The sequence below is a fragment of the Pinus tabuliformis genome, chromosome 6, assembly GCF_031772625.1.
Source record: "Pinus tabuliformis cultivar Carrire ecotype Pingquan chromosome 6, CPIR1, whole genome shotgun sequence".
Taxonomy (NCBI): domain Eukaryota; kingdom Viridiplantae; phylum Streptophyta; class Pinopsida; order Pinales; family Pinaceae; genus Pinus; species Pinus tabuliformis.
The window spans coordinates 550420533-550492621 of record NC_142292.1 but is presented as its reverse complement, the minus strand read 5'-3'; positions in this window follow the sequence as shown (position 1 = coordinate 550492621).

Genomic DNA, 72089 nt, shown 5'->3' with positions numbered 1-72089 from the left:
TTACAGCATATTCAACAATCATATCAGTATGCGCGATAAATAAAACAGTATAAATGTAAATAAGGCAATGCACAAGTAGATACAAATAAATAGGAATCAACTTCTCTTTATTATTCTTCGATCAAGATTACAGACTTGACATCGGCCTGCACCCTCAGCTGCAAGGGTCCTTGCACTCAGCTGCAGGGGTCCTCGCACTCAGCTGCAGACTCTACTAGGCCTCTGTGCACTCAGCTGCAGAGCCTCTTCCTACTACTACAACCCAATACACTTCGACTCCTACTCTATGCTTGAACCATTCGTATTCTTCTCTCCAATCCGCTATCTTTACAACTTAGAACCTCGCTCTATTTATACAATCCCATGGTCCATGGACCATGGGTAGGCCGACATGACTTTACATTATATTACAATACTTTAGGGCGGATAGCCCTATGACTTAACCTATACTTCGCGCTCCGCGCCCGCAATTTGCGGAGTCTTACAAAACCTTTGACCAAAACTTGGGCTTTGAACCCCAAAACATGTTGTGGGGGGATTCCATGTCCAATATGCCCCCAACACAATCATGGTGACTCATCCCGAGTCACTCTGCTAGTGCGGTGACCTTGGCGTGGAACCCCTCCAACTGGTCTCGTACTGCTCGGAGGTCCGCAGTGCATTGTTTGCGGTTTTCTAGACCTACTACATGCGCTCTTCCGATGCTTCTTTGTGAGGATCAGCTGCCTGCCTTAGCACGTAGAGTCCCTGCATCTGTGCAAGCTTGCCCTCAATATCTGTCATAATGGTGAAGGCCTCATCAATCCATCGCTGGACGCATGCTTTGAGAAGTGCCTCTTTTTATCTTTCGACATCCACATGCTCTTTTAGTGCCCTTGCTTGCTGCATCTTTGCCAACCATTGGGTGAGGACAACTGTCTGCGCAGTTCCCCTTACATTATCATATTGCTCCTGAAGCTCGCGCGCCTCTGTTTCCAGGCGCTGTATGTTGGGGTCCTCCTGCAAGGATGTGAGGACGTCAAAGGCTTGGTCCAACATATCGGTATAGTCCTTTACTGCCCATCCAATTGCTTCCAATCCTGTTTGAATAGCACTAACACGCTACTGTCTAACTTCCATAGGAGTGGAAGGCTGCGCCTTCAGCCATAGCTCAGCAATCTGGAGGTTCAACTCTAGCTGCAGTCACATTGTTTCCTCGTGCGTGCTTTGGACTCCACTTGCTAGACAGTGGATTTGCATCTTTGTTGGCAAGTTTGCGGCGATGGATAAATCTGGGACTCGTCGACATGCTTCATCAACTGTCTGCACGATCTGATGGTTCGATGACACCAGTTCGTCACGCTGTAGGCTGAGCTGTTCGATGTTGATCTTTTGCTCACTCATCATCTGAATCACGTAGTTCTCCCTGGCATGGAGCTCTACTGTTATGCCATCCTACAGTTGGTACAATGTGTCTCATGGAAGGGCAACCAAATTAAGGCCAAGTCCCTTGATCCTGCTTACTGCGGCTCAGTTGTCCTCGTTCTTTGCTGTTAGCACTCTTTCTGATAGCACTTTGGTGTTGGCCATCTTTGCCCGTAGCAGCTGCTCTGCTGTTGATGTGCCTGCTGCGCTGTAGGTGGCTACGGTGCCTTCCTGTGGGGGCCGCACCTATAGTTCCTGCAGCTGCGCCCTTAGGGCCCCCAACACAATCTGTTGCTCCGACATGGCTCCTTGGAGCGCTTCCTTGGTGACCTTGCGAACTGTGTCGCCGATGTCGTAGAGGTCGTCTTTTGTTAATGTGATCGGGTCGATGGCCAATTTGGATGCCTTGACCTTTTTTTCATGGATCTGATCTCTTTGTGACGCGTGGCCTTTTTATCTAGGCGGAAGTTGTGCTCGGATTCGCACCTTCTTCTGTGTCCTTTGCTTCCTGTCCTATAGACAAGTCCTAGCACTCCTCATCCTACGTTGTGGTGGCCCCTGTTGCTTGCGCTGCTGCTGCTTCTTCGGCGGTCTTTGCCTGCTCCACGGCTGCCCTTACCTCCGAATAGCCCTTACCTCCGCAGCCGCTTTTTCATTGCGCCTTTTCTCGGCCAACTTTGTGAAACACAACTAGGTTGCATCCTTTTGTTTCTGTTATGATGTTCTATCTAGCTCCACCAGATCCGGGGCGTGCCATTCGGGGGGGGGGGGGCATGATTCTAACACTGAAAACGTAGCATCATCAATGGCAATGAAGGGGAGCTTGGTCCATTTCTGCGCCAGATCCTTACGCGCCTTGATGTAAACATTATGCATGTTCGCCTTGAAGTCTGCAAAGCTCCACAGATTGTTGTGCACTGTGGGGGACAGGCGCGACTATCTATTGATCCACATCCGGATGCTCGCCTCCATGAGCGCCTAGAAGATATTTGTCTCGCGAATCCGCTTTATGTCCTTGGTGGCCCAGAGCGACGCGTACTTTGCGGCCTCTGGTAAATCATGTTCAATGTTGGGGAATTGACTATCCTCGGGCAGTTCCCCTGTTACCAGTAGAATGGACAAGAGAAACCATGCGTAGTGGAAGGTCTTGCCCTGCTCCTGGGCTTCCTTGTAGTTGGTCAAGAACTCCTCGCAGAGGAACTCGGCCCAATTGAATTGGACCCCCTCTGCACATTATTCGGTCAGCGCAACTACCGGCGCTGGTACCTCATCACCGCGACATTTTCTCATTAACTTCCCGGCTAGGAGTTGGGCGGCTATGCACCCCCTTTATCTTTGATGTTGTTGATTTCGTAACCCCTATTTTTCTTCTCAAGTTTGTATTTTTTCTTCATGGCCTCTGCAAGCGCCAAATCTCCACTTTTTCCTGCTATCATCGCAGGGTCCTTTCCCTTACAGGGGAGCCAGGAAATCCTATGGATGAGATCCACCGTGATGGGAATAGGCTCCTCCAGCCATAAGTACCCATCGTGCACCAGGAAAATCAACTACCTAATGATGAAAATAATGATAGGCGCGTGGTGAAAGTGTGGAATCCATAGAAGATGAAGTAATCCGACCTTCTCCACATCGCGCAGCCATTTCCGTGACTCTAGTGTTGTGACTGGCCCCTCCGTGCTCTACTTCATGAGGCTCTTCATCTTTAAGTGTGGGAAATTCTCACTGTCTGCAAGGTCCCAATCTTCAAACTTCATTGTGGGCACGCAACCCAGGTGTGAGCCCTCAAACACAATTCCATCGAGGAGGAGCGGGGTCTGAAGTGCGCTCTTATTGGCATCCAGGTCCTTTGTTATCTTAGTTTTCCCTTTCCGCAGAGGGACGTACTTGGGAAATTTCGCTGCAGAGCACACCGGCTGGATGTCCTCTTCCATGTCTTCTGCTTCCTCTATTTCATCGACGAGAACCTGTAGGTCTTCCTCCTCATCATCCATCTCAATGGTGACAACCTTGCCCTTTTCTTCCATTGAGAGTTTACCGAACTGTAGATTCCTCGGGGACATGCGAACTGGTCCCACTTCCTGTTTATCTTTCTAGGGCCTCGGCATCTGAGGCAATTTCGAGATTTCCGGCGCGACCCTAGTGTCTCCGGGAACATCATTTACCATGGGGTTCTGTGCGGCCTCGTCGGTGGTTCCTTCTGCAGAGCCCAAACCTCTCCTCGTAGTCGTCATCCTGTTTGAGCTGTCTGTAGTCGTTCGCGAACTTTGGGCTCAAATCTTGCTCGGTGCTCAACACTCTGTGCTCTAATCAATTCCTCATATCTCAAATGAATAAGTGTTGTCTCGTGGTCACGCAGCAGTGCAGCCCCCCGTGCGTGGTCGCGACCGTTGTGACCTGCTGATTCTACGCACACCTCCCTCATTGCGCACCTCCCAAATAGACTCTTTAATAGTCCCATGCTCTCTTTCAGCTGCCTGGAGCGCGGAGAGTGTGCTCCCAACAACTAGTCAAGTGGTCGCACCACCTGTGCGAGACTTCAACTCGCCTTCCAGTATAGTCCATGTAAACTCCTCAATTGCCTTCGCGACAGCCGGCACTGCGCGTTCTACTGTATGTAGTGCGCTCCCCTGGTTACTGCATTTGGTGAGGTGCAGTCGTAGCCATGGCAGCAGAGTCATAAATTCTTGGTGACAATCTTTTAATGCAGTGGTACGATCATCCGTATCTCGCCTTGTCATCCTTGGGTTATCGACGAGACATACTTGCGTGATCTCGTTTTCCAGCCTCTTGATCTTAGTGTCCATCAAAATGCTTTTCTTCCTCCATCGTACTCGGTCCTTTTTGAGTTCGCGAAGTGTAAGGTTCCCTTGCCCGATGGCTTCCTGAATCCTTATTTGTTTGACCTCACGTAGATGTGTGATTTCTTCCCCCTGGTCATCGTGCACTGTCACCACTGTGGGAGCCAGTACGTGCGGATTCCTTTTTGTATTCTCTTCAACAATTACAGTCTCCACTCTGTTATGCACCTTTGGAGTTGTCTCCGCGTTCAGGGTTTTGCACATGGTCTTGTAGGCCCATTCAACTGCTGGCATGCGCAGGTCCCAATCAGTTCGTCTCGCCTGGTGAACCTTGTTCAATACTCCCCTATCGAATGCTTCGTCATGGAGAATTGGGCGCGCAAGTTGTTCCACCCCTGCTGATTGGATTTCATTCGAATCTGGGGTTTTCCAAAATGTAGGCACATCATCCTTCTGCATCCGCGCCAGTCCTCAAAATTTCCTTGATGCGTACCCCACCATCATGCGGGTGTTTCGCGCAGTTCCCACTTCAAAGCATCGAATCGCTGCTGTTTTGGTACTGCGCTTTCAAATTTGCTCAAAAATTCATCCACCGTTGTTAATCGATCATATGTCGGTAGCTCCCTTGCCTCCGTTGTCACGCAACGCAATGATCTAATCATCATGTTGCAATTCAGTGTTGTTACTTTGTGTAGCCGATTCTGCCATCGTTATACTTCTTCGTCTGAATCTGAAGTGTAGGAGATTTCGCGCTCCCACGAAATTCTTCCATCTGCAGTCAGATTCACCCAATCTTGTTCTCACGCAGTTATCTTGTAAATACAATCAAGATCGCCATCACTATCATTGTCGCGCACCGGTTCGGTGTATCGTGCCCCTTCGGCTGAATTTAGCGGTACAACCACGCGTAGTGACTTTTTCTCAAAGATCATTTTGCGCTTCTTTATATTTATGAATTCATTCATATTGATGGCCTAGTCTATTCCTAGTAGTGTGGGATAGGGATTATTGTCATCGACAATATCTATCACTTGCAAATCCGCCTGCGTGTTCGCACCTTCAATATCCACTGTTACCCCTTGCAATCTTCCCACGGGAAAAATCTTCTGTTGGTTCGTCATTCGTAACTGAATAGGGGACCATTGTAACGCAGGTCTGCCCATGTGTTCCCATGTTTTCTTTCGTAGTACATTCGCATTCGAACCCAAATCCAGGATTACCTGATCCATTTCATACTCGCTGATTTGCGCAGTGAACCTCATTTCCCTTCCTGTGCGCAATGCATGCTTTCCAAGTTTCCGGATCATGCGCGGTTCTCTTGACCCCACGTAGCTAGTGATAAGTTCCATTAGTCCTTTAACTGCCTTGCTGTCGTGCAGCAGTTTCATGCATGTCTCCCGAAAGGTAGTGAACATTGAAGGATCCATCTCTGGTTCTAATTAATCCTTACTGCCTGAAGTGGAGGCCTCCGTGAAGCTATTCTTAGCTTCCATGAATGTCTCCTTCGCACATTCTAAATCAAATTCAGGTTCCTTTGTAGGAGCCTTGCGAACCTACGCACTTTCTTCTGGCTGCTTCTCTTTATTATCTCTCGTGGTCATACCGCTCCGAAGCATCATGTTTACATTCGGGTCTTCTTCGTGCGGCTCAAACCTCATCATCTGCAAATTTTGAGTTGGAGGAGGCTGGAGTACCCCCTTTTCATGCATCCTCGCTATTAGCGAAGGGAAGTCTTCTGCCTCATGATCAAACTGAGTACAACACCAACATGATGTCCTTGTCAGGTTTGTAGAATTGCGGGCATAGTGCCCTGGCCATTCGCAATTGTAACAAATTAGTTGTCTGCGACCCCTTCCTAGTCCCATTCTGCCTCGACCTCAACCACACCCCTGAAATCCAGCGTGCATCATCCCTGTATTTGGGTCAAGGCTCGCATTTCGGTCTGCACCTTGTAGGCAGGAGTTTGATCCATCATTAGTTCATAGCTTCGGCAGGTGCGTTCATCATGAACCTACCGACATGCAAAAATTACAAAACAATTTTTGGTACGTCTGTGTGTACTTCTGCAATAGGTGATAATTATCTGTAGTGTGTTTTCCTCCTATTTTATAGATCGCGCACCATAGTGCAGACGCCACGCTCGGTCCTCCCTGTGCCTCTGGTCTTAATAGCATCGGCCCTCCTCCTGTCAAGTAGTTCGCAAACACTGGACAATGGTCCTTGTCATGCCCTCGGCCCTTGCATTTTATGCACCATACCTCCTCGCGCGTCTCTAGCCGAGGTGTCTTGTCCTGTTTAAAACTTTGCATTTCCAAACATAGATTTTGCAATTGCGTGTGGATTTGTTGGACTCCCAACCCAGGGTCTTGTATAGGGGTCTCATGTAATCTCATTGCCATCTCCAATGCTTCAGCCTGGGTGGAAAGTTTTTACTGCGACAACGCCGTCCTTAAGTGAGGCGTAAGTGATGCCACAAACCATGCGCGATGCTGTCCATCTCTCAACGTCATATTGGCTTCGTGAATCATACTCTTCAGCCTTTAGTCCAGATCCCAGGGGGTCTTGCCTAGGAGCATCTTGATCTCCTTAAACTCGATGATTGATTGTGTTTCTGATTTTGGCCTGCTAAATTCCCTGTTCATCAGGACCTAGATCTCTGCGATTCCTGCGTTTGGGTGGTCATTAGAATGCTTGATATACCATGTTAATGTGCAATCCTACAACGTGCTCACCAGCATAGCCTTCTTAATATTGTCATCCACGACGCCTTGTGCTTCCCATACTGCTCTTACCACGAACCAGAATTGGTCCACATCTTCATTCCCCACTCCTCTGAATACCGGTAGTTTGATCGCACTCGCCATACTGAATTGTGGTGGTGGCGGAGGTGGAGTGGGTGGAGATGGAGGTGAGGAGGGTGAGACAGGTAGTGATGTGGGTGGAGGTGGTAAACGTGGAATACGCTGCCTTATCAGGCTGAACGCGCTTCTCGAAGAAGCTTTTGCGAGCTCTTCCTTTCTTTCCCGCGAGGGTGAAATTAAGGGATTGGTTTCCAATTCTTCACTACTTTCGCTTCTATAGATCTTCCCGCTTTGCGTAGTCCCAAACATTAATTTATTCGCATAACCTGCTTTTCACACAATAGCATCTTAATCTAAGTGTTCAAATATTTAATATACTTACCTCGCGAGTCCTTGAGGAAACGTCGCTCCGCCTCACTGTAGCTAAAAGTCGTGTCTACCGAAAACTCAATGATAAATCCTCCTGTTATTCGGTCGAGCCAATGATCCACAGCTCGTGCAATCTCATCTCTTGACGCTTCTAGTCTGCACACTCATTCCGGAGTCCACACTATTGGTTTGTCGAGCCTACACCTTCCCTGGCTATCTGCTAACTTCGCGATCCACTCATACAACTCAAAAGGAAAGGATGCAAAGAAAATTTTGTGGATTTCCGTATACAAGTAGCGCTCCAACCATTGTTCCTTAGATACTCACGGATTTCTGTTTTCCTACGCTCCGAACTCGTGAATCTTCTTGTCCAACCACTCTTCAATTTCTTTCTTTATTGGATTCCAGTAGCACGACATCAAACATCCCTTATGCAGATCCCAGTCCTGGCAACATAACCATTTGTTGGCTTGTATGGCCCTGACCCATGTTTAGAGGTGATTTAGCCAAGCAAATCCCGGTACTACTGGCCCTTTCGGCAACAGTCTGCGAAGCGTGGACTGAGGTCTCACCCGAAGTAGTATGGGAGGGTGCTAGAACCAGGTTTCCGCACCCTGGGGATGTCTGATGAGCTTCTGGAGGTCTGTTGTTTGACCCTGCACGCACATCGCTACGTGCACTTGCTATCCTTTCGCAACTTGCGATGCTGCTTCCGCGCAGCCCTACTCGGGGCACAACCCATATAATACCCAAGTTCCTTTCTATTTACTCTGTTATTACCGGATTACTTTACTTATTTGTGTAAGACTAGTGATTATTACAGCATATTCAACAATCATATCAATATGCGTGATAAATAAAAAAATATAAATGTAAAGAAGGCAATGCACAAGCAGATACACATAAATAGGAATCAACTTCTCTTTATTATTCTTCGATCAATATTACAGACTCGACACCGGCCTGCGCACTTAGCTACAGGGGTCCACGCACTTAGCTGCGGACTCTACTAGGCCTCTGCGCACTCAGTTGCAGAGCCTCTTCCTACTACTACGACCCAATACACTTCGACTCCTACTGTATGCTCGAACCATTCATATTCTTCTCTCCAATCCGTTATCTTTACAACTTAGAGCCTCGCTCTATTTATACAATCCCATGGTCTGCGGACCATGGGTAGGCCGACATGAATTTACATTATATTACAATACCTTAGGGCAGACAACCCTATGACTTAATTTATACTTCGCGCTCCATGCCCACAATTCGTGGAGTCTTACAAAACCTTTGACCAAAACTTGGGCTTTGAGCCCCAAAACATGTTGTGGGGGGATTCCATGCCCAACAAATTCTTAACTGTTAAAACAGAGTGTGATTTAAACAAGTTCTGAAATATATTTCCAGTTATAGCATTTAGATTGAAACACATATAAGATTATGAATAACTTCGAGAAATTGACAAAGACGCATGAAAATGCTTGTGTGATATTCACTCAACACATGAATCCTTGGAACAATCTAATCTTTATTAATCAATCCAGCTTGTTGGCTCATCAACTCATACAATAACCTTTTCGTTCTTCTTGATCAAAAAGTCTATAGAAATGTCTAATAGAGTCCACCCTACATACTTCGAATTGTGAAGTAGTTATACAAAAAATTATTACAAAATATCTCAAACTAACTTGAGATTTAATCTAGGAAATAAAAATATCTTCTTGCAAGAAGATAGAGATAAGTATTGAATTGCTTCATGCTGTCCCTTTTATTGTGGTACTACTGGCTTTTATGGTTTGATTTTAGCCCTTTATGCTGCTTTGTTGTTTGATCTTTCACGTTGGAAGCTTCATTTACTTTTGGCTTTCATCTGATACACTTTAACTCTGCTGATCTGTCTTCATCTTTTCACCTGGCCGTTTTACTTTTACTGTACACTAACCTTTTTACTGCATATTTCTCACAGTAAATCAGTGAATTTCTCCCATGTTTCAGCATCAGGTATTTGGATCTTTAGAATCCTTTTATATATTTCATCTACCTCGGTGCACTTGGAAAAAGTAGGTTTATTGATAAACAAGTGTTTTACTTCATGCTGGAGGTAAAACAAGTTTTCAAATGTCTGATAAAGTACTGTGCGTGTTGGCAATGCCTTGATTGATGATGTATTGACCTGTTCTTTTGCTAGCTCTTTGATTTTGCTATTGTAATCCTGTTGTGTCATGAGCTTGTCATTTATTACTAAGGGACTGTGTAACCCTTTTTCTCTCAAAATTTGAAATTTAGCCAGAAATCTGTCAACGACTACCTGCATATTCTGACACTTGTCCTCTAGGTTTAGCATTAAGTTTCTCTTGGAAATGACTTTTCTCACCTCCAAAATTTTCTCTGTTTTATCCTCTATTTCCAATTCCTGAAGCTCATATTCATTCTTACTATTAAGGAATTGAATAATTTTGGTAGCATCTTCTGGCATTTCTCCTAATTCCTCTTTTACTCTTTGGATGGCCTCTGTAGCCATATTTATTAAATCTATCTGTTCAAAAATCACCTGAATAGATGGCCAAATATCATTGACAGAGTCAATGATATTGGCCCATAATAGTTCCTTGGCCTGCCCAAGGGGTTCTTTCAGTGTTAGGTCCTTCTCCATGGCTTTTAATCTCTCACTCATTCTGGCAGCTTTTTGCACTTCTTCTTTGTGCATGATTTTGGCAAGCTTGTAATCAGTTTCCAAGCTTGTCACCTTCTCTTTCAACTTATTCATCTATGTTGCCTGTATGGACATCTCTTCCATAGCTTTAACTAACTTTGCTGCTTCTTCACCTGATGTACCTGCTGCTGATGTAGACTCTGTTGAAACCTGTTGTGCTGTGGGCATAGGAGCTATGGGAGCTAATGAGGCTACCAATGTGGAAGGAACAACTGTTGAGACTGTTGGGATGACATTCACTGATGTAGTGCCAAGATCACTTTACTTCAATTGGATTAGGTTGTTCAATTCCTTCTCTGTCTCCCTTAACTGATAATTTAATTTTAGGACCAAGTCCATCAATTCTTCATGTCTGGTTTGGTTTTCCAAGACATCCCAAGTCTGGGGATGCTGCAACTGAGGTATCTTCAATTGCTTTTTGAGTGTTGCAATGTCATCATTCTTTTTCTTGATCAATTGTTCATTGGCTTTGATGTCTTTGGGATCATGTCCCAATTCAATCATTAAGTCTTCTAAAGACTTGATTCTGGTGTCCTTGGCATGTGAGGAGGCCTTCTCTAACTAATATTAGGCTGAGATATTGCTCAATGAATTATGCAACTGATGGGCAGCTAAGGCTTTACCTGTAAGGGTGGAGTAAACCATTTCTCCAGCCTGTTTTTGAAATTCAATTTGGTCAATGGGATGAATATCCCTTGCCAATACCTCAAAATCAATCTTTTTGTAATTTGCTGATGTGCTTGGCTATTGTACAGTTGGTTTTACGAAGGACATTTGCATATTTCCCTCATTGATGTCAAAAGCTGACATCAACCTGGTTTGATTTGTAGGTGTAAGATTGAGATACTGTGCATAGGACCGTGCCTTTAGTTTCTCATTTCTCATTTTGATTTCTTTAAACCTATCCTTAATATCCTTATCTTTATTAGTAGGCCTACTAAATGAGGAGACTTCTACACTGAGATGCCTTTCTAACATTTTAGTGTGTGAGGTAGATGGCTCATATGTTTCTCCAAATGGAGCTGTGCCCCTGCTCATGTCAAACTCAGTATTAGTCACTTTTGCTGAGCCTTCTGTGTCTTCATTTTCTGAAACAAGATTGAGCCTTGGCCTTTTGCTCTGAGTGGATTCATACTGCACATTGGATGTGTCCATGCCTGAAGTGGAGGCTCCCTCTCTATTCCTCTTGGAATTATTTTCCTCATTCTGAGGAGTCTACAAAACTGTAGGAGTACTCATGGTTGCTTCTTGCTGTGGTACTTGCAGGAATGAGCTTTCATCAAGCTGTCTTTCTAAATCACATAAGGTATTTTCAACATCTACCTTTGTACTATCCCTGTCTACAAGAGTGTTTTCCAACCACTCAGATTGATTGGCATATCTTTCTATCTCTGGTATGGGGTGATGAATGTAAGGCCCCAATTTGACCTTTTGTCTAAGTTTGGTCATAAACCCTTGAGGGTCATATCTCCACATGAAACTATTTTGGAACTTCATTTGTTGCAGAATCAGATCTACTTCCTGCCCTGCTTCTCTAGAATTGCAAATGAAAGGGCCTAACTGATTTTTGACTTTGAACTGAGTTCTTTTCTTAGTTGAGACAAAATTGACTTCATCAGAGTTCATTATTTTCCTATAATACTCTAGAGCAAATAACCTCATGGGGAGGTATTTAGGGAGTTTGTATGGGGCTAGCTGGCAACCATAGATTCTTATTTCAATGTGGTTTTGGTAAAGGTACCAATCTTCCACCTTATTTTGCTTGGACAATTGGAGGACTCTTTTGATATCTTGGCTTATCCTCGGTGGAGGACTTCCTATCAGCGTGGTCATGACTGGATGGACAAAAGAGTCAATGAAGTCTGTGTAGGTGTATGGTGATGATGACTTGTGGAATAATGGTGTCCAAAATATGACAGACCTGGGCTGGCCTCTAGTGTCCAACTTCTGGAGGGTGAAGGGAAATTTGTCTGACTGATAATAAAAAAGCATATGGTATAGTACAAATGAATACTTGAATACTCTCTCATTATGCATTCTAGTAATTAAGTATTCATGCATTCTTTCAGCTATGAACTGCGCATAATTGTATAGAGTAGCAGGAGGCTTTCCTGGAGTGAAAATGGACATGAAGACTAGGATGAGCTCATCAACAAATTCATCAGTGGTACAAACCAAAATACATGATATCATAGTCACAATATGCTTGCCCCTTTTAGAGAAAATGGCAGAAACATAAGGAGGGGCATCTTTAGGAATGTGTTCTCTTCTACAATGAAAGTTTGGAATATTTGGGCCAGTCTAGAGGGAGTCAAATTGGTGTACAAGTCTAACAAATCCCCAATGGAGAGTGGGGTCATGTTTGGACCTGGTTGGACTTGCAACATCTCATTAATTGATTCACCCGTAATTGTGAAAAAAACCTTTTGGTCAGGGGACATTATAGCTCTCTGGTTAGGAATGTAACAGGCACGGCACATATGGACAATTTCAGGAAAGACATGTACTTAGGGAAACTGGTATTTGGGCAAATTGGAGTCCTAAAGGCCAATGTCATTAGAATGGTTTAGATATCTGTATTTTCTTAAACAATGAATTTTGAGCAGGACCTCATATGCACTTGTTTCTCTGATTTGAAAATCCCTGTCAGCCAGGGGAGGTGGTCTAGGTCCAAATGGGGAATTGTGATAGGTCTGACATCCATGGCGATAGGGGCAGCCATAATTCAATTCTTGTGGATTTGAATTTGACTTTGACAAGTTTATTTAGAAGTTTTGAAGGAAACTGGTAGATTTTAGAAAGGTTTGGGCACACAATTTAACTTTTAAAAGTAATTCCAATTAATTTTACTTAATTAAAACACTTTACAGACTGGAGGTTTTCAAATTTAAAGGGTTGTTTGGTAAGTTTGTCTTCAAATACCTAGAATTGGGTGAATTAGCTTCAATTTTGAGGTTCACGGCAACTGCAGAAGTTTGAATGGCTCTGGTACAAACCGAGAGGTTGATTGGTGTCTATGAAACTTCTTCAGGGGTGAATTTGGAGTTCAATTGGTGAATTCAACGTTTGTAGGAGTCGCACTGGTTTGCAGAGGTTTGCACAGAAAATGAGCGAAAAAAGGCGAAATGGGGCTTTCTTGGTCTTTTATGGAGAAATGGTCACTTTTTGGCAGGTAAGTTTACACATGAACAGTGGGCGGTTTTTCGGGTTGAGCAGGGAGGCGGTTTCTCAGGCCACCACACTGTTTTTGTGGAGGAGGCAGTATTTAGGAGGGGTCACCCGATCTACACGAATTCTCAACACGTAGCAGTTGGGGGGCTGGGGAAAACCACCTTATCGGGCGGGTAAAGGTCAGCCGTCGGGTGAAGCCGATATGGCTGTGGACCGTCGGATGAGGGCGATGATGATCAGACAGTAGTCAGGCGTGGGATATGCACGGATGATATGAGCATAGGCTTCCGGGGGGCCCAGGGCTTTAATCATTTGCAGTTTAGGATTAATTAGGATTTAATCATTGGATTAAAAGATTGGGCGGGGCTTAATGACGGGATTAGTTTAGGTTTACCGCGCAGAGGTGTATTAAGAGGGTTTTGTCGGGATATGGGGTAAATTATATAGTTTATATTAAAACTAAGGGTTGGGATATTTATATAGGGGATTTATTTAATATACGGGAAAAGGTATATCGAGGATTTATATAATTAAGTTAAAAATTAATATGAAATGAATGTGCGGAGTGAACATACCACTAAGCATAATGTAATATTGATGCACTTTCTTGACATACACTTACACTTAGGATAAAGCACTTCTGCGGGTTTTTTGAGTGAAATAGGATTTAACATGGGGTTATTTACTTTCTTAGGCAAATGAAATTTATCCTTAGGAAAAGGGGTTTTATTAGGGTAATGAAGGGAAAATGAATCTTATGAAGGGAATTCTAACACTTGATGTCCATAAGTCATTAAGCCGAGGGTTCGGTCCCACCAAAAGTCAGAGAAATGCTATGAGCCTTTATGACTTGAAGGATTTAAGTACTAGAACTTACTTGTGGATGGGGCAATTAGTAAGTAAAGGGATGTAAAAAATGAAGGGGGGTTAATTAATGAACTTGTAAACCATTTTTTTTGCCTTCTTACATGCCCATGCACATCGAAACAAATAATCAAGCATGATAAATGTGCTTTTATCCAATCAACTTTATAGTTCAGCAACCTTTCTTCTACTTACCCATTACTTACCCTACCATTTTTTCTTCATTTTATTTGGGTGCATTTAGACTAGCAAACCCTTATCATTCATTTTTCTTTTGAAAAGTAAACTATCTAATTCTAACCTTATATCATCCAAGGGCTTAGATTAAACTGATGAGCTCCTTTTATTTTCTCTACCTATCTAATGATCTGCCAAGATTAAGTTGTTTGGTTAGATTTTATTCTCTAACTATAAACATAAAATTGAAAGCATGAAATAGCCAAGATTAAACAGTTTGACTACCATGGGTTGTGGCATGTATGACAAGCTGCACACAACCATTATTTAAAACAATAAAGCAGTAAAATAGTAGTGGCATTTAGACTTGCACACTTTCATGATCTATTTTTGTTTTTGGGGTTCATATTTTTATTTATTTATTTATTGATCTTTTCTTATTCTTTTTGTCCTTTGCTGTTTCTTTTAGGACATACCCTCTTTACATTTTTAAAATTTTTAATATGGAAAACATTTGCAGAAAGCAAAGATATGTACAATATTACAAGGCTCAAACTTAGCCAATTCAAAATTATGAATCCTATCACTATAGGACTCTAACAGTGGCTCCACTTGGGGGTGGCATTTCCTAGTGAAATGTCAAGAACTCTAAAGATCAGTAGCCTTTGAATTGTGGTTGAAGTTACCTTGCAAAGTGTCCTTCTGTGAATCTGCATTATTGATACTTATGACAATAAATCTTTTAAAGCTTAGGGCCTTCTCTCCAGGCTTCAACTTCAAAGGATTACCATCCAATCCAATCTACACTCTTGCAATGTTATGTACAATGATGGAAAATAAAATGAACTACTATAAGTCAGTGGAAAAGTAGTGCTTCAACATCCTACCATTAATAGGTCCTCTTGGTAGGTCTGAACCATCTATGTTTCTCAAGAAAAAGGCATTGTTGCCTCTGTAGCCAAAAATGACATAAGGCCCCTGCCACAAAAAATCAAATTTTCCATGCTTGCCTTTATCTTCCCTCCTTGAATCCCATTTGAGGACTTTGTCTCCTATGTGAAAATCATCTGCTTTAGTCTTTTTATCAAAGAATTTCTTGATTTTTTCTTGGATTATCTGTGATTTTACATAAACCTCTTCTCTGGTCTATTGCAAGTGTATAGTTTGGTTTATTCTTCTTTGAATTTCATTCAGTTCCACTTGTAGTTCCTGAAGGATTTTCATGACTAGCACTCCCAAGGATGATGGGAAAACTGCATCCATCCCATAAACCAACTGATAGGGTGATGTTCCAATGGACTTCTTAGTAGTCAATCTATCTGCCCATAAGGCATTGACTAACTTCTTGTTCCATGTCTTTTTATTATCCTCCATTAACTTTTTGATAATATTGACCAGGCTTTTGTTGGATGACTCTGCTAGTCCATTACCTTGAGGGTAATAGGCTGTGGAATGGCCAAGGGTGATATGGTATTTATTACAAAAATCTATCATTCTTTTGGACTTAAAGGTTGTTGCATTATTAGTAATGAGCTTCTGGGGACATCCAAATCTTGAAAGGATATTACTCTCTAGGAAGGTGATTATGACAGTGTCTATGGCTTGCCTAGAAGGTATGGCCTCTATCCATTTGGTAAAATAGTCCGTGGCTGTTAGAATCCACTTATGCTGAGCTGAGGATGGGGGGTTTATTTTTCCAATGAAGTCTAACCCCCATTGTTGAAATGGCATCTCAGTGGAAATTGGTCTAAGAGGCAAGGGTAACAGTTTCCTCTTTCCCTAAAAAATCTGGCATTTGTGATAGGAGGTCACATGTTTCTTGACATTTGCAAATAAAGTAGGCCAGTAGAAACCAACCATGTTATTAGCAGTACTCTTCTAGTAAAAGTGTCCCCCACAGTCCCCTACATGAAACTCTTGCAAAATTTTGTCAGCCTCATCTTTTAATAAACATGTTAAGAGAATACCACTACTGTCCTTCCAAAATAATGCATTATCTATAACACAATATCTCAATGACTTCATTTTTAAGAATCTAGCTTTGGTTCTTGTCAGTCCAGGAGGAGCTTGTAAATTTAGTAATACAAATGTAATATCTGCATACCATGGTGATTCAGTAAAGGATTCACTGATCTGTGGAGTCGCCATCTCCTCCTGATCATCCAAAGCACTAATGAAGTTGATATCAAGGGCCTGACAGTTCGATTCAGCCATGAGTTTGGCTAAACCTTGGCCTTTGATGAGCTTGGTAGGTTTTATCTCTATGTCATATTCCAATATTGTGGCAATCCACTTGCCTCTTTTTCCTTTAGGCCCATTTTGAGTCAAAATGTCCTTAACTACAGAGTTTGGAACATAAGCAATGATGTGAGAGTACAAAATGTATACTCTAAAATATTTGATAGCTTTAACCAAAGCCAATGCCTGTTTTTCCATGATATTATATTTTAGGGTGGCATCTCTTAAGGATTTACTGAAGAATGCTATTGGTTGTTCATATCCTTGGTTGTTCTTTTGCAGCAAGGCTGTTGCAATGGTGTGTTTTGAGGCAAATGAAAAATAATAAAATCTTTGCTAAAGTCAGGACTAATCAGGGCTGGAGTCTTAGTTAATGCTTCCTTAATAGCTTCGAAGGATTGTTTGGCCTCCAAAGTCCACTTAATTGATGAGTACTATCTAAGCATGTTATTTAATTCCCTAATTAATTCTGCTAGATTTGAGATGAATCTCCTAAGAAAATTAATCTTACCTAGAAATGATTATAGCTCTTTTATGTTTCGGGGATGGGAAATGGTCAAAATGGCTTCTATTCTAGTAGGGTTTATCCTAATCCCATCTTTAGATATGATGTGTCCTAACAACTTTCCCTCTTCTAGACCGAAAAGTGTCTTTTTAGGATTTAAAGAAATCCCAAATTTCTGCATTTGATAAATACTCTTCTGAGGTGGTCTAAATGTTCATTGTTTGATTTAGAGAACACTGTAATGTCATCCTGTTATACTACTAAGAAATTGTGGATTTCTTTGGCAAAAGCTATATCCATAGCTCTCTAAAATGTGGCACCTACATTCATTAATCAAAAGGGAATGTTCAAATACATGAAGGTACCCCAAGGAGTAGTAAAATCAGTTTTGGATTGGTCCTCAGGTTGGACTAATATCTGGTTATAGCTAGAGAATCCATCTAACAATGAAATCCTAGATGAGCCCACTACCCTTTGCAATATATGGTCCATTTTGGGTAAGGGGTAGTTGTCTTTTAAAGAAACCCTGTTCAAGTTTCTAAAATCTACACAAAGTCTAATTTCACATGTATTTTTCTAGTTGTAACTAAGTTTGAAATCCAGTCTGAGTATCTAATGGGTGCTCTTATTTGAGCATCAAACATTCTTTTAACCTCTTTTTCTATGGATGGCATAAGAACTGGTTTTATCCTTCTAAGTTTATGTTTGAAAGGCTTATGATCTTCTTTTAGAGGTATTTTGTGTTGGATTATGCTGGTGTCATAAGATTTTAGGTCTTCATAACTCCAAGCAAATACATCCTGGAACTCTTTAAACAGATTTATATATTTGACCTTTTCCTCTAAGGTTAAGGCTTTAGATATCTTAATAAGCTTTGGATTATCTTCAGTTCCTATATTAACTTCTTCTATGTCAGCTCTTAGAGGTTCCAGTTTGGGCTTTCTAGCTACATCATTAGAGTCAAACAAACCCTCTAAAGGTACTAATCCTTTAGGCAAAAAATTATCTTTCAAATTAAGAATCTCTGGATCGTCATCCATTATTTCATCTATCTCTACACTCTCTAAGCTATCTATTTCTACTTTAGTAAAATTAGTTGGTTTATGTACATCAAAAACATTTACATCTAAGCTACTTTCTACATTACTGTCTATTGTACAATCAATATCAATCTTACAGTTCCGAAATTCATCTTCATTGTTCATGAAATCATAGATTTGAGAGTCTTGGGAAAAATCTGCCAATACTTAAGGTTATCTGGTATAACAGGCCTGTGTTTGACCTCTGCAGCGTACTGGTGGTTTGGTTGAAATGGTAATTTACAGGTACTTGCAAATGTAGCTAGACTGTGGGCCTTCATGTTTTGTTTCCTAGGAATGGTAGCAAAGTTTGATTCCAGGAGGTCCTTGACCAAGTCTAAAACAATATCCCTATACCTACCAAGCCTAGGGTTGTTGACAAAATATTCACCACTGATCTGTTTCATAATCAACTCTGAGTCTCCCATTACAGAAACTCTTTTGGCTCCCAATTTCCTAACCAATTGTAACCCTAGAATGAGGGCTTCATATTCAGGCATGTTATTGATACATTTGAAGTTCAATTTGAAAGAATGACCCTCGGCATGGTTATTTTCCATATTATGGATCCAGACTCCTGCACCAACCCCAAACCTATTTACAGACCCATCAAAATCTAAATGCCAAAGTGACTCATGGAATATGTTCTCACTATCAGCTGTTCTGTACTTAAGGTCTTTGGCTATGATTTCTTTTTTATCAGTTTTTGCATTGTATAAGATGAAGGAGTCCATATCTGAGTGCATGGAGTATATGGGAAAGTTTTGGGGCTTCTCCTCACTACTAACCATGTACTTCATTAAGGTCTCCCTATATAATTTTCTTGGTTGGCCAAAAACAGATATGGTGGCATAAGACATATCCAACTGCAAAGATCCCTGCAGTTTTGCTCCCCATGAGCGAGATAGTAACATTCCATATTTTGGTGGGATATCTGCAACTACAATGTCCATTAGAATGCTCTTTGCAGGACACTGGACAAGAGTCACACATAAGTCTTTGATCAGACCAAGGCATTTAGAGTCAAAGGAAAATAAATCTTTGTAAGGCCTCGTAATATCTAGGTTCAATCTTTCCATTATTGCTTTTGGCATGAGATTGTGGGATGCTCTTGAGTCCAACATAGCGTTATGCAAAATTTTATCATGAATATTTAGGCTGATGTAAAACGGAGGAACTCCCCCTTGTTGATGAATTCCATTGGCCTCAGGGCCAAACAACAATTCAGGCTGATCATCATTTAAATTAACAGAATCCTCTCCCTCTCCTATGTTCAAAGTCTCAGTTATCTGTGACCTATAAGTTTCATTTTTTACCAGTTCAGTTAGAGGAACTGATATCTTCAACTTAGCTATCTCATTTTTAATATTGAAAGGGAGTTGAGGTTTGTTTGCTTGATTCAGATCTTCCTTAATGTGTGCAGTTTGAGTGTCTTTATCATGTTTCTCAGTGGTAGGCATTTTAGTTTGTGTTTCTACTATTTTACCTTGATCTTTTTTATCTTGATTGTTTTCAATGATTGGCTCTGTTTGGGTTTCATTGGAGGTTATATCTACAATCCTAGGGGTTGAAGTTTCAGGTGTTCCCCTAGGGAGAATTTGCAAAACTTTTTTAATTGGAGTTTCTTTTATTATCTTAGTCTGAGTTTGGATGGATCTTTTAATGGGAGTCTCATTATTCTTCTTACTTCTCAAGCTATATTGTTTATGTACCTCATATATAGCTGATTCATACCCTTGCTTAAAATCAAAAGATTCACCAGATTCTAACTGTAATTGCTGAAGCATATATAACTCTTGTTCTTCTTGAGTAAGAAAAACAATGTCTTCCTTTGTGGTCTCTAGTAAGTTAATCTGGCTATCATCCTCTGCTTCTTAGTTTTGTGATTCCTCAACATAATTTTCTTGGAAGGGTAGCCTAATATGTTGGTCTAGTGTAGTATTTTTTGCAGCATTAGGGTTCTTCCTAAAATTTGGGTTTCTTATTGGGGGTTGTTGCTGTTGATTTTTCCTATCCATAATATCTAACCTATTGATAATTCTTTCTAAACTTTTAGCTAAAACATCTACTTTTCCATCTAAAGTTGAATTTTCTTCTTTAAATACAACTTTCTTTTCGTTCCTCATTAGTGATTTCCTAGCTAACAGGTTGGCTTCTACATTGACAACATTACTCTACATTTTCTCAAGGGTTTCAAGATTTCTCTCCATCAGCTGGTATGACATATTAGCATCAAAACCATCAGGGAACTTAATCAATGCTAGGTCAGGTGGGGGCTTAATGTTGGTTGGAATTGCATTATAGATATTATTAAACCTAGTGCAATAGTCCTAAACTGACTCGTTGGGAGCTCTCCTAATATTGTCATATTCATAAAGTATTTGCAATGGGTTATTTTTTCTTTCCCACCTATCAATGAATAACCTTTGAAAATTTGCTAGGTCTGCAATGTGGTTGGCAGGAAAGGCTTTAAACCACTTCTTGACATCACCAGTTAAAGTTTGGGCAAAGAGTCTCATTTGGACATCTGCCTCATCTATTTCATGCAATTCAAAAAAGTCAGACATCTTGTTTACATGTTGCTGGGCAGTGTAATGACCAGTAGCATCAAACAGGAAAATCTTACTTTGATAATCTGCAAGCATGGCATGAAGTTGGGCAGGTAGAACAAGAGGAGCATATCTGTTTGCCATTGCTGTGATTCTGGTTTGACTGGGGGGTAAAGTTGAGGTGGTTGAAGAAGGGCTTGAAACTAATGGAGGTGAACTAGATGATGATGAAGATGATTGATTAATAAGTGATTTAGGTGATTGAATTGTGGTAGATACAATTGATGAAGTTGTGGTAAAGGAAGGTGGATTTACAGTGAGTGATGATTGTGAAGAAATTTGAGATGCAGTAGCAGTAAGGGCAGCTAGCTCTATAGATTGCTGAAGATAAGCACTATCTATATTACTGATCAACGTAGAGGTCAAGGCTTCTAATTTGTCAAAAGAATCTAAGACAAATTTGTCCAAATCTGGATGAATAACCCTTTTTGATTCGATGAGTTGAGTAAACTCAGGGTCTAAAACTATTTCATGGATATCATTCTCATATTTGGTTCTAAATAGTGAGAGGTCAAATGACAAATCAAAAGGGACTTCTTCTAAAGTTGAAAACTCCTCAGGGAGTGAATTGGCTCTGTCTAGCTGGCTACTACTAGCTTGAGTTTCTTCGTTTTTTGGCTGTCTTAAAATCCTCTCTGGATTATCCACTACAGTTGCAGGGTTTGGATCTGGGTTGGCCCTAGTGTAGTGAATCTTTTTAGGAGCCAGAATTTTAAGTTTTAAATTGTTTTTATGAAATTTTCTGAAAACTTACTTCGGGTAATGACCTTAAGGGGCTCTAGATTTGATTGAAGGTTTCCTTAAAGTTTTTATGAGACTGAGGATCAAAGTCCCCAGTATGGTCGCCAGAAATGTTATCACTCTGATAATTCCTTTGAAGTAATAAGAAGGAAAAACCAAAGGTAACCACTATCCACTTTTGGAGATCAGGACCTAGCCTTCCTGATGCTCAGAGAGGGCTCTCTCTTTAAGTTTTAACTTTTTTTTAGTTAAGAAGTTTTAGGCTAGCTATGATTGATCTAGGGGTTTTGATTTTGTTTGAAATTGGGTGGTGGAATCTCTTAAACAGATGGATAAATTGATGTCTTTCAGACCATTGGGCTATGGAGTCAATTAATAAGGAAGCAAGGCTCAATAGACTCACTAAAGGGGATGTTCCAAGGGCAAGATAGCTGAGTGTATTTCATATGTTTGAGACAGAGGGGTGAAAGGGTTTCACTCGGGGTGAGAGAGTAGTTAAGGGTTCTCAGACCCGGATAATGAATGAGGAAGGAAGGGGTAATCGAAATCAAAGGGCAGTTAAGAATCCTTTAATCTGGATTATTTATGAAATCAATTTAAACTAAAGAGAAATTAAGAATTCTTTAATTTAAATATTAGAAGAAAACATTCAAATGCTTAACTGTTAAAACAGAGTGTGATTTAAACAAGTTCTGAAATATATTTCCAGTTATAGCATTTAGATTGAAACACATATAAGATTATGAATAACTTTGAGAAATTGACAAAGACACATGAAAATACTTGTCTGATATTCGCTCAACACATGAATCCTTGGAACAATATGATCTTTATTAATCAATCCAACTTGTTGGCTCATAAACTGATACAATAACCTTCTGGTTCTTCTTGATAAAAAATTCTATAGAAATGTCTAATAGAGTCCACCCTACATACTTCGAATTGTGAAGTAGTTATACAAAAAATTATTACAAAATATCTCAAACTATCTTGAGATTTAATCTAGGAAATAAAAATATATTCTTGCAAGAAGATAGAGATAGCTATTGAACTGCTTCACGCTGTCCATTTTATTGTGGCACTATTGGCTTTTATGGTTTGATTTTAGCCCTTTATGCTGCTTTGTTGTTTGATCTTTCACGCTGGAAGCTTCATTTACTTTTGGCTTTCATCTAATACACTTTGACACTGATACATTGTAACTCTGCTAATATGTCTTCATCTTTTCACCTGGTTGTTTTACTTTTATTGTACACTAACATTTTTACTACATATTTCTCACAGTAAATCAGTGAATTTCTCCCATGTTTTAGCATAAGGTAATTGGATCTTTAGCATCCTTCTATATATTTCATCTGCCTCAGTGTGCTTGGAAAAAGTAGGCTTATTGATAAACAAGTGTTTTACCTCATGCTGGAGGTAAAACAAGTTTTCAAATGTCTGATAAAGTACTTTGCTTATTGGCAATGCCTTGATTGGTGATGTACTGACCTGTTCTTTTGCTAGCTCTCTGATTTTGCTGTTGTAATCCTGTTGTGTCATGAGTTTGTCATTTATTACTAACGGACTGGGTAACCCTTTTTCTTTCAAAATTTGAAATTTAGCCATAAATCTGTCAACGACTACCTGCATATTCTGACACTTGTCCTCCAGGTTTAACATTAAGTTTCTCTTGGAAAGGACTTTTCTCACCTCCAAGATTGTCTTTGTTCTGTCCTGTATTTCCAATTCCTGAAGCTCATATTTATTCTTACTATTAAGGAATTGAATAATTCTGGTAGCATCTTCTAGCATTTCTCCTAATTCCTCTTTTACTCTTTTGATGGCCTCTGTAGCCATCTTATTAAATCTATCTGTTTAAAAATCACTTGAATAGATGGCCAAATATCATTAACAGAGTCAATGATATTGGCCCATAATAGTTCCTTGGCTTGCCCAAGGGGTTCTTTCAATGTTAGGTCCTTCTCCATGGCTTTTAATCTCTCACTCATTCTGGCAGCTTTCTGCACTTCTTCTTTGTGCATGATTTTGGCAAGCTTGTCACCTTCTCTTTCAGCTTATTCATCTCTGTTGCCTGTATGGACATATCTTCCATAGCTTTAACTAACTTTGTTGCTTCTTCACTTGATGTACCTGCTGCTGATGTAGACTTTGTTGAAACCTGTTGTGTTGTGGCCATAGGAGCTGTGGGAGCCAATGAGGCTGCCAATGTGGAAGGAACAACTATTGAGACTGTTAGGATGACATTCATTGATGTAGTGCCAATATCACTTTGCTTCAATTGGATTAGGCTGTCCAATTCCTTCTCTGTCTCCCTTAACTGATCATTTAATTTTAGGACTAAGTCCATCAATTCTTCATGTCTGGTTTGGTTTTCCAAGACTTCCCACATTTGGGGATGCTGCAACTAAGGTATCTTCAATTGCTTTTTGAGTGCTGCAATATCATCATTCTTTTTCTTGATCAATTGTTCAGTGGCTTTGATGCCTTTAGGATCATGTCCCAATTCAATCACTAAGTCTTCTAAAGACTTGATTCTGGTGTCCTTGGCATGGGAGGAGGCCTTCTCTAACTAATATTGGGCTGAGATATTGCTCAATAAATTCTACAATTGATGGGTAGCTATGGCTTTACCTGTAAGGGTGGAGGAAATCATTTCTCCAGCCTGTTTGTGAAATTCAATTTGGTCAATGGGATGAATATCCCTTGCCAATACCTCAAAATCAATATTTTTGTAATCTGTTGATGTCCTTGGCTGTTGTACAGTTGGTTTTACGAAGGACATTTTCATCTTTCCCTCCTTGATGTCAAAAGTTGACATCAACCTGGTTTGGTTTGTAGGTGTAAGCTTGAGATACTGTGCATAAGAATTTGCCTTCAGTTTCTTATTTCTCATTTTTATTTCTTTAAACGTGTCCTTAATATCCTTATCTTTATCAGCAAGCCTACTGAATGAGGAGACTTCTACACTGAGATGCCTTTCTAACGTTTTAGTGTGTGAGGTAGATGGCTCCTGTGTTTCTCCAGATGGAGCTGTGCCCCTGCTCCTGTCAAACTCAGTATTAGTTACTTCTGTTGAGCCTTCTGTGTCTTCCTGTTCTGAAACAGGATTGAGCCTTGGCCTTTTGCTCTGACTAGCTTCATACTGCACATTGGATGTGTCCATGCCTGAAGTGGAGGCTCCCTCTCTATTCCTCTTGGGATTATTTTCCTCATTCTGAGGAGTCTGCAAAACTGTAGGGGTACTCATGGTTGCTTCTTGCTATGGTACCTGTAGGAATGAGCTTTCATCAAGTTGTCTTTCTAAATCACACAGGGTATTTTCAACATCTACCTTTGTACTATCCCTGTCTACAAGAGTGTTTTCCAATCACTCAGATTGGTTGGCATATCTTTCTATCTCTAGTATGGGGTGATGAATGTAAGACCCTAATTTGACCTTTTGTCTAAGTTTGGTCATAAACCCTTGAGGGTCATACCTCCACATGAAACTGTTTTGGAACTTCATTTGTTGCAAAATCATATTTGCTTCCTACCTTGCTTCTCTAGAATTGCAAATGAAAAGGACTAACTAATTTTTGACTTTGAACTGAGTTCTTTTCTTAGCTGAGAAAAAATTGACTTCATCAGAGTTCATTATTTGCCTATAATACTCTAGAGAAAATAACCTCATGGGGAGGTATTTGGGGAGTTTGTATGGGGCTAGCTGGAAACCATAGATTCTTATTTCAATGTGGTTTTGGTAAAGGTACCAATCTCCCACCTTACTTTGCTTGGACAATAGGAGGACTCTTTTGATATCTTGGCTTATCCTGGGTGGAGGACTTCTTGTCAGCGTGGTCATGACTGGATGGACAAAAGAATCAATGAAGTTTGTGTAGGTGTATGGTGATGAATACTTGTGGAATAATGGTGTCCAAAATATGACAGACCTGGGCTGGCCTCTAGTGTCCAACTTCTGGAGGGTGAAGGGAAATCTGTCTAACTGATAATACAAAAAAATATGGTATAGTACACATGAATACTTGAATAATCTCTCATTGTGCATTCTAGTAAATTTCTTATGCATTCTTTCAGCTATGAACTGCGCATAATTGTATAGAGTAGCAGGAGGCTTTCCTGGGGTGAAAATGGACATGAAGGCCAGGATGAGCTCATCAACAAATTCATCAGTGGTACAACCCAAAATACATGATATAATAGTCACAATAGGCTTGCTCCTTTCAGAGAAAATGGAAGAAACATATGGAGGGTCATCTTTAGGAATGTGCTTCTCTTCTACAATGAAAGTTTGAAATATTTGGGCTAGTCTAGAGGGAGTCAACTTGGTGTACAAGTCTAATAAATCCCCAATGGAGAGTAGGGTCAGGTTTGGACCTGGTTGGACTTGCAACATCTCATTAATTGATTCCGCTGTAATTGTGAACAAAACCTTTTGGTTAGGGGACATTATAGCTCTTTGGCTAGGAATGTAACAGGCATGGCACATATGGACAATTTCAGGAAAGATATGTACTTGGGTAAACTAGTATTTGGGCAAATTGGAGTCCCAAAGGCCAATGTCATTAGAATGGTTCAGATATCTATCTTTTCTTAAACAATGAATTTTGAGCAAGACCTCATATTCACTTGTGTCTCTCATTTGAAAATCCCTGTCAGCCAGGGGGAGGTGGTCTAGGTCCAAATGGGGAGTTGTGATAGGTTTGACATCCATGGCGACAAGGGCAGCCATAACTCAGTTCTTATGGATTTGAATTTGACTTGGACAGGTTTATTCGGAAGTTTTGAAGGAAACTGGTAGATTTCAGAAAGGATTGGGCACACAATTTAACTTTTTAAAGTAATTCCAATTAATTTTATTTAATTAAAACACTTTACAGACTAGACGTTTTCATATTGAAAGGGTTGTCTGGTAAATTCGTCTCCAAATGCCTGGAATTGGGTGAATTAGCTTCAAAATCGAGGTTCACGACAACTACAGAAGTTTGAATGGCTCTGGTACAGACCGAGAGGCTGATTGCGGTCTCTGTAGCTTCTTCACGGGTGAATTTGGAGTTCAATTGGCGAATTCAGCGTTTGCAGGAGTCGCACTGATTTGCAGAGGTTTGCACAGAAAATGAGCGAAAAAAGATGAAATGGGGCTTTCTTGGTCTTTTATGGAGCAACGGTCACTTTTTGGCAGGTAATTTTACACATGAACAGTGGGCGGTTTTTCGGGTTGAGCGGGGAGGCGGTTTCCCAGGCCATTGCACCGCCTTTGTGGAGGAGGCGATATTTAGGAGGGGTCACCCAATCTACGCCAGCGCTCAACACATAACAATTGGGGGATCGAAGAAAACCACCTTATCGGGCAGGTAAAGGTCGGTCGTTGGGTGAAGCAGATATGACTGTGGACCGTGGGATGAGGGCGATGATGATTGGACGGTAGTCGGGCGTGGGATATGCGTGGATGATATGAGCATAGGCTTCGGGGGCCCCTGGGCTTTAATCCTTGGCGGTTTAGGATTAATTAGGATTTAATCATTGGATTAAAAGATTAGGCGGGGCTTAATGACGAGATTAGTTTAGGTTTATCGCGCTGAGGTGTATTAAGAGGGTTTTGTCGGGATATGGGGTAAATTGTATAGTTTATATTAAAACTAAGGGTTGGGATATTAATATAGGGGATTTATTTAATATACAGGAAAAGGTATATCGGGGATTTATATAATTAAGTTAAAAATTAATATGAAATAAATGTGCGGAGTGAACATACCACTAAGCACAATGTAATATTGATTCATTTTCTTGACGTACACTTACACTTAGGATAAAGCACTTTTGTGGGTTTTTTGAGTGAAACAGGATTTAACATGGGGTTATTTACTTTTCCTAGCCAAATGAAATTTATCCTTAGGAAAAGGGTTTTATTAGGGTAATGAAGGGAAAATGAATCTTATGAAGGGAATTCTAACACTTGATGTTCATAAGTCATAAGCCGAGGGTTCGGTCCCACCAAAAGTCAAAGAAATTCTCTGAGCCTTTATGACTTGAAGGATTTAAGTACTAGAACTTACTTGTGGATGGGGCAATTAGTAAGTAAAGGGATGAAAAGAATGAAGGGGAGTTAATTAAATGAACTTGTAAACAATTATTTTTGCCTTCTTACATGCTAATGCACATTGAAACAAATAATCAAGCATGATAAATGTGCTTTTATCCAATCAACTTTATAGTTCAGCAACCTTTCTTCTACCTACCCATTACTTACCCTACCATTTTTTCTTTATTTTATTTGAGTGCATTTAGACTAGCAGATCCTTATCATTCATTTTTCTTTTGAAAAGTAAACTATCTAATTTTAACCTTATATCATCCAAGGGCTCAGATTAAACTGAAGAGCTCCTTTTATTTTGTCTACCTATCTAATGATCTACCAAGATTAAGATGTTTGGTCAGATTTTATTCTCTAACTATAAACATAAAATAGAAAGCATGAAATAGCCAAGATTAAACAATTTGACTACGATGGGTTGTGGCATGTATGACAGGCTGCACACAACCATTATTTAAAACAATAAAGCAGTAAAATAGTAGTGACATTTAGACTTGCACACTTTCATGATCTATTTTTGTTTTTGGGGTTCATATTTTTTGATATTTTCTTATTCTTTTTGTCCTTTGATGTTTCTTTTAGGACATACCCTCTTTACATTTTTAAATTTTTTAATATGCATAACATTTGCAGAAAGCAAAGGTATGTACAATATTACAAGGCTCAAACTTAGCTAATTCAAAATTACGAATCCTATCACTATAGGACTCTAACACTCTCAATAAGGAATATGGAAGGACCCTCCCACAAAGGAACCATGTTGTGGAAGCTTTGCAGCTAAGGCTGGAAGTTTTTCAAAGAATAGCTCTAAAGAATACCAGGAAACGAGAGAAGAATTAGACCGTGGGATGACAAGATCATGGGCCTCCAACCCCTAAATCTTGTACCGGAAATCGTAGACCTGCGCAACTGGCTCCTTCAAAAAGGTATCCATAATCTTGCTGACATCTGCACTTGGGATACAACAAGAAACTGGAGTAATTGGGCCCTGCAACGCCCCCCTGACTAGATGCTCCCTCAACTCCATCAATTACTTGCTAAACTCAATGGTCTGGCTCCTATGCATTTCCAGTCGAAGGATAAGTGGGGTTGGGGGAAGATACGAGCTTACTCAGCAAGGCTAGGTTTTGCATCTCTACAAGAACAACATCATTAATGCACACTACAAAGCTTTGGCAGCATGTTTGGGACCCATTTGGACTACCAAAAATAAACTTCTTCTGCTGGACTCTCATGCATAAAAGGACTCTCACTGGAGATAATTTAGAGAAAAGAGGAATCATTGGACTCCACAAATTCTGTCTCTGCTGCAAGGCTTAGGAAACGATCAAACACTTATTCATAGATTTCCCCTTCTCTCAAGAAGTCTGGTTTCAAGCAATGATGGGGCTCAACGCTCAAATCCCTGAGCAGACATCTGTTGTTAGTCTCTTTACAGCATGGAAAGAAAATTATCCACACACTCTGAAAAGCAAATCTACATGGTCTAAAATCTGGAATGCAATCCCAAAATATATCTGTTGGGGAATCTGGTTGGCTAGGAATGAAGCCATGTTTAACAATAGGCTTCAATCCACCATCTCAGTGTCAGTCAAGGCCAAAGCTCTGCTACTAGAAACTTTTGAAAACAGACCTTATAAGCATGACAGCTCCCTACTACCTAATGAACTCAGTTGGCTAGGTGAATCCTTGAGACGGGCCAGCATCAAAAAGAACATCTCCCTCCCTAGCCATAATCCAGAGTTGTTACAGATCCATTTGGGCACATCAATCCCATCATTTAGATTAGTGTTTTAGGGCTCATCAAACCCTGATTTCAATTTCTACATGCCCTAAGCAAGTCACTGCTCTGAATGCCTCCTTTCCAGACAGTTTCATGACTTAAAAATAGCCTCTAGAGGGACCAGTGTAGGTAAGCCCTTGTAAGGGTGCACTACAGAGTAGTTGAGTCCATTTCTAGGGTGCCCTGTAGAGCACTTAGGCTTCCTTTCACCTGCGCTGGGCGAGATTGAGCAAAATTACATAGGGTTTGGGGAATATTCTTATCTTTTGGAGTCATCTAGAAGGTTCCCTCACTTATCAACTCCTATGAGCTCAAAAATGAATGAGGAATGAGTTAAGGTGCATCCTATCCTCTCATCCCTTCCTCCATGGAACTAATTCTAAGTATGGAAGGCCATTCAATGTCATCATTTATGACAAAAATTCCTTCATCTTCCTATAAATTGACCACTCATCTAAGTGATTAGGGGCTGGATTACGTTGAATTGTAAGGACATAAAGTTGCTATGAGATTTGGCTTTGAATCAAGTATTGTAATGCTATAAGTTTGTCATGCTTTTGATGTGATGTTGATGGGATCCAAGCTAGAGGAATGGATTTGAATTAGACACCAATGGTTGTATTTGCTTCTTCTATTCAATAAAGTGTTTGAACAGTTCTCCCATATTTTTGTATTGTTTCATAATGCTTATATGTGTGAATTGTATCTGATTCCTTTCACTTATATTCAATAGATCATGTGCTTTGATCGATTCTTTGTTTTCTGTTGCGTTTACAGGTACTTCTCAAGTGTATTAAGTACAGGAAGGAGCGATAGGATCGATACAAGGGAGACGATAGGAAAGCAGAACTACAAGTAGGTCGTCTCATCTTCTCATCTTATCTATTTCTTATAGGAAAAGACTAAAACACTTTAAACTGTTGTTCTAGATACAACTACTTATCTAGGGAATTAGTATTTATCAGTAGATACCAAATTCTCCAAAACAAATTGGCGACTCCATTGGGGATGATCCTCTTTCCCAGTAGCTTATCCACCTCCTAAGGCATCCTTGCAGACCTTATTTGTGTTCATATATTGTAATTCAGCTCTTTGCATTGAAAAATTGGTCAAAATTGTGCCAAACTTGAAATGGCTCACTGTCGCCAACGCAGGTTTGTGAGGGACACAATGCGCTGCAGAGCACCCTTGGCTTATGGAAAGTGCTTTGAAGTGCACTGTCTCCCATTCAGGGCTGCGCTGATCCTCCTAGGGTCAGTTTCCCACCTTTGGAAAGTTTTTTTGCGAACTTTTCTCTGTTTGTTTGTTTCTGATTGATCAATGAATGTTATGTCTCAGAGAAAAAGTTTCTATCTCCTTGTTTAGACCAACTTTGATTTGACTGATTAATGTTTCTTTCATGTTTTCTTTGTCATTATCGTTCGATAGTCAAAATTAAAGTATAGTTGATTAATCTTCATTCGAAAGAAAGTGTCATAAAGTCTTCTCTTCCTTCGAATTAGAATTGTCCTAAAAGTCTCCATTCTTATGAAAGATTGATTGATTGTATGTGAATATTTTCTTTTGTTCATATTCGAATTAAGGAAATCGAAAAGAAATACATGCATGTTGCATTGAAAAAGTTTGTGTGTGCTCATGGGAATAGTGTAGGGAAATTGCATTAGTTTGTGCTCTTTGCTCTTTGATTGAAAGAAATTTGATTGCTCTATCCCTAAGTAGCTAGGATTTTCATCGTTAAATTGAATGGAAAGAATGCTTATCATAATAGTTGCATTGCTAGGAATTTTAGAATACATCACGTGGTGAACTTGAAAGGCAAATTTCTAAGCAAGATCAACTTAAAATGAACATCAATTTACCTAATGGGGCATTGTCATTAACGAGAAAATTTAGTGACTCTAGGCTAGAGACATGTTCTGGCGTCATAAAACAAAGCAGTTGTCGCTAACTTGTCTGCAATACATCCTGAGTGTGATACCTCCTTCCACGTACGTGAGTATATCGTAGCTTGTCCACGTACCTTCGGGTATATAAGGCGGTGTTACAGTACGTAAAGTATATGGGAATGCTCTCACTATGCAGTTTTGCATTAGACAACACTTATACGGACTAGGCCTCCACATACCTTAGGGTATATATGGGAGGAAAACACTAGGTTGCTATCCATCCTTAGGTAACCGAGTCGGTCGCCTTGTACACTGTGATACACCGAACACAACATTTGGGGAGATTGTCTGCCCGTACTTCCTGGTTCGCCAGGGGGTATTCTGCAATTCACAGTTGCTTGGTAAACATTTTTCCTAGCTTACCCCTTTTTGTTTATTTCTTTTTTGATAATAAAATTAATCAACAATCGTGGAGGAACATCAACCCTTACCCCGTCGTTTGCAGAGAGAAGCAAGCAAACCGCCTTTGCCACCCGAAGCTACACCTATTTGTTCAAAGCGGTCTCGCTTAACTGAGTCAAGTACATCAAGAAATCCTAGTTCTTCATCTAAATTACCTAAATCATCTATTCCGGGAAGCACTGAGACTCCAGTTACTCCAACCATTTCTGGTACATCTGTTTTCGAAGAAGAAGTTTCAAACTTACCTGAGGACATTAGCACTAATCCTAGTGAAATAGTAACCGAATTTGTACAACAACAAGTTGATCCTCAACTTGAAGTTGCTCAACAAGAAATTACTTCTGAACTTGAATCAGTTCAACTAGAAGTTAATCCAGAACCTATCACAGTTCAAACAGAAGTTACATCTGAACCTGAAGTTGTTTAGGAACCTCTTTCTGAAACTGTTGTTCTTTTACCCGAACATCTAGACTTCGAATTTGAACATTTAGAAGTTGTTAGTTTACCGGAAGATGATCAACTGGTTACCCCTCAGACATCAATAACTACTGAAACTTCAACTTTATCAACACTAGAAATATTTTACGAACCAGAGAGTGAAGTTCTTCCACCTGGTTTAATTGCTATAGAGGAAGAATTGGAAGAAGATTCTACACCTGGAACCCCATTCCACTTTGGAGCTGGGATTTATCTTTACCCTCATACTCCTCATTTTACTGCTCTATTTGATCCTGCTTATTTTCAAGTACCCGTCGACTCTTTAGGACAACTTTTAGGTCAGTTAACTATGGCTGAACAACCATCAACATCCCAGACTGTATCATCTGATGCAGCAGTGGCAGAATCTTCTGCTGCAACTTCTCCTATGTTTTCTACCACACCTGAGTTGCACTTATATGGTGAATCATCCATCCCGGTTGGTTAAGAATCTTTATCTGGAACCCACTCAGGGGTTGCTTCTACACCATGGCCATCACCCATGTCCTCAACCGGAATTATACCTGGTTCTTCTTTAACAGGAACTCAACAATTTGATCCTTCATATCAATATCAAGCTGGGAAATCTGGTCAACAAAGACCTATGTATCCATTAAATATTGGATTTCCACCATATGGAGAGAAATATGCTTATTCACCTTATCCTCCCTATCCTGGAGGACCGTCATATGGTAATATCCCGTAGTATTCAGGTCAACCTGGAATTCGAGTTTGTCAATGGCAACCAACAATTCTAGTTCAACCAAGGCTTGTGTATCCAACACAACCAATGCAAACTGTGTCAGCTATTCCTACTACACCTGTTGTTACCATTGTACCACAGTCACAAGTTCAAACTGTTGTATCTCAACTGGTACAAACTGGTCCTTCTACATCGCAACTTCAAGTTTCTCAGTTTGTTGTACAACAACCACTTGTTTCCAGGGTTCAACAACAACCTCAGGTTAGTATACCCTTATCTAGACTGACCCAAGCTTACACTAGTATAGTTTATTCACAACTTGGCCAACCTTTCATTGCTCGGCAACATCAAACGTTAAATCAACAACAGTTGTTGTACCAACAATAACAACAATTTATTCAACAACAACAACAATTGATTCAACAACCGTGGCAACCTCAATTTCAACAACCCCAATTCCAGTGATTCCAACCCCAATTTGGACTTGCCCAACAGGCTCAACCTAGGTTTGGAAAGCATCAAGCTTACCAAGGTCCTGGTCAACAAGGCTTTGCAGGTTATGGACAACCACAAATTCAACATGGTTATCAACAACCACCTTATGACAGATTTGTTCAACAACAACCTTATCAAGGTTACCAAATGTAGATTCCCTATGTTGGTATGCAAAGACCTATTGCTCAAGCAACTCCATCATATCCTGGGTATGCTAAACCTGACCTAAATCGTCAGTTTCCATTTGTAGCAACTTTAGAATTACTAGATTTAAATCAGCTCACTAATGATCCAATCTTATATGCACCTTGGTGGCCGGTGATTCCACATAAGTTAGCTTCTGACATTCCGAAATTCAATGGAAATCCCAGAGAAGACCCATAAAATCATGGCATGACCTTTCATTTATGGTGTTCATCAAACTCCTTAGATGATGATTCATTTAGACTTTGTCTTTTCCAAAGAACACTTATTGGTCTTACGGCTAAATGGTATATTGAGTTACCAAGAGCTTCTTTCGACAACTTTACGACTTTATCCACCACATTTCTGACTCACTTCTAGTTACCTATTAGATACGAGACTAGAATGGACCTCCTAACCAACTATAAATAGAATACTGCTACCCATATATCAGATCATATTCATGAGTGGTGGCATCGTCGTCGAATGGTTAAGGCATATGTTCCCGATCAACTTTTGGTTGAGTGGTTCATAAAATCCTTGTTGCCATCAATCACCGAGGATGTGGCAAAAGGTGGAGTTGTCACAGAAGAGTAAGTAATTTCTCATGCCCAATACTTGGATTTGATTTACACACAATCTAGCACGCTCTATGACAAAATTCCCAATGCACCTCGACCAACTTTCACTGTTCCTCCTCCTCCACAATCGAGTAAGGACTCTCATGCTGGTGATGGTGTGATTGGTTCTTCGAGCACGCAAATGGCAGGAAGACCATCTGGTCAAACTCTTTCCATTACCAATCAAACTACCAATGCATAAGAAAACACTCTTGCTTTCGAAGTTAATGCCATGTCATCTGACAAAGGCAAAAATCAAAAGCAACCAGGAGGTAAGAAAAATGGGAAAAACAAGAAGAAACAAGATAATTCCCCTCAAGAGAAATCATCTAATTCCTCTACTTCGGTAAGGAAACCTTGTTATCCATGTCTAATATGTAATGACGAGCATTTTACAAGAGATTTTCCACACCGCTTAGAGGTCTCTAAACTTTTAAAGACTTCAAACATATCTGCAGTGTTGACTGATCTGTTTCCAAACCCAGAGACACATTTGGTTGCGACAGACCATGCTTCCACATCCCAAGTACTCATGTTATCCATCACAAAGCCACAAAACAAAGTTTTGGTGTCAACAAGAAACAAAGATTATGGAAATCCACCGTCATTGTTGAATAGTCAAGCCACTGATCAACCTAATCCTTTGACTTTGACTTCATCTGAAAATATTCCACCTATTGTACCAGAATTGACAATAAAACCACCAAAGGGAGTTGTGCATAAACCGACATTTAACCCTCAGGCTCGAGAAACTCAGAACTATAACATAATGGAAGATCTTGCTCAATCACCTTCTTCTATGTCGACACTCGAGGTGTTACAAAACTGTCCCTCCCAAAAGCAGGCTTTACTGTTAGCAATTGGCAAAATAGACCCTTCGGATTCCAATCTTTTGGTTTTTAATCATGCGGGATATACACCACAGTTACTGACGCAGTTAGCTTTCCTAATTCAAGTAAAATCTCTCAATAAGAATGTTCACCAAACTATTATTGATGAGGGGGCATCTACTTGCATTATGTCAATGAGCTGCTGGAAAACACTTGGTTCACCGTCGTTGTCATGATCACCAACCACGTTAAAATCTTTTGACGGATGAACATATACTCCTTGTGGGATTTTGAGTAACCTGCAAATCGAACTAGGGGGCAAAACAATTACTGTTGAAGTTGAGGTAGTTGACGGACCCCTCGATTACAACATTTTACTGGGAATGCCATGGGTATATGATATGGCTGCTGTGGTTTCCACGTAATTTCGTACTATTGCATTCCCTCATAAGGGTGGAATCACAGTCATCGATCAGCTATCCTTCTTTGCCAAAAGTTCATAGGCTACAGGAAGCATTCCATTGGTACACGGACCCCCATTGTCACTTCAAATTGTTGGAGTAGGTCTCTTTAAAGATCCTTCCCTAATGGGCACTTTTACGCTACTGTCACCATCTGATTCAGCAGAAGTGGCAAGAGTAGAGAGTTGCAACATGATTTCCTCCACCTCATTTGATTTGAGGAGGATTACCAACAAGTTTGAAGTTGATAGTAATATTGAGATAATGCCGCTAAGCCCCATTGAACAAGCATAGCAATCATTTTTTCAGGCTTGTGCGGAAAACCCAAATCTGCATTCACCAATTGTATGGGTAGATCGTTCGTTAGAATATGGTACTTCTTCAGATCCTTTCTCACGTATACATTCTACGGATGAAGGAATCATCCAATCAATGATGATAGGAGAAGAACCTTGGGAAGATTATCATCATTGTTCCCATCTTTCAAATGACATCGAAGATTATTCAAATGAACTAATCCACCCTTCAATTGTTGATTTCCTTTCGAATTCAGTTTTCTTAGACACAGTAGAATTTGAGTGAAACCTGTCAAATATCGAAGAAACAATTTCTATTAATAATTTGACCAAGCCTATTGTTGTAGAGAACATTCATGTCGGCAAATCTTGTTCTCCATCAGAACTCGATAGTTACCGTACTCTCTTTCGTGAATTTAGAGATATATTTGCATGGTTTTACGAGGAGATGTCGGGCATTGACTCTAGTATTGTTGAACACGAAATAAAAATGTACCCTGATGTCAAGCCAGTTCGACAGTGGCTTCAACCTGTTCATCCAAAGAAAGCTGCTGCAATTAAGACAGAAGTTGAAAACTCTTGCGGGTTGGTTTCATTTACCCTATACCTCTTAGTGACTGGGTTTCCAACTTTGTTCCTGTCATGAAGAAACAAGGGATAATTCGAGTGTGCGTCGATTATAGGGATGTAAATTAGGCATGTCCAAAGGACAATTATCCTACTCCTTTTATCGACCATATTATTGACGAATGTGTCAGATGCGAAATATTCTCATTTACAGATGGTTTTTTCGGCTACAATCAAATCAATATCTGCCCAAAGGACCAATATAAAACAACTTTTATTTGTCCATGGGGCACTTTCGCATATAGGAAACTCCCATTCAGTTTGAAGAATGCAAGGGCCACATTTTAGAGAGAAATGAACTATGCCTTCCATGAGATTAAGCACATTGTTCAACCTTATCTTGACAATTTACCTGCTCATTTATGAAAGCAGACTGATCACCCATAACATTTGAGAGCAATATTTTTACGGTGTTGACACTACAAGATACGACTCAATCCACACAAATGTGTGTTTTGAGTTGGTTCTGGTCGATTGCTTGGATTTGTAGTGTCTAGAGAGGGGATTCGACTCGATCCATTAAAGTTTCAGACAATTCTTGATTTGCCTCCACCTTCAAATCTTTTACAGTTACAGAGACTTCAAGGGAAGGCAAACTTTCTGAGGAGGTTCAGTCCTAATTACGTAGAGATAGCTAAAGGTTTTACACGTCTTTTGAAAAAGGAGATACCCTTCCATTGGGATCAGGTTGCGCAAGCTTCCTTTGGTGCTCTTAAAGATACCTTGATTAGAGCTTCTTTAATGTATTCTCCAAATTATCAAAACAACTATTACCGGTATCTCGCCACTGTAGATACAACCATTGGCATGGTTTTAGTCCAGGAAGAAAATGGGATTGAACATATGATTTATTACTTGAGTTGTAATCTCAACGATACAGAAAGTAAGTACTCTTATGTCAAAAGACTAGCTTTAGCAACTGTGCAAGCTATTCAAAGATTCCGCCATTACATCCTGCTCCGGAAAACAATTGTCATTTCAGATTGCAACCCTATGACATACATTTTGTCACGTAAATTGTTGGGGGGAAATACTCCAAATGGATAGTCATTTTGCAGGAATTTGATTTGGAATTCATCAAGTCCAAATTAAAGAAATCTCTAGTTTTCACAGAGTTACTTTGTGCCCTTCCCTCGACCTCCATTGATTCAACATCTGAACCATCAATTTTGGATGATTCTCTATTTCTGATATCATCATCTAACACGTGGATGGAGATATACTGATCTATCTCCAGACCCATACTTTCTGGCCTGATACCTCTCGCTCACAACAATGACATATTCAATACCAAGCCAATTTAAGATTAGGTGATCATTGGCGACACTCTTTACTGTCGTGGTATTGATACGATTTCACGAAGGTGCCTCATGCATGAGGAAGCCGAGAAAGCATTGAATGATTTCCATTTAGGTGCCTGTGGTGGACACTTATATGGATATGAAACCGCACAGAGAATTCTCCGTGCTGGTTACTTCTGGCCAACTATATTCAAAGATTTTATTATTGTTGTCACGCATGCCAGATATATGACCGAAAAACCAGATTACCACCTGCACCATTGCATCCAGTCGTTGCTGTTGGCCCATTCGCCAAATGGGGCATTGACTTTATGACATGTAACCCCACCTCGGTCGGGGGGCATAGGTATATTATAGTTGCCATTGACTATTTTACCAAATGGGCCCAGGCGATGCCGACATTGAACAACAGTGGTGAAACGAATGCTCTATTCTTTTTTAACCATGTGGTTGCCCGGTTTGGTGTACCACAAGCCATAGTTACATATCATGGGTCACATTTTCGCAATCACATGATGGCTGAGTTGACTGCTAAGTTAGGACTGTCACATGATAGTTCTACCCCTTATTACCCGCAAGCGAATGGACAAGTTGAGGCCATCAACAAAGTCCTGAAGTGGATGTTGCAGAGAATGATAGGGGTTCATAAGAGAAACTGGCACTTAATCCTGTACTTTGCCTTGTGGGCATATCAAACCTCGATGAGAAATGCAACTAGATTCACACCCTTTCAGTTGGTGTATGGTTTGGAAGCAATCTTACCGATACAATGCGAAATTTCATCGCTCAAACTTGCGATTGACCTGTTACTCAACACTTCTGAAGAAGAAGCACGTTTCTTGGAATTAATCCATCTGGATGAAACCTGTCGTGATGCCGCATTGGCTAACAAAGCACATAAGAAACGTATTAAGGCACAATATGATAGAAATGTCAAGCCTCGTATCTTCTCAGAAGGAGACCTGGTCTTGCTTTACGATCAAGAAGCTAATAAACTTGGAGCAGGGAAATTCGAACCAATGTGGATGGGTCCTTATATTGTCAAGCGTGTTTTGGCAAAAGGTGCCTACGAGTTAGTAGATTATGATGGGATTCCATTGTCGTAGCCCCGAAATGGGTTGTACCTCAAATGTTACTATGCTTGATTAAGTGTAGTAAAACTCACTGTATATATGCTTTCATTGCATGTGTGGGTGTATCTTTTAGATATTTTATCAGGTTAGTAATCTGCTTTGCATTTGTTGCAGATGTCAGAGTCTTCAGAACCTTTTGTTGGTTACGCCGATGGCGCTAGTCGTAATATGCAGAACTTCTCTTTTGCAACATGGGCTATTTTCGCTCCAAGTGGCGAGTTAGTGAGTTTTCAAGGGATTTGTATCGGTCGATCGATGAAAAACTTTGTTGAGTATAGCGCGTTGATTGAACTGCTCTCTGATGCCATTTCACTTGGCATTTGCCAAATCATCGTTAGGTTGGACTCACAACTTGTTGTACTACAACTAACAAACATTTATACTGTCTGAAATCCAACAATTTTTCGTATGTTCCTTAGAGTTCATATTTTGGAAAGACATTTTGAACACATTCAATATCAACATATTTCCAAAAATCTTAACACATTAACTGATTCTCTAGTGAATTATGTGTTAAATAGACATTTGCGACACATGTAAAAGTAATATTTTCAATTCACATCATCAGTTGAATAGGATTGCATATAACCATAGAAAACTCTGAAAGTAAAATAGATAGGTGTTTTAAAAGTTTTTACAAAATTTGTGTCCAAGACACGTTTGGTCATCTGACCCAAAAAACTCAAAATGCATGCAAAACATCCTAAGTAGATCTAGTGGTGCTCATGATAACAGGTCACAGCCTATGCTATCATGCGCAAAAGCCTCGCCCAATGGCTAGGAACACCAATAGTGTGGTGCTACAGCCTCATAGGTAACTCCTCGATCTGGACATCTGGAATACCAAGGGTTAATCCCTCTATGTGATCCTGCAACTCTGCTAAGGTTTCGACAAAATCCAAGTCCTGGAGAACTGCTCTCCCAATTTTTCTCCACGCTGGCCCACCTGCAACCTATTGGTGTCCCACAGGTCGAATAGTACCCACATATACATGCATAAAAATGATTTTAGTTTAGTCTTGGAAACATTAAAAACACAAAAAACATGTAGAAACTTGAAAAGCAAGAAAACACTTTGGTTAAACAACTTGCCCATAGCACCCCGTTGTGCTCCAACTCGTAGAATCAAATCTGGATCTCCACGAAAATCCATCCCTGAGTATGGATGTTCCTCGATAACAAGATGTTGTCGCTCAAGCCAACTGAAAAATGCAGTGGAAAAAATGATTGTTGATTGACCCGCATGTCGAGCCATCAATTCGACCCACCTCTGCATACGTGGATCTCTAGGACCAACTACACCCAGTGGTACATGCTATGGTTGCATCAATGAGATTCTTTCTAAGGTAAAAGCGAATAAGATCGAACCATAGCAGAAATTCTTTGTCTTACCACTTTTTACCTTTGTCAGTTGTTCTTTCAGTGAGAAAAGCATAACCTCTCACCAGTTGAAAACTTTTGGCTCTAGACACTCTAGTGCATACTGCATATAAGATCTGTTCGCTAGATGTAGTGTCACACTACCGGCCAATTTTGTGATTGTGAAGAGGATCTTTCTCAAAGGAAAATCACCTACATCCCTGATGTTTATTTCCCCATCCTTTCTAGGCCATTTACCTGACTGACAAAATTGTCTAATATAATCTCTCACTGATTCACCTCCACGGGAAAATCCAGAAAGTGAGATGGGGGCACCTCGCCTCGACAGTCTGGTAAGAAAGTAAATATCATCAATGGTAATAGGGACCATCTTGTCCCTAATGTGAAAAGTCTGATTTGTCGGATCCCATGCATGAACAAGGAACTGCAGTAGTTCTATTTGTTGCCTCATTCCGGACAACTTGAAGTATTTGAGTAACCCGCAGTTTTTGAGGGCCTCAACTGTACCCGAATTGTTTAGGGCAACCATGTCTTGTTCTTCATGCTCTCTTTCTCGCCATGTAATCGACATTCTAATCTGATGAAAGCCTGAAACAAAATCATAAGCTTAGTTAGGATCCTTTCCATGCAAAAAACAGGACAAATTTTGGAGCAAACAACTAAATTAAACTTGGGAAACTCACCCAACGCAGCCCAGGCACAGAGACAGTGCGTTGCAGAGCATGCAAGCTTCTATCTAGGTGCTCTTCAGTGTAGTTTTCGATGTGAAAGCCTGCGCTGATCCTAGAGCGAAAAAATGAAACCCTAGGGGCCCAAAAAAAACCCTAAAACTTGCATGAAATGAAAAAAGAATGACTTGAAACAAAAGAAGAGAGGTTTAGCTCCTACCTGGTCCAGACGGCTCGAGAAATGGTTCACAGAATCTCTCGCAATCAGCTGATGAAGATCGAGGTAAAAAACTAGCTCAGAGCACAAAACTGAATGTTAAGTTCCAAATGGTAAAATGTCATGGTAAAAACTTGTTTTATGTTTATTTCATGTTTATTAATAGAGTAAAAATTAGTATTTACCTATTTTTACCTATGAAAGAAGTATTTTTAATCCATTTGGTGGTGTTTTGAGCAGGTTTTGCAACTAACTTACAGAATTCAACGTGCTCGATTGTAAATTGTACCTTTGACCACATAGCACACTTTTATCTCTTTTTCGAGCTCTGTTAAAAACGAAAAAGGAACCCCCTCAGAGTCCTCTTTAAGCTCTTTTCAGACTCTCTAAATAGGAAAATATTGCCGAGCGCTTGTCCTTTCCAGCTCGTTAACGGATTGGAAACAACATCTCTCTTGTATTATTTTATGCTTTTTCGGGCTTGAGAGATTGATTTACGAGAAAGAACTTTTGGAGTTTTCTTTTTGTACCTTTTCAAACTCTCTAAACGTGAAAAGGACCGAGTTATCTTTGTCGTTAAACTCGTTAAAACATCAAATAGCGACAAACTTGTCCATCTAGACAAGACCGAGTTTCACCTTCGCTAGACTCGTGAAAACATCACATAGTGATGGATTCACCCGAAGGGTGAAATTATACAACAAGCATATGTTATCCTCCTCAAGCTTGATAAAAATAAAGAGGTACTGGTCAAAAATGACTCGGGAAAATGGGGAAAAGGGGAAAACCACTTTATGGTAGCAGGTTGCTCTTGAACATGACACTTTCACTCCATCACCGTGACTATCTAGGTTGGGTTATTAGCTTGATGCTTATCACACCATTGGTCTATCATACCATCCATCACTTTGTTTTGGGTCAATGCTACTAATTCATTTCTATGTCGCCGACATGTTTAAGAGAAGTCATTCAGTCAAAATTCATCCTTTGCAATACCATAAACCTTCATTTTCATGACCGCCATTCCTAAACCTTGTGTCATCAGTCAAATTCCATCTCTAAAATCACTACACTTGTTTCGTGTCGTTGATGTGGGATACATCAAGGCCCTCCTGTGACGAGTCGCTTCTTGTCGACATTAGCACATTATCCAAGAATTTGACTTATAAACACCCTTCCAGTACCTTGAGGCTTGCATGCATCAGTGGCAGGTTTCTCGCTTCCAGCGATAGGCATACATCAATGGCCTTCGAACGAAAGACTTTGTATGGTGTTCAACATCAAATCATCCATTCACACCATGTAGAATGTACTGTAGTACTTTGAGGATCATTATCATTATCAGTGATTTCTCTTGCATCTTTTAATAGCTTACATCATTGGCTGGTAATCAGATGGTGTCTTCCCATGTTCGACCTCAGATCACATATTCACATGGTTAGACTCGTACTTGAGCGAACAATTGAACGAGATAGAAGACCCCAAATCTAGTTTCATCCATTCGGGTTGTGATTTCAGAAATACTAAATCATATGTACAATGGATTTACATTAATGGTCATTCCGATCATGGGTCTATATCTATAGACAACTGTTTATGTACATGTAATGAAAGTTTATAAGATGATCGTGGGTATGCCTTCCCTCAACAATTCATGAAAAATAAAATATCATGATATATGTATTGTAATTGATGCAGGTCACCTTCCACTTTGATACCTCCTCATCACATCGTAAAGCATTTCATTCGACATTGGCATTTTTCCAACTTCATGCTTTAGGGGGTAGCTATTATAGATCCATTTGGGCACATCAATCCCATCATCCAGATCAGTGTTTTAGGGCTCATAAAACCCTAATTTCAGTTGCTACAGGCCCTAAACAAGTCACCCCTTTGAATGCCTCCTTCCCAGACAATTTTATGACTTGAAGACATCCAGAAATAGCCTCTAGAGGGGACAACACAGGTAAGCCCTTGTAAGGGTGCGTAGCAGAGCAGTTGAGTCCATTGCCAGGGTGCTTTGTAGAGCACTTAGGCTTCCTTTCACCTGCACTAGGCGAGATTGAGGAAAATTCACATAGGGTTTGGGGAATATTCTTATCTTTTGGAGTCATATAGAAGGTTCCCTCACTTATCAACTCCTATGAGCTCGAAAATGGATGAGGAATGAGTTAAGGTGCATCCTATCCTCTCATCCCTTCCTCCATGGAACTAATTCTAAGTATGGAAGGCCATTCAATTCCACCATTTATGACAAAACCTCCTTCATCTTCCTATAAATTGACCACTCTTCTAAGTGATTAGGGGCTGGATTATGTTGAATTGTAAGGAGATAATGTTGCTATGAGATTTGGTTTTAAAGCAAGTATTGTAATGCTACCAGTTTGTCATGCTTTTGATGTGATGTGGATGGGATCCAAGCTGGAGGAATGGCTTTGAATCAGACACCAATGGTTGTAATTCCTTCTTCTATTCAATAAAGTGTTTGAACCTTTCTCCCATATGTTTGTATTGTTTCATAATTCTTATATGTGTGAATTGTATCTGATTCCTTTCACTTATATTCAATAGATCGCGTGATTTGATTGATTCTTTGTTTTCTGTTGCGTTTACAGGTACTTCTCAAGTGTATTAAGTATGGGAAGGGGCGACAGGATTGATACAAGGGAGACGAGAGGAAAGCAGAACTACAAGTAGGTTTTCTCATCTTCTCATCTTATCTATTGCTAATAGGAAAAGACTAAAACACTTTAAACTATTGTTCTAGATATAACTACTTATCTAGGACAATAAGTATTTATCTGTAGATACCAAATTCTCCAAAACAAGAGTGGTAGCTTCAGAATTCTGAGGAGGACTTTAAAAAATGGTGGAAAAATCAGGGCAAAGTCATGATATTCTTCGATGGAGCCTCCAAAGGAAACCCGAGGACATCAGGGGCAGGGGGAATAATTTACTCCACAGATGGGTACAAAAAGGATAGGTTTATTTGGGGTCTAGGGCAAAGCACTAATAACCAGGTCGAGATTCTCAGACTGCTCAAAGTGTGTCAGCTAGCTCAAAGGAACAGAGTGGAAAGTCTTCAAATCTTCGGTGACTCCAAAATCCTAATAAAAGTCCTTAATACTAGTGACCAACTGAATAGCTTTGCTCTAAACAAAACCCTTTAAAGAATAAGAAATATTACTCAAAATTTCACTTTCTGCTCATTCTACCATGTTCTAAGAACTCTTAATAAGGAAGCTAACATAATAGCTAATAAGGGGTGTCTTCTAGCTCAAGGAATGTTGGCAAAGAACGAAGAAGAAATTGAAATGCACCCAATTCGTTAATAGAATAGGTGAGCAGTACAAGGACAGGTAAGACAAGGCAGTGGGCCTTAGTCCCAATGCTTTTGTCCAATTCTACTTTGAGGGCAGAAGCATTATGCAGATTCAAGGCTCTGGCACAGGTAATCGGATCATGGGATGGTTTATCCCCAAGTGGAGTAGTCAGGTAAATGATTTATTGCATGGACCCTTTCTGCGTGCTTCAAAGGTGTTAAGGGTCGGGCAATGAGGGACGCAGAAAGTGATGGATCTGGGCAGACAAAGATCTGACGGTTATCGTGCTTGGAACATAGTGGGGTGTTAAAGAAGCGGGGAGCGGTTTGCGGTTTTCATCGCACCGCTTTGGCTACTAGGCCATTTTTTATTAATTGGACGTGATGTACCTAAGGGCTCGACACGTGGTGGGACAAAACCACCCATATCGTGTGCTTCTGAGGGGTTAAGGGGCAGACAGAAAAGGACGCGAAAAGTGTCAAATCTTGGCGGGTGAATATCTGACTGTCATCGCGCGTGTATCATGGTGGGGAGTTAATGATGCGGGGAGCCGTAAGTGGATTTCATCACCCCACTTTTGGCTGTTGGGTAGTTTTTTATGAATCGATGTGATGTACCTGAGGACTCGACGCATGGCGGGACAAAACTGCCCATATCACGTGCTCCCGAGGAATTAAGAGCAGGACAGTGAAGGACGCGATAAGCGTCGGATTTGGGCGGGGGTAGATCTACAGTTATTAGGCGTTGAACAAGGAGGGAATTTAACCCTGACGTAGGGTTGGGATCGGAAGAATAAATCGACTTATTGGAGGTGGGGCCAGGTTATTTAACAATATAGTTTAAATTGGGTGGGCAAGTTTAGGCTTGGGATTAATATTTATCTGGGAATTATTGTAAGGTAAAATACTCAAATTACCAAAGGAAAGCGGAAATGTAAGAAAGGACACTCAGAATCTAAGAGAAAATCAAGGAACACTCAGCCATACCAAAAGAATCAAAAGCGACAGCTAAGCTTTGATACAAAGGCTAGAATATGAGGACTCTAAAAGCTAGAATCTCTCAAATGACTGTAATCAAGGTTGATTGGCCATGCCCAACCTCTCCTTATAAATAAAACTCAACCGTTTCTGTTAAAAAAAATAAAATATTACTAAGCTCAAGAGAGTAGTCTGGATATACATATACATATACATACATACATACATACATACATACATATATATATATATATATATATAGTTCAGTCATACATTTGCTGGATGAGTTGGGCAGAAGTAGTTCAAGCTCATGAAGGATATCTTGGATGGGCTTGCGTGTGTGTGCGTGAGCAAGGGTTCCTCTTATGTGAATTATCAGTTACCAAGTGCTTAGGGAGAAGTCCTTGAAAAACCACGGGGTGCAAGTTTTAAGCTTATCTATACACATATGGAAAGAGTGGGGGCTAAGATGTAGGGATTAGCCTTTGTGTTGAATAAGCTCGTGTGATGGGGTGCCAAGACCAAATTCCAAGGGTGAGAATTCCATACCATATATGCTTATGCTGTGGAGACCAAAAGTTAGGGCTTGGAGAAGTGCAAAGACACACCCAACATAAGTGACATATGTCCAAGCCCCATGTCCTTGCACGAAGGCAGAGAGATTTGAGTCATCGATGGGTAGATGCTATGGCTATTGGATGACCTCAGAGGTTCTTCCCCAGAGGTTCTGTGATGTATGTGCTATAGACTTAAGAGAAATGATTATTTAAGCCATGTTTAAATATTACTAAGCTCAAGAGAGATAGTCTGGATACACACACACACACAATATATATATATATATATATATATATATATATATATATATATATATATATATATATATATATATATATAGTTCAGTCACACATTTGTTGGATGAGTTGGGTTGAAGTAGTTCAAGCTTAGGAAGGATATCTTGGATGGGCTTGTGTGTGTGTGTGTGAGCAAGGGTTCCTCTTATGTGCAATATCAGTTACCAAGTGCTAAGGGAGAAGTCCTTGAAAAACCACCGGGTGAAATCTTTAAGCTTATCTATACACATATGGAAAGATTTAGGGCTAAGATGTAGGGACTAGACTTTGTGTTGAATAAGCTTGTGTGATGGGGTGCCAAGACCAAATTCCAAGGGTGAGAATTCCATACCATATATGCTTATGTCATGGGGACCAAAAGTTAGGGCTTGGAGAAGTGCAAAGACACACCCAACATAAGTCACATATGGCCAAGCCCCATGTCCATGCATGAAGATAGAGAGATTTGAGTCATCGATGGGCAGGCGCTATGGTTGTTGGATGACCTCATAGGTTCTTCCCCAGAGGTTCCTCCTCAGGGTTTTCAAGTTGAGCACAACATAAATTTGTCGGAATCAAAGTCCTAGGGTAACTTGGGATAGTAGGGCCAATATTAAGCATTGACACATTGTTGCGGTGGAAAATCCTAAAATTATTATAACATGGAGAATCAATTATATCGTGCCTCAAAGGACTAGGTTGGGACATGGGGCAGTGCATGTCACCCCAACAATATTTCCTTGGTGGTATCTTGTAAAGCTAGATACAAAATTTTCGAGAATTTATCTCTGGGCAGATGTGGTGCAGTGGGCCAACACTTATGTCGTGATGGAGCATGGGGAAAGTGTCATCTCATATGTCCATGCCAACCTGGAGGGTGAATGAAGGCTAGGTCATACCGACAACATTGCATGCATCAAAGAGAGTTGACTCGGTTAAGGTGGAGTTGAGCACGCCACTGAGACATAGGTATCCAACCACATTAGTGGTGGGGTTTGTGGGTTCCCCCATAATCTCAAAAGTTTGTACCCCGAAAGAACTACTGAGAGGCTACCAAAGTAGTTTCTAGAGATTTAAATATCTAAGATGAGGCGGCAGAGAGAGGGACCCGCATTATGTTCTATGTCTATAATACATGTGTATTAAGTAATGGAATCTTCTAACATGATTAACTAGTATGAGAGGGTCGACAGTTATGGAAATACTGCCATGTGGCAGAGAGAGGTCGGTTGGGATTTCCACGTGGGGACCACTCAGGCGCCACATGATAGGCTAGTGAGGTGGCACTAACTAAATGGCTAACATTTGGATGACCATATATTTGGATTCGAGAGTCAGATTGGAGCAAAAATTTATATCATCAAAATTGTCTCAATGAGACGAACACGATGGTATTATCCATTTCTAGTTTTGGAATGGTAAAAGAAAGTGGAAAATTTAGGCCCCATTTACATAACTTGACCTTGAATATTGAGTCAACATAGTGACTACCTCCTTCTAACATTAGCTAGGGTTGGGTATAGTAGGGTTATGTTACATGGATGGACTACAATTTTGGTATGGGGCAAGTTCTTCACCTCACAAGGATGTGGTTTAAACAGTGTTACAAGTGATCAATGTTGGACACGGGTTCACACTGATAAAGGAGCGATACTACTAGATGTGGATTTTATAGTCACTTTTATATGTGTTGGGGCATGGGAGACCTATGTAAATGTATCCTTAGCTCAATTGATATTCTCTAATAATATTGCATTTGGGATCTGTTATCACCGCAAGAAACTCTCCTAGGTTGTATATCAGAGATGCTCGGGAACATTACAAACTCAACATAAATGTTGGGAAATGGTGGATGAATGAGAGAAATGATGCATATTAAAGCCAGATAACCACTTCTACTATGCTTAACCCCAGACATGGGTGAATACCCCCAGAATACAAGGATTTAGACCACCAATTACTCACAGTTTAAGGAAAATGTGGTGATGGAGAACACTGATCACACCAGCAGATGCACAGGACCCTGTGATGGCCAGCTGCAACCAGTTTAAAGGTCTGTAAATCTATTTCCTAATGCACAGACAGGATGACAACTCTCTGGCATTAAAACAACAACAACTTGCATACAAATTCAATGATACATGCTAAATTCTAACACAGAGGTGGGATGACAGCCCCTCTAATGCTAAACATTAACAACACATGAATAAATGCATAACAGGCACAGCCTGGAACAAAGAAGAAGAAGTGGAAAGTGAGCAATTAACAACAAAAGAAGCCTACATTAGCTGAAAATGAAGACCAGACGCTGCAGGTATCACAGTACTTACAGTCTCCAGAAGTTGAACCTTACATCAAAATAACATTCATCAACCATCAACCCCCATTACATTATGTCTTCTGGATATATATAGAGGTTGATTACAAAATTGATCTGCTATTCAATGCGTGGAGGGGTCATAATGGACCACCAACCACATTTACTATCAGATATGGTCTTTAATACAATCTGCTGATTTTAATGGACAAAATCAACCTTTTCTGGTGCTCTGCAGTCCTCCTTTGAGCAGGTGGCATATAATATGGAACATGCTCCATCACTGATAAATGGTTGAACTGCTCGAGAGTGTCCTTTTTGTCCTTCAGCCATTCTGTTGGTTAATTACAGTACAGGTAGCTGGCCTCCTTCCTTCTTCGGTAGCAGAGAGCAGTCGGGCGTGATACAAGCAGTATGGCGAGAGCAGGCCGAACAGAAGAACCAGTCTCAACGTCGGATCACACAGATTAACGGTGGAGATCGCTAGATGAGGAGTATCGGGAGTTAGCGAACGGGCGAATGTGGGTCGTCGGATCGTGAAAATGAACGGTGGAGATTACTTTATGCAGGCTATCGGGAGGTGACGTGGATGGAGCAACAAGGGCCGTCGGATCTGGACGTGGCAGATTTGACGATTGACGGAGGTGGAAGATGCACGGCGATTAACGGGCGGGAGAACAACGGTTTCGGGCAGCAGGCGGTTTCCCCGCACCCCTTACCCGGGCTCGGCGGTATCTGTATATGATGGCGCGATCCCGTAAGATCACGACGCGTGGCAGACAAAAACCACCGCCCCTGTGGGTTAACGTGTGCGCAGGTCGCGCGATCGGGGGAAGTGTCCACCGTTAGATCTGGCGATGGATGCGATCAATGGTGAGGAAGAGATCGATGCTTAGCGCGCAAGAAAAAGGTGGCAAAGGGTTTTGGAGGGGTGGGTCACGGGGGCGTGGGCTCATAAGTTTAGCGCCTGAGGCTTAAAGAAAAGGGGCTATGCAAATTTTTGGAATAAAACAGAAATGGCGGGGTAGCAGGGAATTTAAGGTTTACAAAGGATTTCGAGAAGGAAAATAGGGATAGCGAGAGTGAAGAGAATATAAGGGAAAAGAAGGAGGAGGGAGGAAAAGGCTGCTGCAAGATTTCTTCAAGCACCAACAACACTGCCAAGCTGCCCTCGACCAAACAAAAATTGAATTATGTAGCAGAGTTAACACTGGCTCCTTCTGGGGATGAGATCCTCCCTGTGAGGTCTCAAGAACCTGCAGATCAATGCCTTCATACAAAATTCAACTTTAAAAACATTGCCTGGTATCCATTGGGCATGGAGTCAAATTAAGTCTATACTAAAAGAACAAAATTACAATATTAAGGCTTGAAAACTTAAAACTTGAGCATTGAGCTATTTCCTGCCTCAGTGTTCAAGGGGTAACTGTGAGGGATTGTCTTTTGAGCAAGCAGGGGGAAAAATATGGTGGGGAGCTTTCCTCTCCCTTTTAGATAACGGGGCTGGGGACAAAAGAAAGTAGGTGAATTTGCATATCTGTATAGTCATTGGATGCTGGGCTAGCTTCAGGCTCAGACTCTTCGAGGATGAAGGGATCTGCTGCTGATCAGCTTGTTGTTCTGCAGCTACAACAAACTGGTAAACAGTGCCTCTGGATAATGCTTCTTCATATGCAGCTCTGGTTAAGAAGGGGGCAATGCCTTTGTCCTCCAAACCATGGACCTCCTCCTCTTCTTCAGACTGCTCTTCTTCCATGACTAGATTCTGACAAAGGGTCTTCACCCTTTGATCTTCATTTGCATCTCTGTTTCTTTGCAAAATCTGCAAATGCTCCTGTGCTCCTTTATATGGATTTGGAGCTAGAAGAGAAATGGAACAAGGAGCTTCTGCTTCCTTAGAATTCTGCTCAGCTTTTAACTTGGAAACTTCAGAGGCCAAAAACTCAATCATCCTAGCTAATTCATCTATTTCAGGATCATAGGATGATGAGGATTCTTCTCCCTGTCTTCTCCTTTCAGCATCACCTTCGAGTCTTTCTCCAGTGATAATATTTGCTTCTACTTCAAAGGCTGTAGCTTGCATATCAGCCAAAGAAGCAGATCTTATTTCTCTTAACAACAGGCAGAACTGAGAATCGAAGGCATTAGCATAAGTTATCATGGCAGAAGCACGGGTGGGTCTTACTTCAGCTTGCATTCTGCTGTACATATGATTGAATTTGATGTTAAATTCAGACAACAGCTCACTATCTTCTCTCTGCAAGTTCCCAAATTCGTCATGATAAAAGAGCAGATCTTTATTATTCCCCGAGTGCTTTAAGAACACATCATCTACGGCCTCAATGTCTACAGTAGACCTAGGGGGTAATTCTCTAAACCATTTTCTAGCTTCCCCATCTAGGCTTTAGACAAAAACCCTCATCCAGACATCCTCTTCATTGATATCCAAGTTATCAGCATAGCTATAAAAAGATTCGAGGTGCTCTTCAGCTGATACTCCTTCTTTACCAGTAAACTTTGGCATAAATTCTTGATAATCTCCTGCAGGCATGGCATTCAAAGGGACAGGCAAGACCAGAGGTCCATACCTAGCAGCAACTATCCTTTCAATCTTTGTGAGGGCTTGCTGGCCTGCCATGACTGAGGTATGTGAAAGGATAATGGTAGATTGAGTGGAATGGATCAATGAAAAAAATGACAGAAACAGAGGAATATGATGGACAACATGGATGCTTCTTTGAATTGAGGTCCGAAAGGGAAATGAATGACTAAGGAGCTAAATGATCTTTGAAGGTGACATTCACTAATAGAGATACATGGAAATTTTAAGGCTTACCTAGTCTTGATGCTCTTCTCTACGATACTTTCTTCTGCTGAACGATTTTCTCAGGATCAGGCACTGGTTCAACTGGTGATTTCTAAGGACTTCTCCGAGCATGCCTCACCAACTATGCTAGAAATTCAATGTGGAGTCGCCAATAGTTGGTCTTCCTCGATTGGAGTCGCCAGATAGATGATTACAACCAAAATATGTGTCCAGACCTTGTCTATCATCAAAATCTGGAACTGTGTCGTTCTCCCAGGGAAGTTGAGCTTCAATTCTCCTCTCCCCGGCAATGACGCCAATTAATGTTATCACCGCAAGAAACTCTCCTAGGTTTTATATTAGAGATTCTCGGGAACATTACAAACTCAACATAAATGTTGGGAAATGGTGGATGAATGAGAGAAATGATGCATATTCAAGCCAGATAACCACTTCTACTATGCTTAACCCCAGACATGGGTGAACACCCCCAGACTACAAGGCTTTAGACCACCAATTACTCACAGTTTAAGGAAAATGTGATGATGGAGAACACTGATCACACTAGCAGATGCATAGGACCCTGTGATGGCCAGCTGCAACCAGTTTAAAGGTCTGTAAATCTATTTCCTAATGCACAGACAGGATGACAGCTCTCTGGCATTAAAACAATAGAAACCTGCATACAAATTCAATGATACATGCTAAATTCTAACACAGAGGTGGGATGATAGCCCCTCTAATGATAAACATTAACAACACATGAATAAATGCATAACAGGCACAACCTGGAACAAAGAAGAAGAAGTGGAAAGTGAGAAATTAACAGCCAAAGAAGCTTGCATTAGCTGAAAATGAAGACCAAACGCTGCAGCTATCACAGTAGTTACAATCTCCAGAAGTTGAACCTTACATCAAAATAACATTCATCAACCATCAACCCCTATTACATTCTGTCTTCTGGATATATATAGAGGTTGATTACAAAATTGCTCTGCTGTTCAATGCGTGGAGGGGTCATAATGGACCACCAACCACATTTACTATCAGATATGGTCTTTGATACAATTTGCTGATTTTAATGGACAAAATCAACCCTTTCTGGTGCTCTGCAGTCCTCCTTTGAGAAGGTGGCGTATAATATGGAACATGCTCCATCACTGATAAATGGTTGAACTGCTCGAGAGTGTCCTTTTTGTCCTTCAGCCATTATGTTGGTTAATTACAGTTGTTGAAGCTTTATTACGTAGGATACAGGTAGCTGGCCTCCTTCCTTCTGCGGCGGCAGAGAGTAGTCGGGCGTGATACAGGCAGTATGGCGGGAGTAGGCCGAATAGAAGAACCAATCTCAGCCGTCAGATCGCACAGATTAACGGTGGAGATTGCTAGATGAGGAGTATCGGGAGTTAGCGGACGGGCGAATGTGGGCGCCGGATTGTGAAAATGAACGGTGGAGATTACTTTATGCAGGCTATCGGGAGGTGACATGGATGGAGCAACAAGGGCTGTTGGATCTGGACACGACAGATCTGACGGTTGACGGAGGCGGAAGACGCACGATGATTAATGGGCGGGAGAATAGCGGTTTTGGGCGGCAGGTGGTTTCCCTGCACCGCTTACCTGGGCTCGGTGATATCCGTATATGATGGCGCGATCCCATAAGATCATGACGCGTGGCAGAAAAAAACCACCGTCCCCGTGGGTTAACGTGTGCGCAGGTCGCGTGATCGGGGGAAGCGTCCACCGTTAGATCTAGCGATGGACGCGATCAATGGTGGGGAAGAGATCGATGCTTAGCCCGCAAGAAAAAGGCGGAAAAAGGTTATGGAGGGGTGGGTCACGTGGGCGCGGGCTCATAATTTTAGCGCCCGGGGCTTAAAGAAAAGGGGCTATGCAAATTTTTGGAATAAAACAAAAACGGCGGGGTCGCAGGGAATTTAAGGTTTACAAAGGATTTCGAGAAGGAAAATAGGGATAGCGTGAGTGAAGAGAATATAAGGGAAAAGAAGGAGGAGGGAGGAAAAGGTTGCTGCAAGATTTCTTCAAGCACCCATAACACTACCAAGCTGCCCTCAACCAAACAAAAACCGAATTATGTAGCAGAGCTAACAGGATCCTTTAAAGTCAAACCAAAGCGTTTAATTCTCTACTAGGAAATTTTGTCGTTCATCTATCATATGGGGTATCTTTGGGATTAATATTTTTGTGTGACTTCAAGTGGCCTTTTTGACTTCTCTAGTGTCAAGCTAGAACCTTTAGTTAGTCCCCTCTTGTTGTGAGGGAACTGGTCTAGGGTACAATGGTGAAGCCAATCATAGAGGACCTTCAGAAAACCGAGGATGATATTTTACACTTTCCACTTTGATTCAATCACCTAGTCTCTTAGTCAACATCCACAATGGAGATATTGGTTGGCCAACAAGTGTAGATTTTGAAGGATCGAGGATAGGCTGGAAAGTGTTTTGCATCAAGTGGAGACCCTGCATTGGAATTTGGCTTAGGGACAACATGGCTTGGTTTCATCAATAGATTTAGTGAGTGACTCAAAACAATTTATCCCTAATCTTAATGCAATTGGCAATGAAGAAATAGAGGAGGTATTTGGGGATGATGATTCTCTGAATTAGTTTAGTCTATGTAAGTCAAATTTTGTCTTTTGCAAGGTGCATACATTTAGACACGGTAGATTTGTGTTGAATTTCTTAGATTTTAGGTGTGAGTCCTGGCTTACAGAGAAGGATGCTTTTGTATTACAAAGATTGAACTCTATATCTATGAATTGATGAATGCATATATTGCATCTTCCAACACAAATTTATAATATTATATTTACTTTAACAGTTAGAAGAGAGAGAGAGAGAGAGAGAGAGAGAGAGAGAGAGAGAGAGAAATATTTAGAAGCTACAAGTGCTATACTGTATATATTGAAAATAAAAATAAAAGTATAAAATACATATATTTGAAAAAGTACATCTAAAGGATATTGGAAGTAATGCCTATTGATAATTCTAAAATGTTAAATGTAAAAATAAATTAATTGTAAAGATTATTTAAGTTATTTGTTTAAAAAGGAATATATTCTTATTTAAAGTTTGCTTTGTAGAATCTCTTAAACCTTACATTATATGCACTATGCTAGCTTTTATAACAAGTAATAGGGTCTTACCCTCAAGTAGGGTTCCTATCTCAGTTAAAGTGGAAATCAATGATAGATCCACTCATGAAGTCACAACTCACTATCACGTCCAATCACCAGATAGGAGTCACCAATCATATAGACAACTTGGATGACATAACAAATGTTAATGTCTGTCATCTCACACAAGGAAGGCATTCAAATATAGTCATGTATAAACAATATTACAATTATGACATTTTAAGGAAGACACCCCTCGCAATAATGGTTTGGTAGAAAGACAACACCTCAAAGCAAACTAGTTATGCTCGAATATTATTTTGGGTATGTTTCCTTATCATAACTTTATTTCGCTACTGTCTTTGATATTTTATCCTAACTCCTTCTAAGCCTCAACCTACAAATATCATTCCCTCCACTGGACTCAACACGTTTCCCTTATTTTTATTCATTGTCTTAGTCATGCCCTTTAGCCCAACATCACTACTTATGGACTAGAAATTCCAAGTCACTTGAAGACATTTTTAAGGTTGGTGGATTCATTTTTAGGTGGATTGGTAGCCCCAAGCTAGCCCATTTCAATGGCTACCCCATCCTATGATCTCCCTTGTATCCTTTATCTCGTTTCCCCATCTCTTCAACACTATTGAAATCATGCCATGTCCAAGAGCTAGCAACAACTTCCATAGAAGTCAAGGTCATGGGGTATCCTCTCACACAAGGGCGTAAGTTCATGTAAAAGCCTCTATAGGTAGATATTGGGAACATACCTCCAGGGTAGGCATAAAGGAGATTAAAATTGCTAAAAATGAGGCCAAAGTAGAAATAATATTCATATTTTAAATAAAGGTTGAGGAGAATATAGGCTAATGTATTCCGGATCTAAGTGCTACAAGGTTAAGGAAAACAAAATACATTGCATTGACTAAACCTTTAATGGCAAATAAAAATCATCATGAGGAAATTCCTAGTAGAAAGAAGTGAAGCCTAACAAGAGATTCTCCTTTGCATAGATGATTTGTAGTTGTAGGTAAACAAGCCTAATTACAAGGTGATAACTTTGGCCAAGAAAGTGGCAGAGTTGGAATTATTAAATAGTGAAGAAGAGGAAGAAACTCCATCACCCCATCAAGTAGATGCTCCTTGATGTCAGTCAAGATTTTTACTACTATTCTTATATTTTAGAGCAGGGTACACAATATGCTCATTAGCTAAAGTTTTAAATTTTGTAATGTTTTGTCTAACAATATTTGACTCTATGACTTCTATACCTTTATTAGTCTAGCTTAACTAATTATTTTGTCCAAGACTCTACTTTTGTGCCACCTGTCTGGTTTCCCTAGTAGCAGTTCAATAGCCACATGATGTTATTTGTTTACCAGTAATACAAATGCCTGGCTAATTTAAAAAAAAAAATGTAATGTTCCTAAACAAGAATTTAAGTGATAAACCAATTAAACAAACAGTGCAACAGTGGAAAATTAAAAACTTTTAGCAAACACCCATGAAACACTATAATACTGGAACAGTTGAGCCATATATTATGAAATATGAGAGTATGAGTATAATATATAAATGGAGTAGTGCACCTGGGCTTGTCTCAAGGACAAGCTGGACCAAAGCCAGGTGGTAGAATAGCTGGAAAGATGGTTGTTCAGCTGCTGCTCTACTATGCTCTGCGCTGTCCTAGTAAACTATTGATCTGTTGATTTCGGCCTGTTGGAAAGTGCCCAGAAAATTCTCCCTTCTAACCTTAGACTCCTTGGTCAAAACCCATAAAAGCCTAGAAGGGAATTTCTTTGATTTTGACTTTGGAATTTCGGCCTCTTGGGAGCTGCTATCGAGCTACATCTGCCGACTTTCGACCTACTGAAAAGTGCCCAAAAACTGCCCAGAAAATTTTTCTTTTTTAGCTTAGACTCCTTGGACAAAACCCATAAAAACCTAGAAGGGAATTTCTTTGATTTTGACTTTGGAATTTCGGCCTCTTGGGTGGCTAAATCAACCTCTGCATATTTTTGGTTGTCCAGAAAACACGCAGTCCCTTCCTCTGTGTGGCTGGCTGAGCTGTGAATCACTTCTGGAAACTCCTGCAATCTCTATGGAACAGCCACCCTAGGGTGGGCACGGATGGTCCCTTGACGTAGACGTTGAATCTTCCCTATGGAAGACTCATGGCTAAACAACTAGTAGACTTGCTAAGCAGCAGAGCATACAAGAGTGAGTTTGTTTGTCAAATATTCAGAATGAAAACAAAATGAGAGTTGGTCTCTCTTTATAACCCCTTGTGCCCCCTTAGCCTCATGTGGGCCCCTCCATCCACCCATTCGGTTTTCCCTCCAAGCATATTGAATGGATAATTCGAACTCCTATGTGGGTGGCCTCCACATTCCACTAGCAGCTAAATAAAGTCAATTTGGCCCCTAAGTCCCTAAGTCGAAAGTCTGGGGCTCTCTTCCTTAGTAAAAAATGTGCAAAATTTGTGTAGCAACACCCTGTTACTAATGTGTTTAAGAAGGGACATGACAGTCCTCCCCTCCCAAATGTTACTTGCCGTCAAGCAACCTCAAAGCTGGGTGCTCCAAAATATGCTCACCCTCCCAGGTGGCATCCTCATCTGGCAAGTTCTTCCAATGCACCAAACATCGCTTGTCCTCAAGCAATGCCTGAACAAACATGCTCTCTGACTATGGACCCCCACTATCATTGAAAACTTCACCAGGGTCCGAAATGTGACATTGGATCGTCCCTGATTGTTGTACTATCCTATAGTGAAGGAGTCCCTCGATACCAGGATCGCAAGCTAACGTAATCAACGTGAAGCCTCCCTTGCTTCACTCACTATCTTGCCAGATATGGGCATTAGAACCCCTGTGTCTATCACCAATAAGTAGAGCATCCTCATGATGTAAGACTCTGCCCAAATCTTCATGAAGCTGCTTTACCAAATAGTCCATCTCATGCACTACAAGAGTAAAGTCCTGAAGATATAATCCAATCATGGTGAAATTGAACCCTCGTCTACTCGGGCCTACCCTGATCTCCTCCTATCAATCACCTGCCACACCGGTGAATTTCCCCACACCATCAATGAATCACTAAAACCAAATGAAAGATCTACATGACCCTCCCCTGTAGAAACTAGCTCACCTCTATGAGTAGTTGAATTTATCAACCCTGTTATGCTAGAATCCCCTACCCATCGCAGAAGGAACATATCCTGTTGGCATCGTGACACTTCGGTCATGAATGACCGCCTCTCATGCTCGTACTAGAACCTCCTCTCACATAACTCTCAGCCATAATCTATGCGATGATCGAGGCTAGGCCAATCTTCAAAGTGACTCAACAGTGCCAGCGCCTATCACTCCATGGCTAGCCCAAATCCTGAGCAACAATCTGCCTTGTCCTATAGTGAGGACTTCGGTGATTGCCCATGTGTCTGCCTATGAACGAATCAATTCGCTTGTTATCCCGACCATGCTCATTGAGGAGTGGAGTATCCCACCAATCCATCGGATCCGTGGATCCCATAACCATACTAGAGGTCCACAAACCCCAATCCTCTCTGTCTGTCACTGTGATATGCTGCTAGTTGTTGGGACACCTTTATGCCCAGTCTCTGCCTCATGTAGGTATCCAATAGGTAGGCACTGAGCACCAAGAACTTGTGCTGCAAATATCCAGTTGTTTTGTGCCTGCCAAATCACACAGCGAGATCTGCTATCCGAGCTCCTGAGGATGTGCTCGGGTACTACCAAAAGCCTAGGCATCATCCTGCCAACAAGGACTACTGTCCTCTGCACCTCATGCTCCCCTAATGCCCCAAGATGTCCAACTGAAAAAGCACCATGTAACTCCCTCTCGGTCACCTCCCCAAGTGTGAAACTAGGGGTGGAACATATGGTACCTCAACAATCAACCATGCCATCCCTAAGTCTGTAATTGTCAACTCGTGCACCTACCAAGTGTCTCAACTGGAGAGTCTCCTCTCGGCCATGACACGTGGGGTCTCATCCAAGTGCCTAAGGTGAGTCCCCCATGTCCTGCTGCCTAAATGGATAGTGTCAAAGTGAAACAACCAAACTCTCTGTGATTGTAAGCAAGACTAGAGGATGATGGGTGGGTATGTCCCAAAGAGAATGATCAAGAGTTTTCTAGAATTCTCAAGAGTAATCCTACAGACGACCCTCTCTCTACCTCGGATCCGCTGATAACTCCCTCGAGGCCCTTCCTCCACTAAACATGGTGTCCCCAAATGCTCGACAATGTCCTTATCGATCCTCGATGAGTTGCGTCCAATGGTACACTTACTATCCTTGTCCATAAGTCTCCCTGGGGCCAAAGCTCCAAGAGCCTGTTGCACCACATCATGTGTCACTGCATACCACCAAGTACCACCGCACTCCATGAAATGCCACTGTATGCCGCAACCTATCCCTATACACCAATGGATACCCTTGGCTACGGTTATACCATCCTGTACCCTCATGTGTCCTGCCTGTGCCACTGCACCTGTCACTCCCTGCACGTCCTCAATGCGATGTGATTCACTCCTCCTACCTCACAGTGTAAACCGACATGGTATGGTATACCACCATGTATCTCCATGCTCCTCTGTAGACCACTTCTCCTTGCTGCATAGCCCTGCACACCACTGGGTGATATGGCCTAGAATTGGGTCTATATGCATTAGGCCACATCCATCTATATAACGCTGAACGCTATGACCTGACTCTATGTAGTCTTGTGTACCATTGCCTACTATCATACCACCCTGTAACATATGGTATCCTGCATGTGCCAAAGTGTCTACCACTCTGATAGTGACCCCACCATGACACACGTCATGTCCCCTTATCCATCCTGGTAGACATGAGCACCCTAACTCCACTCCTACTAGGGGGGATACCTGTGTTTTTTTGATCGTTTATGATGCCTGAGTCCTAAACCTCAATGGGAGAACATCGTATCCATACAACATCCGGCCTGGTGGCCTACCCATGCCACCTCCTCGAACCAGCTCCTGCTAGAGAATGTTAATCATCTCGCGCCACTAACATGCCAAAACAACCAATGGATTCTGCTCACAAACCACTTGGCCACTAGCATCAATTGGAGCTCCCCTAATGAATGCATGTGATCAAGCATGGGGTTGACTACCTCATCAATGCCATAGCCATCCCGCATGTATGATAGCGGATAGGAAGCCTTGCCTCGATCCCAATGCCAACTTGGGCCTCCAAAACCCTCAATGTCTGAGAGCTCCCACTGAGATTTACTCTGAACTACAACCATCTCCACAAGTCTAGCCCACTCCATCAGGTACCAACTCAAAATATCTTGCCATCCAACCCTAAGAGAGGGATCGAATGCACAAACTCTAGCACATAGAACAAGCCTGACATGTAGATGTTGCATTTTGTGCAACTCTGACCGTCTCATCCTACTACCCAGGTCAAATCTGACTAGGTAGCTCAGTCTCTCTCTCTCTCCAATGGGAAAAGGTGACCCAACAGTGTTGCTAACCTGGTTATCCCCTTTTGTATGTCTAGACAACTGTCCCTCTCTCAATCCAATGCGTAAGGATGGGTTGATAATGCTGTAGATCATGTCAGTGTGCCTCTGAAGCGAACTGTGCTGAAATCCCAATGTGTGGTCTCTATGCTGCCCCTCATCACTGGCTAGCCCAAAGGATGGTTGCACATCCTTCTCCATCATGGGTTAGACATGAGCCTCCAATTTCTCCTCCTTAGACAACCCAACATTCAAGACATGCTCATCAGTTAGTTGTAGGTGACTATCATCCGGAAACTGTGTCATAGATCTGGATGCCTATGTATCTATTGGCTCCTCATAAAAAATGGGGATGTTTCTTGACACCTCATCAATGGATGGTACTATGGGTGTATGCTCTACTTTCTCCCCCAAGGTGTCAACTGGTGCTATCAAAGAGGCCTCTAACAATGGTGACTCTTGTGCCACACTGGGTATACCAATGTGATCTTCACACTCCTGCATATCCTCTACCTCATGTTCAATCTCCTCCTGAGGTCCCTGATGTCTAAGACCAGGTCTCCACTAGCAAAATTGTCTCCTTGACTCATCCTCTAACTGTCTCTGGCCTGCCTGCTCCTTTCCAGGAGATCTCGTGTCCTGATTCTGTCAGCTTTCCACACATAGTGTAGATGGTCGTACTCCCACGGCTTGTGCATCTCTACTATCTATGTTGTAAGGAAAAGGATGGATATGGTCTAACACCTTCCTTAACTAAGCCAACCTCTCATCACTCCAATGGATTCCACCCCAGAATCCCTGCATACTAAATCTGCCTTGAGCCATGGGTAGTGTACGGTGTAACTCGTCACTGTGCATACATGCCCAAATCTCCCATGATCTTACTAGTTACCCACATCTGGGCTAAGATCATGCTCTGATACCACTGCAATGTTCCTAAACAAGAATTTAAGTGATAAACCAATTAAACAAACAATGCAATAGTGGAAAATTAAAAACTTTTAGCAAACACCCATGAAACACTGTAATATTGGAACTGCTGAGCCATATATTATGAAATATGAGAACATGAGTACAATATATAAATGGAGTAGTGCACCTGGGCTTGTCTCAAGAAGAAGTTGGACCAAACCCAGGTGGTAGAATAGCTGGAATGCTGCTCTACTATGCTTTGCGCTGTCCTAGTAAACTGCTGATCTGCTGACTTCGGCCTGCTAGAAATTGCCCAAAATTTGCTCAGAAAAATTTTCCTTTCAAGTCTTAGACTCCTTGGACAAAACCCAGAAAAATCCACAAGGGAATTTCCCTGATTTTGACTTTGGATTTTCAGCCTCATGGGAGCTGCTCTCCGGCTACATCTGCTGACTTTAGGCCTGCTGGAAAGTGCCCAAAAACTGCCCATAAAATTCTTCCCTTTTAGCCTTAGACTCCTTGGACAAAACCCAGAAAAACCTAGAAGGGAATTTCTCTGATTTTTACTTTGAATTTTCAGCCTTTTGGGAGCTGCTCTCTAGCTACATCTATGACTTTCGGCCTGCTGGAAAGTGCCAAAAAATTGCCCAGAAAATTATTCTGTTTTAGCCTTAGACTCATTGGACAAAACCCAGAAAAACCTAGAATGGAATTTCTCTGATTTTGACTTTGGATTTTCGGCCTCTTGGGAGCTTCTCTCCAACTACATCTACTGACTCTCGGCTTGCTGGAAAGTGCCCAAAAACTACCCAAAAAATTCTTGCCTTTTAGCCTTAGACTCCTTGTACAAAACCCAGAAGGGAATTTCTCTGATTTTGATTTTGGAGTTTCGGCCTCTTGGGTGGCTAAATCAACCTCTGCATATTTTTGGCTGCCCAGAAAACATGCAGTCCCTTCCTCTGCATGGCTGGCTGAGCTATGAATCGCTACTGGAAACTCCTGCAATCTCTGTGGAACAACCTCCATAGGGCGGGCACGAATGGTCCCCCGAAGTAGAGGTTGAATCTTCCCTGCGAAAGATTCGTGGCTAGACAGCCAATAGACTCCCTAAGCAGTAGAGCATACAAGAGTGAGTTTGTTTGTCAAATATTCAGAATGAAAACAAAATGAGAGTTGATCTCTCTTTATAACTCCTTGGGCCCCCTTAGCCTCATGTGGTCCCCTCCATCGACCCATTCAATTTTCCCTCCAAGCATATCGAATGGCTAATTTGAACTCCTATGTGAGTGGCCCCCACATTCCACTAGCAGCTAAATAAAGTTGATATGGCCCTTAAGTCCCTAAGTCGAAAGTGTGGGGCTTTCTTCCTTAGTAAAAAATGTGCAAAATTGTGTAGCAACACCCTGTTACTAATGTGTTTGAGAAGGGACATAACAAAAAACTAGTAATCGAGCCTTGGATTTCCAATATTTAAAGATATAACTTCTTCTTTGTGTCCACATAATCTTTTTGTCAACAATATGATCTAAAATTTAACTTTTCAAATACATAGATACATGTTGAGAAATCTAGGGTGACTATATTAGGTGATTTCTCTTATTTTGATAACTGCTTGTGATGCATTTTTACTTAATTAAATTATTTCTCTTAGTTATATTTAGTGATCTTATCATCAAACAACTACTGAATCATAAAGAACAATGAGATAAAAGGACACAAGATGTAGGTGATTAGCCAAGGCCAAAACCTTTCCTCTTGAGAGGAAAACCCACAAGAATTCTTCTCTTCCTATAGAATCTTCAAAAATGGAATTCTAATATCTAAGACACTTGACAAAGTCTCCTCCAATACCAATTCAACCTTTCTCCTTGATGAGATTTCTTTCTAACAATTTTGATCCCAACAACTTCAACCCCAAAATTTTCTTTTGCAATTTCGACCCAAACAATTTCTTTTGCAACTTTGATGCAAATAGTTTATCCTGCAACTTCGACCTTAGAAACTTTCCAACAATTTGACTTGCCCAATAACTTTCTAGTACTTCGACTTGCCCAATAAATTTCTAGCACTTTGACTTGCCCAACAACTTTCCAGCACTTCAACTTGCGCAACAACTTTCTAGCAACTCGACTTTCCCAACAACTTTCTAGCAACACGACTTTTCCTAGGAATTTTAAAAACCTTAACATAAGAGAGAGAGAGAGAGAGAGAGAGAGAGAGAGATCCAAAATCTTTGTTCTTGGTTTTCTTCTTCTTATCCTTGATTTTTGTCATTTTCTAGTTCTTTCTTAAGGAGATCGAACTTGCTTGATTTGTGTCTAAATGAGGGTCTGGTTTCTTCTAATACATATGATTTCTAGGGGTACAAATTGCTTTCTTGAGGCTGAATTGATATTTCATGTAGGCCGACTTGCTTGAGGCACCATGATAGGGTCTCGGAGGGTCTTTGACTCTAATTTGACTCAAATAATTTTTTATTTACAATATGTAACATGCCAAAAAGGTTCTTTCATACATTACAATAACTCTTATGACTTGTTGAATGAAGGACAAGCCCTATAAGCACTCAATGGGTGCTTGGCGTAAAAATAAATTTCCCTCGAGCATGAAATCCATGCCTCAAGAATAAATAAAGAAAAATAATTTTCTCTTTACAATAAATACATAAAATCATGATTACATATGTCATTATGAAGATCGAACCTAGTTACATATTTCAACACTCCCTCTTAGCTAGGGAGGTATTCATAATCTATACAGGGTACTTAGACATTCTCAAACTGAAGAATTCTCATAAGAAGAGTCAGATTGGTAAGCCATCTCATAAGCTATCTTATTAGCTTATACCAGAGCATCTTATCATACTAACCAACATTGACACATAGCAAGGCCTTCATTAACAACTTTATCTCTCGATAAGATCAAATCACAATGCTGGTGAGACCAATGACTATCAGACACCATCATCATTGTCTCTTAAGGCATATACCCCACTCAGTGTTCACAGGGTATCTTCTTTTAGGACAATTCCTATCTTGGAATAACACATCTTTAAGGAATTTCCTCTTCGACCACCCTTACATCTTGGATTCCCTACCTCATCCTCAAAGAGTATTGGAATCAATCTCAGATGCTTACCTAATCCTACATTCTTTCTTCACAATATGAAGACAAGAATGATGTGTTTATCTCTCCTCATGGCCTTCACTAAGACTTACAACTATTAGTCCTGACCTAGTGCTTGACACATGAAGTAGAGAACCATATCTATTACTCCCTCTTAATTGGGGAGGACCAAATCATTCCTATAAAAGGAATATACCCAAGCTCCCTCTTAACTTAGGACTTTTTCAACAATAACTCTTTGGTGAAGATCATGGTACTATTAGCTAATAGTAGAGCTCCTCCTTTCTATGTCATGAACTTCGTCTTCTTCATTATGGAGCCTTCATCTTATATTTCTTCTTCGTAGGGCATTGACCATCCATCACTTTCCTTCAATGAACCATAGGATTGAACCAATAGTCATGTCATCCTTATTTTCATGAGAAAGTGATCTTCTAGTCCACATCTGGATTTTATTCATACAACTACTTTTTCTAAGTCATGTTTCCTTCACGATCTTCCATCCAACCACATGATTCTAGTTGTAGGTGACATCTACAACTCTCTTTTCGGTAGCCTTGTATCAACCCATCGAAATGTTGTTCAAAACTAAAAATAAAAATGAACATCAAATCAAAGTTACCTTTTGTGATGGCCTTTCATCGTGACATATGCTCCTTGCAATATCAACATCATGCACATTCATAAATATATGTCCAAGACTTTCAATGTCAAGGGTATCTTTTCTTTATAAACTTTATCAAAGTCTTCATATCTTGTATATGGAGATATCGTAGACAATTATTTTAGCCATTGGATGTTGATCACTTATCTTATCTTACGTGACCATAGTTGCATATTTCGCGAACTCTCCTTCCTTTCTTAACATATTGTTCCCCAATAACTTCCATATATAGTTCCTTCGTCTTGTCAACTACCTCATATTCCATATAAGGACATATTATGTTGACTTCATTTTATCAATTTGTGAACTAGTTCAAGGTGTATGCCTTTATGCATCTTTATAAAGGAAGAGATCCTTCATTTTCGATCATGCTCATGAGATAAAGCATTTACCCATCCCATCTACAACTATATGATGACATGACTTGATCTATCAAATACATGCATACATACCTCTTTTCTCCTTTTGGTAATCTTGTCCTCCTTTGGAAACTTCCTTTCCTTGCCTGAAAGTACTTGACATGCTGCACTCCTTTGTCATCATACCATCATCCTTATAAACAAAATATCCCACACAAGGTGGAATGTAGACCATCAATGAGACACTTGCTTCTTCTAAGTGGAGATGAACCTTCTAATGAAGATTCCAACAAAGGATCTTCGACTTCTTCGATGATATGGGCTTCAATTATTTCTTTCCTTTTCTTATTTTCTTTCTTGAGTTTCATACAATCTCTCTTGAAATGCCCATATTCCTGACAACTAAGAATTGGATCTTTGACATATCGATCTTCTTATTTTTCTAAAGACCTAACTTTCTAAGCTTTCCTTTTCTTCTAGCCATGACAACAAATGCTTGAACTTGCTCATTTGATCCCACATAACCTTTTGCCTTCAATTTGTTTCCCCAATATTACATAATCGCCAAAGTTCACCGAATGGGGTGGCTTCCTTCTTTCCATAGATGCTTGATACAAAGTTCCCCCATTGCTCCGGTAATGCATTAAGCACAACGATGGTCATCTCTTTGTCAGACATTATTTCCTCCAACTCTTGCACATGGTCTCTTATTTGTGATACCCTCATAAAGTATGAGCCTATTCCTTCTTCCTTTGATATCTTCATATTGTAGAGCTCGGTTCTCATTATATGACTTCTCCTGTAGTGCTTATAGAGATTAATTCTACCATTTTTTTATAGATGTCTTTTGAATTCTCTAATTTTTCCACTTAAGGGATGAGGAAATCCTTGATTGATTCTATAAGGATTATTTGAGCTCTTATTTCCCCCTCCATTTAATTTTCTAGAGCTTCAACTTCTTCTTTTGGTGGTTTGACAATTAAACCCTTCATTTTCTATGAGGATCAAATCTGTCCTCTTCTTCCATACAAGGAAATTTGATGACCCAACCAACTTATTGCTCTCCTTGAAAAATGAAGTCATTTTGATAGTAGATTCATTTATAGATATAAGGATACATACTTGTCAAGTGAATATGCTCCTTTGATGGTGATATCTTCAACTCGATGCCTTCTTGATTTTTTTGATGATGTTTGCTTCCTTGAATATGGCAATGCTTCTTCTAGATATGTCCTTCTTCAAATATGCTTGTGATGAGATTCTTGATTCAAATAGAGGGAGAACACCTTGATTCCTTTTATGATTCTTCTTTGATGTAGAGAATTCAATATGCTTCAATGTGTATACCTTCTTTCTTTGAGTGGAGGTGGGGTCCTTGAGGTCTTCTTCTTGTTGTTGCTTCTAGATGGTGTGATCCTTGAAATGGATAGTCCTTATTGATGCTCCTTAGGTTGTTCGGCCCTTATGTATCCCTTCTTGATGATTTAATGTCCTCTTTGATGTATTGACCTTTCTTGATACTCTTTTTGATGGTCCTTCTTCTAGTTTCCTTTCCTTGTCTTGTCACCTTAGCTCTGATACCATGTTGAGAAATCTAGGACAACTAGATTAGGTGATTTATCTTACTTTGGTAACTCCTTGTGACATATTGTTACTTAAATTAATTAGCTTATTCTTTCTCTTGATCATATTTAGTGTTCTTATCATCAAACAACTACCAAATCATAAAGAACAATGAGACAAGAGGAGACAAGATGTAGGCAATCAACCAAGGCCATAACCTCTCCTCTTGAGAGGAAAACCCACAAGAATTCTTCTCTTCTTATATAATCTTCAAATGATGAATTCCAAGACCTAGGACCCTTGACAAAGACCCCTCCAAGACAAAGTAAACATTTCTCCTTCATGAGCTTCTTTCCAACAATTTCGACCCCAACAATTTCTTCTGCAATTTCGACCCCAATAGTTTCTTCTGCAACTTTTACCCTAGTAGTTTCTTTTGCAACTTCGACCCCAAAAAATTTCTAGCAATTCGTCTTGCCCATCAACTTTCTAGTGCTTCGATTTAGCCAACAACTTTCTAGCACTTTGACTTTCCAAATAAATTTCCAGCACTTCAACTTGCCCAACAACTTTCCAAAAACTAGACTTGCCCAACAAATTTCTAAAAACTCAACTTTTCCCAATAACTTTAGAAACCCTAACACAAGAGAGAGATAGATCCATAAAATTCAATCTTGCTTTTCTTCTCCTTATCCTTCATTTTTGTCCTTTTCCATCTTCTTTCTTGAGGAGGTTGAACTTGGTCGAGTTGTGTCCAAATGAGTTTGAGTTCCTTCGTATATATAGGCTTTCCAGGGATACAAATCGCTTCTGCGAGTTTGAATTGATCTTTCATGTAGGACGACTTTCTTGAGGCACTATGACAAGGTCTTGGAGGGTCTTTGATTCTAATTTGAATCAAATAATTTTTTATTTACACTATGTAACATGCCCAAAATGGTCTTTTGTACATAAGAATTAATCTTATGACTTGTTGACTCAAAGATAAGCGCTAGAAGAACTCAATGGGTTTTGACCTAAAAATAAATTTGCCTTGAGCATGAATCCCATGCCTCAAGAATGACAATAATAAATTTATTTATCTCTTTACAATTGTTAGGATATTCCGACACATAGGATATAGTTAAGTTCAACTTGGTCTAGCATAGAGTTAGGTTAGAGTTAGGTAAAGTGTGTTTCTTTACCGTTGTACATTTTGTAACTTACAATCCGACGGTCACGATATGTAGTGATCCGACGGTTCACTCTCACCTCGGTATTACCGACACTTGATCCGTGGCTTGACACCCGATTGGTCCATGAGTTCTATTTAAAGCGCATGGAGGGTCATTGTTCGGGTAATCCGTGCATGAGAGAAGCTTATGTAAATTTTCATTCTTTGATTAATAAATTGTCTGTACCCACGTTGGGACAGGCCGTGGACTGTTTCCCTCCTTGCACTCTGAGGGTTTTAACCACGTCAAAAATACTGGTGTATTGATTTGAGATCTGGTTGTGAGCGGTGTCCTTTTGGTATTCTTTCTGAGGAACTTACCCTGTAAATTCCTACATGGTATCGGAGCTATTTGAGGGCCGCGTCCGTTGGTGATCCAAATCTGAAGCCGGTAGAACTGCATGCGGCTGTCGTTTCCTAGATCTGCTGTTTCTGACTGCTTTCGGGCCGAGAGGACTGCTCTGTTGCGTTCGGAGCATCTGTTTCAGTGAGGAACCCCTTTCGTTTCACGCGAAAAGGTTTCCGGTAGCCCTAGCTGCGTCATTTTTCAGATCGGGAGGTATACAGTGTTTTTTTTTTGCAGTTTACTGTCATTTTCTCTCTGCTTATTTCGGTTTCGGTTTATTTAGCCTTTTTTTTTCCCGGATCTATACCTTTCATTTCTGCGTATGCTCTTTGCCCTGCGACTCTGTGCGATCTGGGCAAATCAGAAACAGAAAGAAAGGATTTTTCTCATGCGTATGCTCTTTTCCCTGCACCTTAGTGTGATCTTGGAAAATCAGAAACATTGAGAAAAATATTTAGTTTTTCGGTTAAAAGCTAACTTTGAGATTTTTTTTAAAATTCTAGTTTTTTGGCTAAAGCTAACTTTGAGCCGTAAGGTTCGTTTTTCTTTGCATATTCGTGTTGGGTTTTGTGTTTTGTGTTTTGTAGGGGAAAAGAGCCTTCCCAAGGCAAGCACGCAAATCGAGCCCCCCCCCCCTCTCTCTCTCTCTCTCTCTCTCAAATATTTTGTATAGATCAATTGGTTCAAAGACTTTTTAAGAGAGTAGAGGTCTTGGGTTCAAGTCTCCATTTTGTGGGGGCAGATTTTTTCATTCCCGCACATTCGCGCACTTTGCCGGCAACGTCAACAATTTTTTTTCAAAAAGCCATAACTTCTTCATCCGGAAGCCTTTTTCAGAGCCGTTTTTTTTAAAACCGCCTATTTTTTCGAGATCTATCCATTGGACCACTTACTTTCAGCATCTTCAGCTTCAGGTTTTTTTCAAAAAATGGAAAGTCCATGCCAAGTCATTCTTGACAGCACTAACTACTTCCAATGGGTAGCCTACATGGGAGATTTACTTAGAAGTAAAGGTCTCTTCAGAATAGCCACAGACCAAGAGAAGAAACCCAAAGATGAAGACAAGGCCGAAAAATGGGAAAATAGACAAGATCAAGCACGTGGTTTGATAGGAATGTCTGTTTCTCCTGATCTTAGATTCCACATTGCAGAAATTGAAACTCCTCATGAAGCATTAGAAAAACTTGCTAAAGTTTTTGGGATTAAAAATGAAATTAGAGCCCATCAACTTGAGAATGAGTTGCTTACTTTGGATCCTAATAATTTTTCTTGCATTGAAGATTTCTTGTCCAAATTCAAGACCCTTAGATATCTCTTGGAAGGTGTTAAAGTTAAGAAAGAAGATGGTAACCTTATTTATTCCATCCTTACTAAGTTGGGACCAGCCTACTCTGTATTTGTTTCCACTTTCCATTCTACAAGGGAAGCTTTCATTTGTCAAGGCAAAGACTACAAACCCCCTTCCTTTGACTCCTTTTGTGATTCCTTAATAAGAGAACAAGAAAAACTCTTACACCTTGGTCTTCTTAATCTTGGAAACTCTTCCTCGAAAGCGTTAGCCGCCCAGCAGCAACCAAATTCAAAGAATCCTAAGAAGTCTTATCCTCAAAGGAATGGTCCTAAACCAACTCAGCCTCAAGATGAAAGATCATTTCAGCAAAATGACAAGACCAATAAAAACAAATGGAAGAGGACTGACAGACATTGTAACTTTTGTCATCGAGATGGCCACTTAGAATCTAAATGCTTTAAGAAGATGGAAGCCTTGGAAGCCGCAATGAAGAAACATAACATCCATCTGGAGCCTACTTCAACTTCAACTTCCGGAACGGCACTTTCTGCATGTCATCGTCAATCATCTCAGTCTGGTTATGCATTAAATGTATCTTCTTCTTCTTCTCATTCTCATGAGTGGCTCATTGATTCTGGAGCCTCTTGTCACATGGCCAAAAACCAAGCCATGTTTTCTTCTTTAAATGATTGTAACACCAAAAATATATATGTTGGTGATGATAGATCTCTTAATGTTGTAGGGACTGGAACTGTTCATCTAGACAATGGTCAGTTCAATGATGTATTATGTGTTCCAAACTTATCCTGCAACCTTCTATCTGTCTATCAGATAACTCATTCAGGTGAAGGTAAAATTGTTGAATTTTCACCTCATGATGTTGTAATCAAGGATCTAAAAGATCCTAAACAGATTCTAGCTATTGGTCTTGCTGATGATTCCAAAAGGTTGTATAAGTTTCACAACTTTGGGTCATCCCATCTTCCCTCAGTGTTTGTTGCTCATAATGATGAAGTGAGCAAACTTTGGCATGAGCGGTTTGGTCACTTAAACTATCGCTCCCTTCAGCATCTATGTAAAGAAAATATGGTGACAGGTCTTCCTATGGTATCTTGCAAAGATGGTGTTTGTTCCGGATGTGTACTCGGAAAACATCATCGGGACAGTTTTGACAAACGTGCCTCTTGGCACGCCTCAGCCCCTTTACAGCTTGTGCACAGTGATTTATGTGGTCCTCTTCCTGTTGCTTCATTCTCTGGCCGCAAGTACTTCTTAACTTTCATTGATGATTTCTCTAGACGCACTTGGGTATACTTCTTAAAACTCAAGAGCGAAGTATTTAGCACTTTTTTGGCCTTCAAAGCATTTGTTGAAAAACAATCTGGACATCAAATTCTTAAGCTAAGAACTGATAATGGTGGAGAATATGTTAAAAACGCATTCATCAACTTTTGCACCGAAAATGGAATTCAAATGCAACATACTGTTCCATACACTCCACAACAAAATGGTGTAGCTGAAAGGAAAAATCGCACCTTAAAGGAAATGGCTAATTGTATGCTGCAATCTAAAGGACTCAGTCTTAGTTTTTGGGCCGAAGCAATTAATTGTGCAAATTATATAATCAATCGCACTCCTACTAAGGTTCTAGAGAATATCACTCCAGAAGAAGCTTGGAGTTCCATTAAACCAGATGTAAGTCACTTTCGTGTGTTTGGAAGTGAAGCATGGGCCCATATTCCAGATGAAAAGCATAAAGCTTTAGAACCTAAGAGTGAGAAATGTACTTTTGTTGGATATTCTGAAGATGTAAAAGGTTATAGACTTATTCCATTTAAGTCCAAAAATGTTATCATTAGAAGAGATGTAAAATTTGATGAAAATAAATCGGCCTGCGAGCCTAGTCCGGCGGATGTGCCACCTCTTCCTATCTCTTCTATCTTTGAAAACATTTCTTCTTCTGATGATGAAAGCGAGGATGATAATCCTCCCCCACCTTCTCAGGATCCTCAACTTCCAAGATGGGTCCGTGCTACTCGGGATGCAGCAGGTGAGCTTGCCGGTGATCCTACAGATCAGCGACGTACACGTTCTCAGTTTGAAAGAGCCTCTTCTTTACTGGCTCAAGCTCCAGTAAATCATGATCCTGACACTTTTGCAGAAGCTTCAGGCCATCCACATTGGGAAGCAGCTATGAATGAAGAATATCATTCATTGATGACAAATGATACATGGGATCTTGTTCCTCTACCAAAGGGACGCAAACTTGTTAGATGCAAATGGGTTTACAGAACCAAGTATGGACCAGATGGGAAAGTTGATAAACATAAGGCTCGTCTAGTTGCTAAGGGCTTTTCACAGGTTGAAGGCATTGACTACACTGAAACCTTCTCTCCAGTTGCCAAAATGAACTCTATCCGCCTTGTTCTTTCCCTTGCTGCCTCTTTAAAATGGGAAGTCCATCAAATGGATGTTAAATCTGCCTTCTTGCATGGGGACTTGCAGGAAGAAATCTATATGGAACAACCCATTGGCTTCATACAAACAGACTCCAGCCTCGTTTGTCGACTTAAGAAATCCCTTTATGGCCTCAAACAAGCTCCTCGGGCTTGGTATGCCAAAAT